Source organism: Lagopus leucura, unplaced genomic scaffold, assembly GCF_019238085.1.
Source record: "Lagopus leucura isolate 7727_CA_CO unplaced genomic scaffold, USGS_WTPT01 Super-Scaffold_54, whole genome shotgun sequence".
In the NCBI taxonomy this organism is placed as follows: Eukaryota; Metazoa; Chordata; class Aves; order Galliformes; family Phasianidae; genus Lagopus; species Lagopus leucura.
Genome location: NW_024962251.1, coordinates 1,223,923 through 1,296,011, shown reverse-complemented (window position 1 = coordinate 1,296,011; position 72,089 = coordinate 1,223,923).

The following is a 72,089-nucleotide window of genomic DNA, read 5'->3' as shown; positions in this document are numbered from 1 at the left end:
TTTCTGTTTTTTTTTTTGCTAGCTTTGACACTCAGTCAACTTATTAACTTTACTTTCCTCTTTCTCTTTCCCAGTTTTCCACATGAATCTAAGATTTCTTTTCACATATTGAGATCAACTGATAAAAACTGTTACATTGACCAGTGGCCCCATTTTGTTTTACTAAAATTCACTCAGCATTTTTATCTTCTGAAGAAATGCAAATAATAATAATAAAAAATAGTAACACAAACTACTAGCCTAGTCTGCCAGACATGATATTTGAATAATCTCATTAAGCCATACAGGCAAAATGTCTTTGATCTGGGTGGTGATATTGCAAGAATGTGTTTGTTTTGGTATATTTTTAGGTTACATTTCCTCTGACAAATAATTTAAAATTACTGAATGTACCTATACTTTTATGACGATAAGCTGTAGGCATTAAATTCTTATAGGAATTATAGTTGTTTTTTGTTTTTTGTTTTTTTTTTTGTATCAAAGTGCACTACACATAAGAAATAATTAGAGATTAATCACATCACAAGACAACATACTCAAAATAGTATTTCCAATATATAATAATTGTGGGAACTTGATACAAAAAGAAGAAAATTTCTACATTTGTCAGTATCACAAAATCAATGTACATTTCAGCATATCTGATGTTATATGTCCACTGCAGTTCTCAGGTTTAAAGTGACACCAGCACTACAGTACAGGTCTGACAGATTTTATTGCAGTTCTATGGAAGTCCTGACAATAACATTTTCATTCATGTCTGTAAGCTCTCAAAATGTCAGAATTTACTCAAGAAATTAAGTGAGAAATGTGAGAATCACTGCTTTATAGAATAAGATAATGTCCATGCTGTTGAAATGTATTTGAGTAAACACTCAATTTTTGACAGAGCATAGAAAGATGTAATGCTATGCCATAGCATCAAAATGCATGCTTCACATCAGAAAGTGCAGCAGGTTAATTTCACAGGTACATTCTTATCTTTGTGGCAAATAGTCTTTTAGACTACATCAGGCATTTATAAATGTATTGAAATTGGGCCAGCACTAATCTGTAGATCATAGCAGCTGAGTAGCTTTGACACTGGCTGGTAACTGGGAGAAAAAGAACAGGATAGAGATTGATGATAAAGTACACCTTGTAAGTTCAGTGGGTGGCACAGCAACTAGAGAAATAGAAAAAAATCCTGCTGTTGGCTTCACAGAACTGGAAATGCATTTAGTTTGCAAGGTGGCTTTTATGCTCAGCTTGCAGAACTGCAGAATTTTTCAATTCAGCGTTGCTCCAGGTTAAAAAACATACCAGCTAAAAAAATGTGAATTGGAATTATTTGCCATCAGTTCTTAATATAAAGACTGATTTCCCACTCTGTATTCAGTAAGCTGCAGGCAATGGGTTTGAACTGAATCCAGGTGGAAGTAGGCCAGACACATTAGATTTAAGACCTCTGTTTCACAACTCCCTACAGAAATTGTGCAAATAATGTAACTGAAGTGCTTTTTACATACTGTGTAACTCAACTCTTTTGGCATTCTGATTAATTCCTTGCCCTTTTCTGCTTTATGCACAGCTAAGAGGTACGCTAAAGAGGAGGGAGAAATCGTGATAGGATTCATCAAGCACTAGATGAAAAAATGTTCTTGTATTCATTTAAAATTTAGATATAAATAGGCAGGAAAAGAATGAAATTCATATTCTTATGTGGTAAGTAGTAAGGCTTTACAACTTAATTGCTATTTTCATAACTGTTGTTTAGTTAATACTGCAAGCAATGAAATTGCATAGCAGTAATCTAGTTCCCAGAGTCTTGGTACACTCTCCTATTTATCTCAAAGTCCAGACTTGAAACATGTATCCCTACTAAATTCTCACCCTTCTTTCTGAGTACTATGAGGTGGTAAAGCTCTGACTTTCAAAAAACATAAATAATGAGATAATTTTCATCCAATTATGCAGCCTCTTGTGGTAGTTTGTAGTGCAGTGGAAGTTTCCAACGGGAAATGCAATGCCAGGACTGGCACACTGAATTTGCTACAAGCCAAAAGAAACTTAATCTCTGCCAGATGGAACTAACACATTAAATACTTCATTTTATTTCAAATGGAAACATTTTAATGACCATTTCTGTGCTGCTTTTCTGTTTAAATCTTATTAGAAATTTGCTCTCAAATGGTTGAGACAGTGAAAGATCTTTTTGATGAATACTAATCTTACCATTTGGAAGCCAAGTTAACTGTGTTAAAAAAGGAAAAAAAAAAAAGTCCAAAAAGCTTTTTCTCTCAGAGAGTGGTCAGGCACTGGAATGGCTGCCCAGGGAGGTGGTGGAGTCGCCAAGTGTGGAGTGTTCAAGAGGCACCTGGATGAGGAGCTGCGAGATCTGATTTAGTAGCTTGTGGTAGCAGTGGTAATAAGAAGATGGTTGGACTAGATGATCTTATAGGTCATTTCCAACCTTGTGATTCCATGATTCTATGATCCTGTGATATATGAGAAATCTCACTGGCTTTGATTAATGATATTAATCTAATTTGTTCTAGCTGAGTGGTCATCTGACAGCTGTCTATTATGAACAAAAGTATGTTTGAGAAGGTTAGAGGAATGGACTTGGATTCCTCACTTCCTAAACAGGAGATAATCTGGCATATCCAATTGGTGTAAGCGCATAAGAACTGGCACTATTATGCAATTATGATTCATTGTAGGTTTATTCACTTTGTAATAAGGAGCCCATGTTCCTTTGTGTTGTAAGTTTACACAACATCAGTGCTCATCCCTTATAGACCAGAAATAACCCAAGGTAGTTAGTAGCTTAGATAACTTTCCTAATATAAAAATACACATTTTGTTAAATTTTTACTTCTACAAAACAAAGAATCAAAACAAACAAACAAACAAAAACTCCACAAATTAATGTGTTTATTTCCTAATGTTTTCTTTGACCATTTGCACAGTTCCTTTTGTATTTTGAGACTGAAGAAGAATGATGCAAATGGTTTGTCCGACTTCTGGAATGGTAAGGCTACTTCCTTTTAACTAGTGGAAAGATAGTGCTGAGCTTATCCAAGAACTGCTGAACCTTTTCACCATATTCCTTCATTTTCTGCATTTGTTTCAAATGAAAGTCATTGTTCTTTCCCTAGTAGTCTTAGAAACTACTGGTTCTGTAACCCAGTTGGTGAACTGTGAACAAGAAAGAAGATTAGTATGATGGGCTCTGACAGGAGCCTGGGCATTGAGACAGAGGCACTTGAATATGTTGATGCCAATATTTATTTGGGAATATTTTAAACAGACAGTAATAGATAGCAGTAAAAAAGTATTGCACTTCTTTGAGCTAGTCAGTTCCTTACGCTAAATATGATCCTTTATTGATAAATGACCATGCTGTGGAAACATAAATACTTTATTTTCTTTCCTTATCATAATTACTTTTTTCCTCTATTCATGTCTAAACAGTTACTTTTTCATCATGTATCTCACTGGCCTTGTTATACAAAGATATTTTCTATTGAAATTGCACAGACTCTGAGTTATTCATAAGGTCACATTTGCAGTTCCTGTTTTTATTTTCAGTGTTTCCTCTACAGCATGCACATTGTTTGCCCATCTCAGAGGGATGCCTGTTGTTCTGCTAAATAATGTCAACTTAGAAACCAGTGTTCATTACTCCACAGTCACTTATCTAGAAAACAACAAATACAGCACTACAGGTGTAAGCTAGCAGCCTGCCCACTCCAGTCCTGATAGCTTCATAAATCTTGACCCTATCATAGCCCCACAATTACATTTCATGACACAAGCCCAAGCAGTATTGTTCACCCAATGGCCTGATTTACATTTCCCAAGACAAAAGAACTTAGAAATAGTATTTCAGAGCTCTCTTTGTTTTTCCATGTGTCTAAAGGTTAGTTTAAGGTCAAGTACATGAATTCTGGCAAAGGAGATGATGGTGAATAAATTTTAAAATGAATTAAGGCTAAGGTTTCCATTTAAGGTTTCATTGTTCTTGTGCCAACTAAAACTAAAGTTCAGAGCATATTCTAATATCAGAAACAAGCAGCTGCTATTCCTTTTACGGATCAGAAATAACTATTGTACTCCTGCTGCCACAGAATCATAGAGCCATAGAATGGTTTGGATTGGAAGGGACCTTTAAGATCATGTCATTCCAACCCCCATGCTGTAGGCAAGGATAAGAGAAAAACTTTCCCTGCATGTAAATCCTTGGTACTGTTTTGCACTTACAATACACGGAGAAACTCAACATGCTCTGAGAAAAGCACCTGGCTTTGTGACTCCAGATATTATAGAAGAACAGAGATTTACATCACCTAAGTGTAGACAACAGCAAAACTCAGCTGCGCTTCTGCACTGCACCTGCAATTATCCTCATAACCCGTAGCAGGAAGTAAATACAAAAAAATGCCAAAATTAATGTCAGTCATGGATGCTTGTGTAGGATGAGAAGAAACCCCAAGATATTCACTCCTCTAGAGCTGGGAGTAGTCTAGACCACTAATGTGGGTGGAGATTTCTATGCTGGAATGGTCTGGAGAGAATTGACATGAATGCCAGCCTTACGTGTTCTACTTATGCCAAATGTGACAGGATTTCCAGTGACAAAGTTCAGTGGTATAAGAAAGATGCTAATGGTATGAAAAGTAGTGTGGTTTTCACTTAGAAGACTTTATGGTCATTATTATATATGATATGTGCTACAACTAGGATTCAATGAGTTTGTGTTATCATAGGCCTACACTTGAGCGAAGGTTTCCTTACTGAGTTCTCAGTATAGACGCAAGGTACAAATTTGTTCTCTCTTCACCTTGTTACTTGGTCTAGAAAGAAGTTTGTGAACACAAGGCAAGAGGGAAACGACACAGTTTAAAAAAGCAGCTAATGGAGTAGATGCACAACTGGGCTGGGAATTATTCAGATTCCACTAGAGAAAAAACACTCTTGTGGAATTGCTTGAAAAATTATGGATTAGTTTTGCAGCTTTCACTAGAAATTTCTCTCAGACATGAAGAGAGCCTTGAGTGAACAATTGAAATTTCTTGCTCAAAAATTCAGCAGCTGAATTATGATGAAAGTAATAACAAACTGGAGATGGAGTGCAACTTCTCAAAGCTGAATGAAAGATAATAATTAAGCAGAACAAGGAAAATGTGCGAACACTTACAGAAAGTCACTTACATATGTGCAGAGGAGGGAGAGGCTCTGCTGCAAGGTGAAGTATTCCTCGTTTCCCTCACTGAGATAGAGAAATCAGCTTTGCAAGCAGCAGCATTTTGACCACACCAACATCTTGAGAATTCTTTTGTCAGTTATAAACAAATAAGAGCTACAATCATGAAGACATTAAATGACCACCTGGAAAAAAAATGTAAAAAAAAAAAAAGGAAGTTGTGTGGAGGTGTGGAAGAGAGAATTTGGAGATGCTTCAGGATTCTGAAACAAACAGGCATACTCTTGGTGTTTGAAGCCAAAGAAGAAATCCAACTTATAGATTACATCTTTGTGATACGAATATGATAACATCGTCCACAGTAATTGGATAAGAAAGTAGCAGAAATGCCTCAGGAAGGTGTCATTATTTTGAGCTTCATGTGAAGTTATCCACAGGAGGTCAAAGAGACATGCTGAGTGTTTACTTTGGAATCATGTCTGGAATAAAAGGGAAGATTTGTGGCTTCACAGACAGAAATAGCAAATGAATTTGCAAGAAATGTAGTGAATCTGAAGGTCTGAGAGGTGAGAGATTGGAGCTTTGGGAAACACAGAGCTAAAAATAGGAAATTTGAAAAATCTTTGAAAATCCAATGCAGAAGGAATGAAAAGAGAACCCAGGGTTTGACATAGAAGAAAGTCTGAACTGTGAAGTCTGTTCACGTCAGAAGCCTATTTATGACTTCTGTGTGCCAGGAAACACTGGGGAAAACAATTGAAAATAATCTTCTGATTGAGCTGACAGTGTCAGGCATGGGTGAAACCATGCTTCCAGTATGGGAAAATACACAAAAAAAAAAAGGAACAGCAGGACTAAAAAGGCTGTTAAAGGCCTTTTCCTTGAGGAAAGACCTACTAGCAAGCAGGATGGTTGTCATATGGGATCTTAGGCTTAATAATCCTGAACCAAGATCTCTTCAGGATCTATATGCCATATCATATCTGAGAGAGTGGATAATTATTCCTTAGACTTACTGCCACTTCACGTGATAAATTACTTAAAGTAGAAAAATTGTGATTTGAATATAATTGACTGTGCTTTTATTTTTCAGTAGTTTTCCAACTATCTGATGAAGACTGGTTTTGAAATGCATTCCATTTCTGACTGGGAGGAATACAGCCTGTACAAGGGGTGCTCAGGCTTAAAAACAGTTACAGGTCTACTTAAGCATCCTCAAGTGTTTGGAATGCAGAGAATATGAATATAAACAAATAAAGCCCTTACAGTCATTGTTAACAGAATTAGGCTTCACAGATGCTCCTGTAATGTATGCAGTGCTGCCGTCTTAAAGCTTTTCGGCTGTCCTTGCAATTTTAAGAATAAAATATTCAATTGAAAGAACTAGTGAAAATAAACAAAACACAGTATTACTTTTACAATGGACAAATTGTTGATTTGTCAAGCAACAGAGGCAGGAAATCTATGTCATAATTCTCTTTCCCATTTAAGAATCTGTTTTTAAAGAAAATAGGAAAATAACTACCATTTTCTCCTGTGTTCATTCATTAAGCTTCCTTTACAGATCCACTTTATTATTTTAAAGAAATTATTTGTATGTTTTGATTCTTCCCATGCTTTAGCATAGGGTTTACTGCAGTTGAAAAAGAGCAATCCAGTCTAGGAATTGTTAGTTTAATGGTTCTCTTGGAAAGTGAGGACAGGGTAAACTTATACGAATTCCTTACATCTTAGATGTGCCAGAATTCTACAGCTGCATTCTTCTTTTTCAACCTATAAAAATCTTTAAGTGCTGTCTCTCAGCAAAATTGTGAATTATTTATCCCTTTGCATTTGGACGTTTTTACAAATGCCATTTAGCTGCAGTGTGCAATGAAGCCAGTCATTTAGCTGTCCCCTCCCTTGTGTGAAATAACACTGCACCTCTTCTGTGGACACTATTGATACAGAGGTGAATAAGCCATGAAATCAAGATGTGAATCACTGTAGGACTGTTTGCCTCTCTCCCCCCTTCCCTGTTTAGAATTTTAAATGGAATCAAATTCTTGATAAAAAAATTTATGCCTTTATAAACATATGCATTTTTTTTCAATATTTCATTATCCCTTAGTTAAGCAAGATTGAGTTTATATCTATCTTAGACTTTATAAAAGGCAACCTTGACCCAAAATGAAGTGTGACAAACGATACCTCTAAATTCATATTAAACATGCTCTCACTCTCTGTCATTTTGAATTGTTCAACCAACTGAATAAATGAATTTGCTAACTTAAAATTCTACTTTGCAGTCATCTCCTTTCAAGGAAAAAAAAAGTTGCTTCTGTTTTTCCTTCAGAAGTATCCTATCTTATTTTATTTTATTGACAACTGAGTTTTAGGTTTCTGTGGTTTTGCATGTGGGACAGGAGAGAGAGTAACTTACAGCAGCTCAACAATATTTTAAAAACACAAGGAAAGTAAAGAGAAGGGTATACCTCTGACTAATCTGAACAAGGAAACTCCAGAGTAGTGCTGGATAGAAAAATTCTGAAAACCTTCCTGTTCTGAGATCTTAGTCTTATTTTTCAAATTATACTGAATTTCCTGCTATCAACATGTGTTGTAACTTGCAGGCTAGCCGGTTCTTTGGTTCTCTTGGATTCTGGTCACTGGCTAATACTAGGAAAAACTGACTAGGCAATCATTTTCTGAGATGTGTGGGTTTCAAACTGCACAGCTGTCTTTCATCACCATAGCACAGGAAGCACTGTACAAAATGCAGTTGTTAGTTTTTATCTTGAAAATAAAGAAAGTGTTAAACCCTCTCCTATGCCACCCTAAAAAGCAAGCAATTTTTATTCAGATTTACTCCTGAGAAGTGTGACTGAGCTGCTCCCAGTTATTCTGATCCAGTGTTAGTTCCCAGTCTGTTTGCTGAGGTGCTCAGCGTGGCTGTGCTAGGGAACGACAGGGGAATGTGCATACTTGCCTTAGGGCAGGTTGATCTGCTGAGGACCCCTCTGGTCTGAAGCTGCTGTGACTGTACAGTATTCTGAGTTAAAATTTCATGAAATGGCTCTTAGTGTTTTACTTTTTCATATAATAAATACAATTTAGCTGACAGTACTGCAACAAACCAGTGGTAAAGAGGAGCATTTCCTTTTGAAGAACATGAGTTTTCACTGTATTGATAGTAACTGAGTATTTCTGGGTATCTGTTAAAAAGAGAGAGTGTTGCTTTTGAACTCTACTTTCAAAAAATGGCAGATGAAATATATGCCAGATAAATGAGATCCATTATTCTGATCAAAGATGGCAGTCATATTGCTTAGCTTAGTGCGCATCTCATTTTCAAGGCAGTTGTACCAAGTCAAAGGAATAGCATTTATGGCCAGCCCACTTTCTGCTTCTACTTTCCTCTGCTGCTGGGATTACTAAAAGTCTACTTTCTGACTTTACTGAATAAATTAGATGTATATTTCCCTTTTTATTTCCATCTATAACTGCAAATTGTCTCACATATGTTTACAAATTACCCACATGATGATACAGTCTTCAAGTTTACGTGGAAGTGGTGGTTTCATCATTGCTAAACTTACATTATACTACAGGTCCTGGAGACAAAGTGCCATGAAAGACTTCATATAAGCCATGAGAATCTCTGTCACCCAGAAAGTAGAAAACTTGTAGTTTCCCAAATTCCTCAGCTCACTCACTTAAGCAATTCCTTCTGTCTTTGCTAAGATTTTGTTGGCACGTTATACTGAACAAACCTTGAAATGTCCTTTGATAAGCATTTCTTCTGGCATTTGTCCAACATCCTGAGACAGCTCCAAATCCCTTTGCAAGCAGGTAAATTGCTGACCTGGATTAGAAAGTTGTCTTTAGTTTAAAATTACTTTACAGAGTCACTCAGGCCAAGTCTCCAGTCTGGTCTGCAGTATGAGCCCACGTTTGAATGAATGTCTGGCTTTACCACTTCAGCAGATGGACCCAGCACCATCTGTTGTCTGCGCTTACGGGACACCATTTTCAGGTAGGCACAGAGCTTACTGTGTCAAGACATAAATTTGTTTACATTAAGCCTTTTTGCTTATATTTGTCTAGTGGGTTTTTCCCCTTTTTGTGGACAAAGCAACATTGTAATGAACAATGAACTGTTATGAACAGCAGTGGATGACTGCATAAATGTCTCCATTGTTCTTACTACCGCAGACTTAGGATGTCATTAAACCATTATTTTTTTTTGTTTTGAAGACCACTTCCGGTCTTTCCTTTCTATAAAATATTATTACAATTAATAATGACAATGATAATGATAATGATAATAATGTTGTAAACCTTTAAGTGTGTATATGTATGGGAACTGCTGAGTCACGGCCTGAACCTCTGATTAATCACCTGAAGTGAGCCTTGAGTCAGCCAGAGGAGCACAGCTGAAGGCAATTCACCTGTGCTGCCGGAAGGGGTGGAGCCAGGCTGCAGCCCTCCTGGACCTATTTAAGAGCTGGCTACCAGTGGGGAAGGATCTCTTCTGGAGATCCCCTCTTTTGGTGTCTTCTGGTGAGCTCAACCCAAGGGTAAGCTCTTCTACTTATTCTCTTTTGCGATCCTTGTTTGCTTTTGCCTTACTCTTTTGATTATATTGCAATTATAACATCTTGGTTATACAGTATATTTTGGGGCTATTTTTTCCAAACAAACAGTATGGCTTTTGCTCCAAGGTCCTTTAGAGTGAATGAGAATGTCACCTTTGATTTGACTAGGAACTATACTTTCAATCATTTCCCAAATGCAGAGAATTGCTAGAAAGATTTACAGATTTGCTATTAACTCCCTAGAGTATAAACCTGATTGAATTAAAGAAACCTATTTGTGATTCAGCATGTTACTATTTTTGCTCAACAGCAGTTCTACTCAGAACAGGAAGAATTACACAGAATCACCACGAGCAGGAAGGTAATAGATAATTCCTATTATTTATTAGATAATGCCATTAATGTTATGATGAAATATTTCCCCATGTGCTTGATCTCCATGCTTTCCTATTTACAGTTTTTCCACTTTCATAGTTCCACTTGAAAGATTGTTTTTCTGTAATATATATACTTTTTTCATGTCTGCTCACTTCTCTTTCATTATACTCTTCTAAAGTATTCTATTGTTTGCCAAGTCCTTCATGAAAAATATCTTCTTTAACCTTCATACCTGTGTGGTGCTTTTCTTACAACAAAGACCTTTTAAGTACAGTAATACATCAATAACCCAGAAAGTGTTTTACCTATCAAGGTGGAATGTTGTTTCAAAATGTCTTCAAATATATAGAATCAGAGAAACACGTGAAAAATCCCATAAACATTCGAACTGTAGGCTTTCTTTTTGAAACTTCTGTCTCTGGGAATGAAAAATGAGACTAAACTGTACATATGTGGCACAAATACAACACTGCCTCCTCAGACTTTTACTGAAGACTTGTCATATAGAAAATATGCAGGTCTCCCTGAAAGTAATGCCTTCTGTTTATTTTCAATGAAAACTACAACAGGTATAAAGATCACAATGACAATGCTTGATACAGCAAATTCTCAGCTACAAAACACTACTTTTCACCACAGTCATCAGCATTAGCTATGTATTTTAATCAGTGATGCATGTCTGCATGTTGTGCCTCTAAAAATCTGCATGGCCATCCAGTATGTGACATGTCTTTCACATTGCTGTTGTCACTGCTGCAATACATCACCCACTGCCTCACTGTGCACACATCATAGAATCATAGAATGATCTGGGTTGAAAAGGACTACAATGATCATCTTGTTTCAACCCCCTGCAGGGTTGCCAGCCGCCTGCCCAGAGCCACATCCAGCCTGGCCTTGAATGCCTCCAGGGATGGGGCATCCACAGCCTCCTTGGGCAACCTGTTCCAGTGCCTCACCACCCTCTGGGAGAAAAATTTCCTACTAATATCTAACCTAAATCTCCCCTGTCTCACTTTAAAACCATTCCCCCTTGTCCTGTCACTATCCAAATATATCCTATACATCGTACCACATTCACTGTTTAGTCTCAGTGAATGTTCAGCAAGCACTGATGAATGTCATTGGGTGCCATTTTTTCCTCACAGAGGACTTCAGTTCCACACCTTTGCTTCAAATGCTCTTCCACATCAGACCCATTCTGTCAGACTTCCCCTTTGCTGCCATCTGTCACACAACAACAAAATGTGTTGGGATATTGGTGGCAGGCTCAATTTCTATTGCCATTACACCAACATCCATCTCTGATGTTGTGGACCATTTGCAAATAGTATCCTGGGGTCCATCAAAAGAGGGGTGGCCAGCAGGGACAGGGAGGTGTGGCTGGAGGACTGCGTAGAGGAAATGGACCTGGGGGTATTGATTGATGCTCGGCTGAACATGAGCCGACAGTGTGCCCAGGTGGCCAAGAAGGCCAATGGCATCCTGGCTTGCATCAGAAACAGCGTTGCAAGCAGGAGCAGAGAGGTGATTGTTCCCCTATATTCAGCACTCGTGAGGCTGCACCTCGAGTACTGTGTCCAGTTTTTGGCTCCTCACTGCAAGAAAGATATTGAGACCCTGGAACGTGTTCAAAGGAGGGCAACAAAGCTGGTGAGGGGTCTGGAACACAGGCCATATGAGGAGAGGCTGAAGGAGCTGGGAATGTTCAGCCTGGAGAAGAGGAGGCTCAGGGGAGACCTCATTGCTCTCTATAACTTCCTGAAGGGAGGTTGTAGTGAGCTGGGGGTCGGCCTCTTCTCTCGTGTCATTAGTGATAGGACCAGGGGGAATGGTTTCAAGCTATGGCAGGGGAGATTCAGGCTGGACATTAGGAAGTATTACTTTTCAGAAAGGGTGGTCAGGCACTGGAATGGACTGCCCAGGGAGGTGGTGGAATCACCGACCCTGGGGATGTTCAAGGAAAGGCTGTATGTTGTGTTGAGGGACATGGTTTAGTAGGAGCTATTGGGAATAGGTGAATGGTTGGACCGGGTGATCTTTTAGGTCTTTTCCAACCTTGGTGATTCTATGATTCTATGATTCTGTGATTCTAAGTGTGAAGCCCTCAGTACAGAAAAGACAAGGAGCTGTTGGAGAGGGTCCAGAGGAGAGCCACTAGGATGATCAGGGGACTGGAGCACCTTCCCTATGAGGACAGGCTGAGGGAGCTGGGCTTGTTCAGCCTGGAGAAAAGAAGGCCGCGGGGTGACCTCATTGCAGCCTTTTAATACCTAAAGGGAGCCTACAGAGGGGAGAGGAGTAAACTCATTGAAAGGGTTGATATGTGTAGGACGAGGGGAAATGGTTTTAAGTTGAGGGAGGGGAGATTTAGGTTGGAAATCAGGGGGAAATTCTTGACAGAGAGAGTGGTGAGGTGCTGGAACAGGCTGCCCAGAGAGGCTGTGGATGCCCCGTCCTGGAGGTGTTCAAGGCCAGGTTGGATGGGGCCCTGGGCAGCCTGGTCTCGTATTAAATGGGGAGGTTGGTGGCCCTGCATGTGGCAGAGGGGTTGGAGATTCATGATCTTTGAGGTCCCTTCCAACCCTGGCCATTCTGTGATTCTGTGACCAATGTGAAAAAGGAAGAATTACTTTCAAGTAGCCCTCATTTGTAGAGTTTAACGAATGTGTTCTTGGAAAAGTTAATCCCTGTATGTAAGTAATGTTTCACAGTTTTAAGTATAAGCTGCATATAGAGCATGTAATTTGTTGTTATCATAGAATCACCCTGTAGCTCTGTATCTTTATAAAAAGCCCCTCCCCAGCTTTCCTGTAAGTCCCCTTCATGTACTGGAAGGCTACAGGGACGCCTGGATCCTTCTCATCTTCAGGCTGAAGAGCCCCATCTCTCTCAACCTGTCCCAGTAGGAGAGACACTCCAGTCCTCTTTGTAGATCATCTTTATAACTCTCCTTTGAACCTGCTCCAACAGCTTGATGTCCTTCTTGTGTTGGAGGACACAGAATTTACACAGTACTTCAGGTGGGGTCTGATGAAAGCAGAGTAGAGGGGTAGAATCACTTCTTTCAACATTCTGATCACACTTCTCTTGATGCAACCCAGGATACCTTTGGCTTTCTAGGCTGCACACACTGCCATCTCATGTTGAGACTTTTATCATCTGACATCCCCAAATCCTTTTCCTCAGGGCTGCTCTCAAGTCATTCACCATCCAGCCTGTATTTGTTTGGGATTGCTGTACTCTGCACTTGGCCTTTTTCAACTTCATGAGGTTGGCGTGGACCTCTCAAGCCTGTCCAGATCCCTCTGGATAGCACCGCTTCCCTCTTGCATGCCAACTCAGCTTAGTGTCATTTACAAACTTGTTGAGGACACACTGTCCATGTTGCCTACTAAGATGTTACGTAGCACCTGTCCCTGCACTGATCCCTGGGGAGCACCTCTCATCACTGGTCTCCACATGGACATTGAGCCATTGGCCACAACTCTCTGAGTGCAACCATCCAGCCAATTCCTTATCCAGTGAGTGGTTCATCCATCAAATCCATTTTTGTCCAATTCGGAGACCAGAATGTCATGTGGGACAGTGTCAAAAGCTTTGCACAAGTCTAGGTTGGTGGTGTCGGATAGTCTTCCTTAGTCCACTGATGCTGTAACTCCATTATAAAAGTCCACAAGGTTTGTCAGGCATAATTTGTGATTGGTGAAGCCATGCTGGTTATTGACAATCGTCTCATCTTTATATGAGATTGGATGGGGCCCTGGGCAGACTGGTCTGGTGTTAAATGTGGAGGTTGGTAGCCCTGCATGTGGCAGGGAGATTGGAAATTCATGATCCTTGAGGTCCCTTCCAAGCCTGGCCATTCTGTGATTCTTTGAGACCTGAGGATACCTGATCTCACTTATGATAGAAGCAGCAGTCTGAGAGTTGGCCATTCCTGCCTTTGCCTGAGACTGTTGACTTTATAACACTTTTAGCTTGAATTATCAATAATTCAGGACCATCTCATCAGAAGGGCTCAACCTCACCCATCAGAGTGCATTCCAAGGGAAAGGTATGGTCCACCAGAAGTACATTCTGGGACAGAGTAACGAGCCAAAACAAGGAGAGAAAAATGAAAGGCTGAGCATTGGGAATTTTAAAGCAAAGGAATGAGAAACTGTATCAGAGATAGGGGAAGATTTTCCTTTTGCAACAAATGCTACTTGTGTCACTAGTGATGCAAATGGAAGAGTCAAGAATGTGAGTACCTCCTGGGATAACTGCTCTTGCTCATTTTTCAGAATTCGATAGGTGTATCTCTCTGTGCTATTGGTGTACAGGCACTTCAGCAAGGCTATTGGCAGGGTTGCTTTCTCTGAGGAGGTTTTTCTCTACTGCTACCTAATTTGACAACATTTCTCGGCCCTCCTTTGTCATTTGGAAGTCCATCCCCATCCCAGATCAAATCGAGTTTAAATTTCTGCTGATCATTCCAGCCAGCTTGCTGCTCAGAATGTTCTTGCCCCTCCTGGTCAGTTGTGTCTCGCCCAATGTCAACATGGCAAATTTTTCAAATACCTGTCCAAGAACATAGAATCCAAAGCCCTGAGCAGCATATAATCCACAAAGCCAATTGTTCAGCTGTCCAGTTCTACTTTTTCCCAGGTTCCAGCCTCCAAAAGGGAGGACAGGAAAACATTGCTTACACTCCTGATCATTTCAACCTCCTTCAGAGAGATGTTAAAGCTTCCTGTGACTCAACATGAATGAGTAAAAGCACAGAGTTGTCTGGCTTTATCAAACACCGTAGCCTTTTCTTGATGTCACAAATGTGGGCTCCCAACATAGCAAACTTCTGTGCAGAGATTATCTGAAAAACAAATGAGGGCCTCAGTGTCCGTCTGCAAAGCATGCCAGATAGTTAAGACTCTCCAACTATTTTCAGTAGCGCTGGTTCTAACGTTGTTCCTTCGTTGGACCAACTCAGTGTGGTTGTCCATTCCTAGCTTTGAACCTTTCCACCTCCCATCCCCTCTTTCCAGCCCCAGTGCTTCTGTTGCTCAGAGGCACTTTGGGTATTGAGGGTATACAGAAGGCAATTTAAGGATTGCAAAGCATGTGAGAAAAACCTAGGATGCTTGATAGAGGCTTTGGATGGAACAAGGAATAACCTTTAAGGCTTGTCAGAAATGCCAAAAATCTTCTGGACAAAATCAAGTAAAAATCTGTGATTACTGGTTCAGGAAATTAAATAGATAGATAGATAGATAGATAGATAGATAGATAGATAGATAAATGATTTTTAAAAGTTAGAAACTTGGTTGTTTCTAAAATAAGTATTAATTTATTTACAGAATGAAAGCTATGTATTTGCTATAATCAACACTATCCAAATTATTTTTTAAATCAAGTTATTTGCTTTGTTTCCATCATGAAGGGAAGGTGACATGCCACAGATCTTTCTCCATTACAGCATTTCCTAAAAATGATGGATTTTCTCAGTCTTATGCTTAATCTCTAATATTAAGAGGCACATGCCAAAACGCACTGGACCTACTGCATCTTTCTGCACTGCCTTTCTCTCTACCCTCATTAAATTCAATACTCTCAGAAAAAGACTCATTTTCTTGATGCTAATTGAATTCTACATGAATGCTGTGTGTGCATCGGATTTGAATATGTGCAGCACTATTGCAGTGGAGGGGTCTGTAGGTAATGGAGGCTAAGAACATTTAGCTGTCATTGCCCAAAATCTCTCCAACCCTGTGGAAAAGATAACAGTGAGAACAAGTAATGAGAATGACAGGATTGTTCAGCTGCATCAATAATTTTGTTGTAATTGTTTCTATTCAGAAATAACAACTTTATAAAAAAAATTTACTGATCTCTCAAGCCAATATTTTTTAAATGGTAAGTACAGCATAATGTTTTCTAATGATAAATCCTATTGGTTGTGAATCTGGTTACTGACAGTGAGGTAGGAGTTCCTATCTCCAAAAATTGGTACAAAATGTTGTTGAAGTGCCCAAAGAAAAAAACCTGAAGAATTAGGTTCTAATTCTGCATTTTGGAGAGGTCAGTGTATTTTACCTATTAGCTTGGCAGTATTTTGTGTAATAATTATGTCATTTTTTAAATACTTCCATTACTATGCTTTATCTTGGGGCAGGAAAATCCTACAAGGAGAAAAAATGGAGGAAAACAGCATGGCCATGGGACAGCCTGAACTGCCTGAGGAGAGGCAGGCACTGAGCAAATCACATCTCTACAAGTGCTTGAGACATTTCAATTTCATTGTAAGCCACAGCTGCATCTCTCACCATAAATCACCTGACTGTTTCTGGATTGGAACTGGCAAATGCCAGCTTTCCCATAGCAGCCTTCTTGGAGAGGAATCCTTGCTCTCTTCTTGAAGTATCTGCCCAAGCTGATACGGTCCTCCCACTTGTTTTACTTGGAAGACCAGAACACTTTTCTGGTGATCAGTGGTGCACAGAGTTTGCTCCCATTAAAATAGAAGATACATCCACGTGTGCTTGCACATCCACACTGTAGATATGTACTTTCCCCTCAGTTACAGATGGAATTAGAAATGCTAGACATTCACAAAGGTTACCTGAGTTAAATGTACTACTCTTGACACTGCGGCTATGTGCACTAATATTTTCCAAGCCTGAAGGCTGTCAGAGTGGTTCTTCATCCGATTAGTGTTTATCTAAACAATGATTTGCATTTAATAAAAACAAATCACTTTTTGTCCCAAGGGGAAAGACTGCCAGCAGGCAGATCTAAAGAAAGTCATTAACCCTTAGCCATTTAGGATGCTTTGGTATTGTGCTAAAGATTATTTCATTATCAGCGAAATGAAATTGTTTTACTTGCTGGCAACTAATATTATGTAGAAAATGCTATTACTATTACAAATATACTATGAAACACGGAATCTGTTTAGACACCTTGTTCAGATAACTTGCTACTAGAGATGGATTTCTTTAGGAGTAAAACCCCAAATCTTTTCCTATTCAAAGCAGTTTTTAGAGGAACACAGAATGGATTTTGTCAGTCTCCTGAAGAACACTTTCATTTGATGACTCCACTGGGAAATCAGTGCTTTGACTTCATTGTATGAAAATTTTAAGGTATATTGAAAGATTGGATTTCATTTCTGCCTTGCCTAAAAAATAGCAGTACTGAACATTCAGTTCTAAATGGGAAATATAAATTCACCACTAAATCACAACTGGAAATACAAAATAAATAAATAAATAAATAAATAAATAAATAAATAAATAAATAAAATTAATAACTAAGAAATTAGTTCACAGCAGGAGGGTTGTCCCAGGTCCTTCACAAGTGCTCATATCACCAAATGGTAGATGGCTTTATAACAGCTGGGAATCCTCTTCCTTGCTTGTTTTACCCAGAAATTATGCCTGTGGTCTGAGAACTTTGTCCAATTGTGTGACACAACCAGAGAAAATGACGTTATATAAAATATATCATACAAATGTAAAAAAAATATTTATATTCAAACATTTCAATTAAAGTTTGCAAAAAACTGAGTGAAATATGCTACCTAAAAAGACATCTGAATTAAAAACAAAACTCCAAGGCTCTATCTTTTTCCAGACCTGAAGCCAGGGACTGTATTTTTCCTCATTAACATGCTGTAATAGGTAGGTCTTTATTATGGTCTCCAGCCACACTTTATTAAAGACACATGTTATTACAGAAGAATTAAAACACGTGTCAGCTCCTGCTGCCAAACCATGCTCTTGGCATAAAGGCATTTGCCTATGAAATTAACTGAAGCCATTGTCCAATGTCAGTGACCTAAAATCAAATATAAAACTGCTGAAGTTCTAAGAGATAAACAGAGGAATCTTGACTCTTTGGAGGACTAGCTATGTGTTAGAATCTTTGGAAATACAGTTTTCTCTGTCTTTTGAAAAATTCGTGACATTTTCAAATGCATTTCAGCTCGGTGCTTTTTTGGCATCTAGTGCACCTGAAATGCTCTTGTGAGGTCCCACCTGGAGTAGTGCATCCAGGCCTGGAGCCCCCAGAACAAGAAGGATGTGGAGCTGTTGGAGTGGGCCCATAGGAGTGCTACGAAGATGATTGGAGGGCTGAGCATGTCTCATACTGAGGAAAGCTGAAGGAGCTGGGCTTGTTCAGTCTGGAGAAGGGAAGGCTCTGCAGGGACCTCATTATGGCTTTCCAGTACGTAGAAAGAAACTCATAAACAGGAGGGAAACTTGCTTTTGCATGGTCTGATAGTGACAGGATGTCATGATTTGAAGAGTGAATGATGCAACACCTCTCTGTCCCCTCAGTAGAAAGGGAGAGGGAAAGGAAGATGGAAAAATCCAAGTGAGATAGGAGAAACTAATTTATTAAAAGCAATGTGAGATAGTACAAAATAATCACAGAATCACAGAATCACAGAATTGTAGGGGTTGGAAGGGACATCCAGAGATCATCGAGTCCAACCCCCCTGCCAAAGCAGGTTCCCTACAGTAGGTCACACAGGTAGGCGTCCAGGCAGGTCTTGAACATCTCCAGAGAAGGAGACTCCACCACCTCCCTGGGCAGCCTGTTCCAGTGCTCCGTCACCCTCACTGTAAAGAAGTTCTTGCGCATGTTTGTGCGGAACTTCCTATGCTGCAGTTTCCAGCCGTTTCCCCTTGTCCTGTCTCCACTCACCACTGAAAAGAGTCCGGCCTCGCCATTCTGCCCCCCACACCTTAGATATTTATAGACCTGGATCAGGTCCCCTCTCAGTCTCCTTTTCTCAAGGCTGAACAGACCCAGTTCACTCAGCCTTTCGTCATAGGGGAGATGCTCCAGGCCCTTCACCATCTTCGTGGCCCTCCGCTGGACTCTTTCCAAGAGATCCCTGTCTTTTTTGTACTGGGGAGCCCAGAACTGGACGCAGTACTCCAGATGAGGCCTTACCAGGGCAGAGTAGAGGGGGAGGATCACCTCCTTTGACCTGCTGGCCACGCTCTTTTTAATGCACCCCAGTAAGCCATTGGCCTTTTTGGCCACAAGGGCACACTTCTGGCTCATGGCCAACCTGTCGTCCACCAGGACACCCAGGTCCCTTTCCGCAGAGCTCCCCTCCAGCAGCTCATCCCCCAACCTGTACTGGTGCATGGATAATTAAGAGTTATAAATCAAAACAAACCAAAAATGAAACTGGAGGAGAGAGTCTGTCCAGTTCTTTATTGGCAGGCCCTCCACCTTCCAGAAAAAAAAAAAGAAAAAAAAAAAAGAAAAAAAAAAACAGAGATACCACCCATAAATGGAAATCATGTGGAGACTCTGGGAAATGCAGTACATCCCAGAGTATCTTCCCCTTGGAGAGTCAGTACTCATGTGGAACTGACAGAAATAAACAGGAAACACAGCTCCACAGTGCACTGCGTTTTCTGGATCCTACAGCCTGAAGCATGATGTTATGATTTGAAATATTGGTAAAACCAGTGTATACATCATAACACAGCATTAGCGGTGTTCAGTAGCAACTGGAGCACCCACTCTCTCAGAGGAGGCCTCATTCATAGTTGACTTCTCTTGTAACTCTTCTAACCATGCTCATAGTGTTGAGGTGGATTTTCTATCCCACCTCCACATACCCTCTCCATGATCACATAGTTAAAACCACAGGATAGTATGCTATGTGAACCCAGAATTATCCCTTACTTGAACAAGGGAATGTCTGCCTTTATAGGGGAGATACTGGATTGTTCAGGTGAGAAGTAGAGTTTGTAATTTTTGGTTAATTGTACCAGTGTTTCCTCCAATCTATCCGTTCTTTCTGATACTGCAGAGATGGCTGAGACTCAAATTTGTGTAGGAGCGGTGGGGTTGTCTTTGAATTCTTGAAGGATATGAATCCAGTCATGTACTATATGTCTTCCTTCTTCTCTATATAGCATTCCTGCCAGTGCACTGTCATAAATTGCTGATGCAGTTTGTGTGAATTTCTGCCACGTAACTGGTGTACAACTAATTCTCTTGGGATCATGGTCTGGATTGGATTATCAGGATCAAACATGGGGTTGTATAGCAACTCTACCATGGCTAATTCCTTTAGATATGGATACCCTTTTCCATAGTGGTCCATTCATCTTCCTTGAAGGGATATCTTTCCTTTACAGCAGTTAAAATTCCCTTCCAGAGGGTGTTTTCTACTAATTCCTCTGTCAATGGTTGGATCCCTAGCAATACCTGCCAATTGGCAGGCTTCTTTACCATTCTGATCCACATTACTGGCCCCAGTATTCCTACGCCAGAGCATCCAGCTGATAATGTTCTCATCTAGTTGTCATGCTTAGTCATTTCACCCATTTTTAGAGGTCAAATGTTGGTGGTGCTGTTCCCATCTTCTCTTATTTCTTCTTCTTTTCATTCCTAGCTGCCATTTTTTTTCCTTCTACAGGAGCAACAAGCATTGGCATTGATTTTCCCTGCAACTGAGCTGGTTGAGACACTGTCATAAGATCAGAGACTCTCTCTCAACTAGAAGACTCTCTTTCAGCTCAGAGACTTTCTATCTCAGTTTGGAATTTCTCTCCCTCAGCCCAGAGATTTTCTATTTTGGCTTGGAGGCTTTCTTTTTTGGCTTGGAGAACCTCTCCTCAGTCTGGAGATTCTCAATCTCAGTTTGTGACTGTCTTTCTCAGTATGAACTTTCCCTCAGCCCAGAGACTTTCCCCTTTGGCTTGAAGGCTTTCTTTCTCAGCTTGGAGACTTTCTAGCTCCATTTTGGAGACACTCTCCCTCTCAGGAATAGGGCAGAATAAAACTGAATAGGCATAAGCCAGTCCTCAAATAGTTTCTGCCTCCTTAGGTCTGCCAGCACTGCAACCATACTCCCTTAAATACCTGTCTAAATTTTCAGGGTTCTGCAGGTATTCAGGAGTGAAATTCAGTGACACCGGGGATGCCCATTTCTCTAATGTGCCTCCCAAATCCCTACATACTCCCTGCCTGTATTCTCTGGCTTTGGGGAACAAGATGAAAAACTTACAAACTAAAAGAGGAGATACTTAGGTAAGAGGTAAAGGGGAAAATTCTCACTCAGAGCATGGTGAGGCATGTTTACACAATGGAAAGAAGGGATGGCATTTAGAGGGACTTCAACAGTCTTGAAAGGTGGGCCTGGATGAATCTAATGAGGTTCAATACAGCAAAGTGCAAGGTTTTGCACTTGGGCCAGAGGAATCTCAGGCATCTATACAGACTGGAAGGAGCAGTCCTTGTGAGCAGCCCTGAAGAGAGGGACCTAGGGGTATTGGTGGATGAAAAACTCAACATGAACCAGCAGTGTGCTCTTGCAGCTCAGAAAGCAAATGGCATCCTGGACTCCATCAGCAGAGGGGTGGCCAGCAGGAACAGAGAGGTGATTGTACCTCTCTACTCTGCTCTTGTGAGGCCCCATTTGTGTCCAGGTTTGGGGCCCCTGATACAAGAAGGACAGAGTGCTGTTGGAGAGGGTCTAGAGGAGAGCCACAGAGACGATCAGGGGACTAGAGCACCTCCCCTATGAAGACAGGATGAGGGAGCTGGGCTTGTTCAGTGTGGAGAAAAGAAGGCTGTGGGGTGACCTCACTGCAGCCTTTCAGTGCCTAAAGGGAGCCTGCAAACAGGAGGGGAATCAACTCTTTGAAAGGGTAGATAACTGCAGGACAAGGGGAAATGGTTTTACATTAAAGGGGGGAAGACTTAAGTTGGATGTCAGGGGGAAGTTCTTTACAGAGAGAGTGGTGAGGTGCTGGAACAGCTGCCCAGAGAGGTTGTGGATGCCCCGTCCTGGAGGTGTTCAAGGCCAGGTTGGATGGGGCCCTGGGCAGCCTGGTCTAGTATTAAATGGGGAGGTTGGTGGCCCTGCATGTGGCAGAGGGGTTGGAAATTCATGATCTTTGAGGTCTCTTCCAGCCCAAGCCATTCTGTGATGGTTCATTGTCACAGGCTGCCCACAGAAACTGTGGGTGCCCCATCCCTGAAGGCCTTCACAGTCAGGTAGTGTGGGCCCTAGGCACCCTGATCTAGTGGATGGCAACCATCCCCATGGCATGGGAGTTGGAACTTGATCTCTAAGGTCTCTTTCAACTCAAGTTGTTCTACGATTCTACAGTTCTATGATCCTGTTCCGAAGAGGAATATAAATTTCCATCATTAGTTTTTTAGTTAGTTTCCACTTTTCCTAAATCTGTTGCTTGTGTGAGCCTGCAGATCAGTTTTTGATATATATGTATATATATATATATATACGTATATGTATATATACATGAAATGTTTCCAAGGTTTTTTTAATGTAAATGTATTGAAGATTGTCTCCCTCTCCAAGTATCTGCAAAAGATAGCAGTCAACAGATTTTTCCCTGATGTCTAATTTCATATTTATCCCTACAAGTTAAAAAAAAAAAAAAGCAGCTATTCTTAGTGTATGTTGCTTTTCTACCTGAAATATTTAAAAACACTGTGTAAGCTTTGACCCAAGTGCTGTGCATGTAGGCACATGTAGTTCATTTCTGTTTTCTTGAATTAAGATGATAACATGCTTGTGTAGGTTACTGACCTGGGACTGCAAACTAAAAGCATTCCTGGAATGGAGCTAGCGTCTCTATGCTACAAAGGATGAAAGGAAGGAAAATAATTGTCTAAGTTCTAAACAACAATTGCCTGTTCTTGCAAAGCAGCAGCAAACACCTTACATCTGTGCATAATGCAGACTCTTCTTGTGACTCTTCCTTTGACAGATCTAGAAAGCTTCTGTTTGCTTTAGCAAACTGAAGTGATCAGTAAAGTTCTCTTTAGATACTAACATGTTGTATATTTGTAGCTGTGATTGTGGGAAGGTATATTCGTCATCAAAGATGTGCAGAATTTCTTCAGTGAATCCAGAGGGACATAAAGGTCATAATAGGGTTGAGTTATTATGAACTTTGAATGTTGTGAACTGGACAGGACTAACACTGTTCTCACATTCAGTGTGTGTTGCTACATTTACTGGATTTAAAAAATTTCCAAGACTGTGTAATTGTGAATGGAGGCAATGGCTCCAATTTTTAAGCAGCAATACACAAAGGTATACTGACTTCATTCTGGCTAGAGACTACTTGGTAGCAATGATTATGACATGGCCAGCAGCCATCTGTGCTCTTGTTCTGTCCATAAAACTTTATGTTAACACTAGCAAATCAAGCAATTTTGCAGAGAAGAATATTTGAATATTTGCTGTTGCTTCCAAGTTCATAATAGCTTACATAGAAAACTGCTACGCTTGGTCATACCAGCTGATCCTTGCATATTCCAACCTTTCTGCACTCTCCTATCAGCTAGTGCCTTGAAAGTGCTGCCCTATATAAGCACATTTTCAGTGCAATGAAATAAATAAAGGGTTTAATACCACTTAAGGTTACAGCACGAAGCATATTAGCATTCATTATGCTGTATTATTCTCAGTCTCTGTAATTAAATAATATTGAATCCATTGCAATTTTGTGTGAAAAATGTAGGTTGAAACATTTTACTGTCCTCCACTTATTTAGTGCGACATTTTATTGGCAAAATCTATTCATAGAAAACATTACTTTCCAAGACTAACACACACAAAATTACAGATCAAGTATACAAAAAAGAAATAGTGACTTCCCAGGCCCAGGTTTTAAATGAAGACTGATATGTTTTAAATTCTTCATGGTTACTGCTTTGTCTCATTCTGAATGCATGACTCTGTCATAGTTTGAGTGCTTTGAATTTTAAATAAAATCTTTAAAGTTGTTCTGCTTCACTTGAGGCCTGTTACAAAGCCAAATCAGTGAACCTTTGCCAGCAGAAAAGAGGAATCCAAACTCAGCTTTTGATGGTTTGCAGAAACCAGATTTCATAATGTATACATTGCTCCAAAAGTAATGCCTCCTACTTATTTTTATGGAAATTACCACTGAGAGCACAATAACACTACCTGATAGAGCAAATTCTCAGCTACAAAACACTTATTTTTCAACACAGTCACCATTATTAGCTGTGTGTTTTCACTACTGATGAACAAGGACCTGCATGCCATGCTCATACAAACCTGCACCAGCAGAGGTGACCCACTGTTGCTGTCGCTGCTGCTGAAATGTACCATCTACCACCTCACTATGCTGATACCCATTGTTTGGTCTCCATAAACATTTAGCAAGCATCGGTGGATACAAACTGATGCAATCTTTTTCATGTGGAGGAATTCAGTGACACACTTATGTTTCATCTGCACTTCCATGTCAGACACCATTCTGTCAGTCTGCCCCTCTGGTGCCAACTGTTGCATAGCAATAATAACATGTAATAGAATATGGCCCTGCTGCCATACCAACATCCTCTGACCTCATCTGCTGACGTTATAAAATAGGAGGCATAACTTCCAGAGCAGCCCTCTTATAATGTGCATTTTTGTTGGTGTTTTTGTACTGATGCAATGGGAGATTTGGTGAGAAAAACTAAGAGTAGACTTACCTAAATAGAAGAAGGAACGGGGGAACGAATTAAATGGAAGAATATCTTTCTGGTTACATGACTGAGAGAAAGGACAGAGTTTCCCTTGTGTAACCCAAAGGCAGCCCCCAGCATGTCTGTAAGCAGACTTACAAAATGGGAATGGGAAAATGCAAGTAACAGTGTGTCAAATTATAAAAACTGTAAGCTTGTCCCTAGAAGAAGACAGAAATACCAAAAAAGTACAGGCCAAAGCTGTATTTAGCGCTAAGAAAACACAGAATTTTTCTGCTTTTCCTGATGTTCTTTTGGCAATCCCAGTGTTCCTGCTGTGTGGAGATCAAGGCTTTAGATAGAAGTGCCTTTGCTGGATCGGTAGGTCATTTGTGCGCTCTTCTTGCTGCAGATAGATGAAGCCCAGATTAGGCACCCCTGTTTTTCACTTCTACAACTACAGCAAAGTCACCATCTGTGTTCCTGCAGCAGATCTGTACCAGCCTGCTCCAAAGAAAGAAGGCACATATATTATTATCACAGAATCACAGAATCACAGAATCACCCGGGTTGGAAGGGACCTCAAGGATCATGTAGTTCCAACCCCCCTGCCTAGCAGGGCCACCAAACATACACATTCAGATCAGGTTGCCCAGGACCCCGTCCAACCTGGCCTTAAACACGTCCAAGGACGGGGCATCCACAACCTCCCTGGGCAGCCCGTTCCAGGGCCTAACCACTCTCCTAGTAAAGAACTTCCCCCTAACATCCAACCTAAATCTTCCCTCCTTCAACTTAAAACCATTTCCCCTAGTCCTGCTGTTATCAGCCCTTTTGAAGAGTTTACTCCCCTCCTGGGTGTAGGTTCCCTTCAGGTATTGATAGGCTGCAATGAGGTCACCCCGCAGCCTTCTCTTCTCCAGGCTGAACAAGCCCAACTCCCTCAGCCTGTCCTCATAGGGGAGGTGCTCCAGCCCCCTGATCATCTTAGTCGCCCTCCTCTGGACCCTTTCCAAAATCTCAATGTCTTTCTTGTACTGAGGGCTCCACACCTGGACACAGTACTCCAGATGGGGGATTAATGTAGGTCCATTAATGTAGGTCCTAAACTACTAGCTGCTGTCAGGGATAAACCTGGATATGCTTGGTCCGTAGTAACACAACCTTTCCTCTCCTGTCCACAGTGTCAGTATACCGGATGGTCTAAAACCTTCCAAGCACAAGGTTTTGTCTCTAATCAGAAGAAGCTGAAAAGAAGGGCAGATCTCCCCCTGTTTTCTTTCCCTGGTTCATGCTTATCAGAAGGGTGAAGGATGAAAGCTGCTGCAGGAAGGGCATAGCATGAGAAGTGTATGTTGTAAATATGATAAAATTATTCTTGAAACATATTGTAATTACTTAACAGTTGACAAAAATACGAACTAAAATTGAGACTGTTTTAATGTTTAAAATCCACTTACTGCATTTTTAGGAGGAAAAAAAATAAGGAGGCTGCATAATTGTTTCAGATTTATTTTGAGGGAAACAAACTGCCAGACTTCGAACAGGTATGGACAGCACGAGCATGGCTTCCATGTCCCCAGCTTCTATGTCTTCCAAATCTCAACTTGTCATGCATAGCTGTAAAATCTTATGTGAACATCACAAAACTGTAGGGTCTCCTTTTCCCCTTCAGGTAGGAGGGACTTTGTGAAAGCCAGAGTATGTAGGAGAGACAAGAAGGTCAGGTGTAGAATGATTTTTGATGGACTAATGCCTTCTGTGAGCATTCCCTCTGTCTGCATTGTGAATCCCACAGCAGTTCTTTTTAATTATATAGCCAGCTTACAACAATCCTGGTCAGTGTTCCCTCTCCGAGCAGAAGCTGAGCACGCTAAATGAGACAAGCAGTGAATTTTACTGCTTATTATATTATGCACATATATTTAACCTCAGAACTTACAGACTTTGTTATTTTGAGCACAGCCTTCTCTTTGGATGATATACTAATATAGTTCTTACCATTTTCAAAAATACTTTCTTTCAATTCTAGGGATGCTTGTGAAAGTATACAGCCTTAAAAAGCAAGGTGTCTTAAAAGACATCTCCACACAGGTGCATGCACAGATTTTTAATTGCTTGGTGTTTCTTAAATAAATGTTTCATAAGATCAAATTCTGCAGGAAAATGAAGCTGCTATGTATCTCTTGCCGTGCATCCAGAGACTTTTTCTGACAGTGTATCATTTACAGAATCCTCAGTCCTCATTACTCTGCTCAGCGGGGAATAGGAAACCACTGTACTGATAGCAATCCTGTTATCTGTTTTAATAAAAACTTAATTTCCTTTCCTTCTCCCTTGCATTTACTTTTTTTCTGAATGCTACTGGTCAACTAACAAGCATCCAAATGGCATTATTTTAATCCTTTGAGGAAGGAATAGAACAATTCTACAGTGAAACCGAGACTAGACAAAATTAGTAGGATGTCTTTAAGTCTTTGACAGTTTAATTTGACAGAGAAAATGTACTTGGGGCATCCTCAGCGTGTACCGGTCTGTCAGATGTTTCACTGTGCATTTGGAAAGTGCTAATAAAAGGCAGTGTAACAAACGAGAATGAAACATATTGTCAAGATTCTTGGTTTTTTTTCTTCTTTTATTTATTTGTTTATTTATTTGTTTTCAAGTAACAAACACTGAGAAGCTGATTTACATAGAATGGTTTAACAGTCCGCTTTTCAAAACACTCCTGAAGGGATTTGCAGATGTTGCAATCATGCACCAGCTATGTCAGGGCCTTTCATACATGTTTTTATGTGGAATGAAGTGGCCTACTGCCAAAAATACATCAAAACAGTCTCCTTAAGTATTTATTTCCTAAATTATAATTTAAGTGATGCCAGTCCTCAAGGAACAGTTGGGAATCAGTTGTTCATTTCTAAGGCTTGAAGTGTAATCATAAAGTGGAGCTCTTTATGTGCAAAGAATGGCAAATCTTTCTTTTGCAAACCACATGCTTTTTCAGTATGATTGAAAGCACAAATACCTGGTAGCACACCCAATGCTTTTAGTTGCTCATTCTGATCTTAATTTTGTTTTTCACACTGATGTAATTTTTCAAGCTCAGGAGCATTTATCTTTGGTTTACACTGGTAAATCCACCATGCTGGCTGCTCACAGTCTGTGTGAAATTCACAGTGTGGTTGTGTTCACTGAATTTTTGAATACTGGACAGAAAGCATAGACTTTCTGAAAGCTGTTACTCCTGGACACTGACTAGGTCCAGAAGTTCATCTCACATATTAACTCAAACCACTTCTTGAACAATCAAATGTCTTAATAATTTAAAATCAGCACAAAAATCTCATTAACAGAACTACAGACAGGGATTGATGGGAACCCCTGTTTTATTTTCACCACTTGAGATTATTGCAAAACTGATCTTTCTTCGAGAAGTTCCTCCGTACTCCATCAACACATAATAACAGAAGAATATGCAAAGAAATAAAAAAAAAATAAGCATAAGCAAATTTCTCTTAATTTCTGAAGGGAGCTTTGGACTGCATTTCTCCTTTTGTCCAACTGCTTCTTATGTTCCCTTTCTCGTGACTGAACCAGGTAACCAGGTAGTAATGTTGTGCCTCCACATCTCCCTAATGTCCAAATTCAGTGGCAGAGATTGAAGAGAATGAGAGGTTATTCTAGATCTTAGAAGCTGCATTCAGCCTTCTTATATAATATCTAGATCTTTTCTACATTCAGTACTTGCTGCTTAAAACTGTATACAACGCTTAACAACAGCATTGCTATAGAGGGTACTTCCCATTATATCGTCAACATCTTTTCAGTAGTTTATGCTATTTAATTGCTACCATGTATTGGAAAATGCAAAGCATCTCTGGTCCAGGTGTAACTTATTTTTAAAAATAAATGTTTAAAACTAACGTATTAGAGCTAAATGGAAGTAATGTGATATGGATATCTTTAAAAATATCATATTCCATTACAAGGCAGAGACATTATTCCTTTGAGTACATTGATGTTTAATGAATTTGTTTTATTATTAGTTGGTTTTGTTTTTTTTTGTTTTTTGCGTATCAGGTTACATTGGTGATTGAACAAGCTGAGAGATTCCATCCTTCTTTATAATGATTTAATAAAAAGGTTTCATCTGACATTTGTGGTAGTTTCCTCTTTAATATATGTATATCTCCTTTTCTCTGAAGCCGTATCACTTCTCAGTCAGATACCAGTAAAGCTGCAATCAAAGTAGCATCTGGCAATGTCAGTGAAAATAAGATTTCAATAGATGTATAAAAATGTTTTCATATTTCCTCTAACTGAAAAATCATAAATAAATATAGCCTTTATCTCAATCTTTTTATTGCATCATCTGCAATTTCTACTATGAAAAATTCTTGCAGAAGGGCAACTCCTTTCCTATAACTGAAAGCACATTCAAAAGAGAGCAAAAGTTAAATACAGAGTACTATTTAATTGGAACATGCCTGTATCCATTATTCACTTATCAGAACCAGGGAAAAGTCCTAACCTCTCCTGCCTCCAAAAATGATGAGATGAGAGGGAAAATGCAGAGAACCTTATTTAAAACAAAACAATACATTGGTCATTAAAAGTACACTGACTGATTAAGAAATCATCAGAATATATTAAACTTTCACTTTAAATCTTTCTTCGAAGGTGGCAGAGGACAGCAGGAACAGAACTTAAATGAAGATTTGAAGGAAAGCCATTGCAGCAGTTGTTGTGCTACTAATAAGCTGGAAGGCACTATTATTATTCTGTTGTAATGCTCAGAAATGGTCTTAGCCTTGTATAGAGAGGTAATTATGAGTCAAGAAAAGAAATTTTAAAAAAGATTGTGAAAGTCCGGCAAGAAGACAGCAGTTTTTTGTATGTGTTCATACACTGGAGAATTTCTTTTTTAGCTAAAGGATAGAGAAGGCGTCCTTAGACTTTTAGCCCAAAGAAATTGTCCAGGCTTTAAGAAATGTCCTTTTAAAGCTGCCTTATTAGTGATAACAGTCTGCAGATAATACACTTCAATGGCTTCAGCTTAGACAGTTGGGATTTGAATCTTCCAGGGCTGCATGTCCTTTTCAAGCAAACCACTCAGATAATACAGCTTTCTTTTCCTTTTTCTTCCTTTTTTTTTTTTTTTTTTTTTTTTTAATTTGGATTTTTTAATTTAAAAAGATTTCTCTTTTCTTTTTATTTCTAAACCTTGCAAGGTTGTATGGTAATACCACAATATGAAACTGATTTCCCCTAAAAGACAGAATAGTAATGTACTGAAAATGAAGTGGTGATGTTACAGATTGTAATCCTTCCAAAGAATAAAAAAGCCAGAATTGAAAGTAAAATATTGGCATATGTTGTCTAACATGAAAGCAGCTAAGATAGGTATTGATAATTTGACCTAATGGAAAATGTAAAGAGAATAAGGCAGTTATATGACCTTATGCTGGTTTATAAACCACTGATTTTAAAGAAGCATTTTGTTTTCAGCAGCTGCTCACCAATTACACTATATAATGGAATAATCCCCCTTTACCATTTCCCCAATTCCCAAGACTGGAGGTCTCTCTTCTGCTCCCTTTCAACACTAAAAAAAAGAAATCAGTAGATATTGCATTTTAACTTCAAGTACTCTTTAGATAGATTTGAAATAAGCTAATTTGAAATAAACATAACCAATTCTCCACTAGTCAGTCACTGGCTTTGCATTTCTCTGTAACGAATAAGCTTATTTTAAAGCACACCTAATGCACTTATTTTTCTTCCTTTGCTATTTTATGCAACAGATAAAGATGACATTTCTCTAAGGAAATCTAAGCCACTATTCTCTGCCTTTAGGGACCTGTTCAAAGAGACTTAAGAATTGTTCAGGTAAGTGCCATTCAGTGTAGATTTTCATCAGGAGGAAGGAGGATGTGGCAGAGTGGCATTTGTACAAGGACAGGGCATGTCGCCTCATGTTGTGGTCATAAAGAAAACTGTACATACTCTGCTTTATTCCTACATTATTACTCTATTACTTCTTGATGTATGACCCAGTCTGTCAGTAAAAGTAAGGAGTCATGCTGCTCATTTTTCTAAGGCACTTAGGGGTCGTTAGTCTAGCAGCGCTGCAAATGTATTATTCATTTTGCCACAGCCTGGCTTCTCTGCTAGGATTTTTGTAGCAAAATGCTATACAGCTTAGTTGATTGATTAAGCAAGAAGCAGCAGAATTTAGGCATCCTGATAAAATTTTCTCAGAGCCTGCTTGGTTAACATCAATCAGTTTTGTTTAGGTAGTAAGATGTGAATACTAACTAGGCAATTTCAGCCTTTGGAGAAAAATGAATGATGGTACTTTTAGGTTAATATTACTTGAACGTTTCATTCTTGAATATTTTATACCTGTTAATGAGTGCTGGTCTCCTAACAATTGTGCTTTTCAGTCTAGCAGATGTTCTGTCCTTTCTGGGAGGCTGGAGAGACATAGGAAGACATATTCCTATGTGCACACACAACCATTAGCAAAGATGGACTTTGGGAGAGAACATGGCTGTGCCGCTGAGTTCAGCACACTGAACTGAGAAACTCAGCCAGCAGAAGTAAATCTGCCCTTGGTTGGAGGGACACAGCCATGCTGCTCTGAATTGGAAGTTGCTCTCCTGCAGGGATGCTTGGACTGATGAATTGACAGAAACTTGGTATAACAATGATCAAATATTAATTTCCATGAAGCCACTGTTTCAATGAGCACCTTTCTGCAGATTGGCCAGAACTCAGGGCTCACATCTGTTTCTTTTGTGTTTTTCTCCTTTATAGATCTGGATATTCCAGGCAACTTACAGAGAAATTTTTTTTATCTCCAATTTTTAATAGGATTTTAACACTGTTTATCTTTAGTGGACTGAAACATTCTAATTCTATTGCATTTCATTAAGGATAATGTGATATAATTTGGATCAAATGTGCTCTGGGCCCCTTTAAGTGCACTTGAGCCAAACAGAATTGATTTGTATTGGACATATGTGTAAAATGATATAATGGACTGACCTTAGTAACAGAAATACGTGGCTCATGCTGAGGTGCAGATTTCCCAATTATATGTTTAAAAATAAAATAGGGGGAAAAAGTAGCCAGATCACATCAGTCAGAAAGGTTGAACTGAGCCAGGAATGTGTCAGTTTGAATTTCCTTCTTGTCAGAGACACCCTGTATTATCAGCAAAGGGGGGAATACCTATTGCCATTACTTATACATTTCTACATGATATAAAAGAGAGAGAAAGAAAAAAAAATCATTTATGATACACTTGGTTGAAATTCTTCATTGGACCAGAGTTTTCTTCACCTTGTGAAACACAAGCACTTTTAAAGAGCTACATTCAAGCAGCTGTTACCAACATAATCTTGCTCCAGGAAAATGTCTGATGGCACTAAAGAGCAAATGTATTTGTGTGCTGTACAGAACTATTCACAGGGCTTGTCCCAGTGACAGCAGACACCTGATATCCACTGGCTGAGTCTAGTAAACTCATACATTTATCAAGGAGAGGTGCATGGAGAATTTGCTGCTTCAAAGACTTTTCCCACAGCAGCAGAGCTATGAGCTTGTGCTATTTGCAGCTAGATGCTGAAGCTCTGTGCAGTGAAATGGATGCCTGGGTGGCTGGAGAAGCTGTGTGAGGACATGGATTCTGAAGGTATGGTAGACACACAAAGGAGTGGTTAACTTAGTTCTGTATGGGAAAAGTAAAGTAATAGGCTCCTGAGGGAAGTTGTAGGATAGTGTGTATACATGTTCAGTTCCCAAATAGAGGTAATTAATTCAAATGAATACATGATTTACAATTTCCACCACTAGTTTTGTTCTCATTCTTATCACTGTTGTTTATTTTTTTTGTTTTGTTTTGTTTTTAAATAATATCACTGCAAAATTTATGTACACATATCATAGAATCAGTGAGTATCTTGAGGTGGAAGGGATGCACAAGGACCACGGAATCCAACCCCCTGCCTCACTCAGCAGTACCCAAACCCATCCCCTGTATCCAAGCAGTGTCCCTGAGCTCTGACAGCTTGGGGCTGTGCCCACTGTCCCTGGAGACATGGAAGAGCATGTGAAGCAAAGATGTGCAACTGAATTTCTCCCTGGGGAAAAAAATGGCATCCATAGATGTTCCTGAATGTTTATGGAAAGCAAACAATGGATGTCAGCACAAGTGAGGAGATGGTCGATGCATTTCAGCAGTGCCAACAGTGGCATGAAAGAGAAGCCACACTCCAGATGGCCATGAAGATTCTTACGAGCATGACATGCAGGCTGTTCACTGCTTGTGCAAATGCATAGCTAATGGTGATGGCTGTGATGAAAAACTGTGTTTTGTAGCTGAAAGTTTGCTCAATCAAATAATATTATTGTACTCTTTGTATTTGCTGTAGTTTCCATGGAAGTAAATAGGAAGCATTATTTTCAGAGCAACCTTTGTATGTACTGAAATACTATTCGGTTGCAACAGGGAAGATGTTGAGTAAGTCAGAGGATGTGGGGGAATCTAAAGATGGATTGCTTTAAATCAGCATACTGCCAATGACCTTATTATCATTATACAAATTCACCCAGATGCTGTCCACAAAACATCAGAGACATCACCTGTAGAGAACCTTAGAAGCTTGTAAATAGTTCAACATTGCATGAGCAGTTGACAAGAGAAACTGAAATCTAATAAAGCTTTAAACAATGATAAGGAAGGAGTTTTCCTTTGGTATTTTTTTTTCTGCTTACTGCTTTGAAAAAATTATTTTTCTTTTTAAATTAGTAGAGGCTAGCCTGTGGTAACATATTTTTTATTTAGAAAACATAAACAATGTCAGAAAAAGTTCCTTTCTGATGTAGATGAAAATATTTCTTGCCATACTGTGTCATGAGCTTGACCACAAACTTGGGCAGGCAGTTTCACATGTCCACATGATGTAAAAAATCCTAAATTTTACCTTATGGTCTCTGTTACAGCTGACAGATGTCTAAAATAACACACATAGCTAGGCAGATCCCTTTCAACTTTACATCTGAGATGGATCAAGAATGAACTTTATTGAACTTTATTTCACTCTTATCCATCATTAGTTTAAACTCATAAAATTGACTCCAGATCCAATTGCTTCAGACTATAGCGTAGGAGTGTTTTTGGCTGCCTGTTTCATTCTCTGCAATGTAAGAGTTCTCCTTTTGTCCCGATTAAACCTAAATATATAGAAACTGAGAAGTTAGCTGTCTCTTTAGTATCTCTGTACTCTTTTTGCTGTTGTTGTTGTTTTTGTTTGTTTCTTTTTTCAAGAATTTACTGAGAAACAGGAAAATGCCTGCACATTTCAAAAGAAAGGAATTTTTCAGACTAGCAGGTACATAAATATGGGCATATTGCAGAAATTGAAAATATATTACTCTATATTGGTGACAAACTTAGACTATAATGTCTGCTTGTTGGGTTAAAATGTTCTTGAACACTTGAGAAATATACAATGATGGACCTTTACAAGCAGATACTATTCAAATGCACATACACACTTTCATGCTATGCATATGTATGTATGTTCAAGCTATTTTTGTAGAGTCAAGCAGAATTTGGATCAAGACAAAAAGAACCCCATCAAATTCTCATCATAGTAGAAAAATAACCTTTTCACAAGTCAAATATACTTCTTCAAATCACACCTCATTGAATGAGAGGTAGCAAACTTGAGAAACTTGCTGATAAATGCCATCCTTGTTTAATTTCAAAGATCTAGGGCAAAGGTTACAATGCGAATTATTAGGTCAGAAAAAAAGTGACAAATGCCAGAGAGACAAGAATTTTAGATTCACAGAGGTCTTTTAAGGGGGAACATTTAAGTCCCTTATTAGAGTCATATTTCGTAGCATTGATACATAATAATTTCTTATGCTATTGCCTCTGAGTTTCAGCGTACTATGCACAGGTTCTGATTGCAGGAGAATCCCGTTAAATGTAGCAACCTGGAGATCAGCCTACCATCCTGATTAAGAAAAGACATCCCTAATAAAAAATCTCTCAGAATTGCTCTCTGAAGATTTCCTTGGCAGAACTGATTAATTTCCTACCTTAGAACACCTACTGACATAATGGCAGAACAGAATCTCGGGAGTCAGAGTGTTTTTTATGTAATGAAGATTTTTTAAAATCTGAGCCAAACTGAATTTCAAAATTAAAAAAAAAAAAAAAAAAATTGCACTTTTTTTAGGTTAACCATAGGACAACTGGAATGTCCTCAAATAACAATATCTGTTTCAAATTTTTGAGAAAAGGTAACTCATATTTCTAAAGTTTTGTATTTCTAAAATTTCTACTTTCTATTATACACAACAGTAATGTGCTGATGTCACATAACCATTGTGATGCTACATAGAGCTAAAGTTGTAATTTGCATTTAGTTTGTGTAGAATTGATGATTTATTCATTAACTTGATTGGCATTATCTATTTCTATCTGCCGGGCAGAGTAACTTAAATCCTGAATTTTGAGGTTGTATACGCTTACAAATGGTTTCAAAGTTACTACTTACTTTCTCATCTCGGCATACATTAATATATCTATTAATATCTAAATTCTGTATCCCACTGAAGTCTTTGCTTCATTGAAGTACTGTGGCAGCAAGTGCCAGGGACTGGCTTCACATTAGAAAATGACCTTCAGCTATTAGAGCACTGTATGAAGAGCTATGGAAAAGATTTGCTTTGATTCTTATCTTTACCAAAGGTTATATGAAGTGAGTCAAGTCATTTATAGGTATTTATAAAAAGATGGTGAGGACATTTTGTAAGACATACCTAAGTCTCACTACAATTTAGGGGAACTAATCTTCTGGATATATCTCTAAACTCCCAGATATTTCCTTCAGAAAGCTCTCTTTATCTCTGTGTGATTCTGGCCGTGCCAGGTCCATGGAAAAGATTAGGGTTCATATTCACTGAAGATTTTGCAGTGCAGCCAACACAGGATTTTAATTCTGCATCAGGAATATATCACTGGGCATGCACTACATCTGAGCTCACTGTCCCACATTGATCCCCAAAGTGCACTGTGTTGCAGAACCAGCCACAGGGCTGCTGGATACTCCAAATCCTCAGCTGTTGGAAGATGAGAGTTCATCCAAGCAAGACTGAGCCAGACCAGCTTCTGTCGTTGCTGTTTCTTCTGAAGATTTCTTCTCCATGTCTGCCTCCCAGCTTTACTGGAGATCACAGAATCCTAGAACAGCCTTGGTTGGAAAGGACCACAATGATCATCTCGTTTCAGCCCCCCCTGCTATGTGCAGGGTCACCAACCATCAGACCAGGCTGCCAGCCTGGCCTTGAATGCCTCCAGGGATGGGGCATCCACAACCTCCTGGGGCAACCTGTTCCAGTGTGCCATCAGCCTCTGAGTGAAATGAGATGCTGTCTCCTCAGGCATCTCTATCTCTTTGTGGGCACTCCTGTGCGCTTGTTGTGGCATTTTGTGGAAGATCTCCACTGGCCTTATGTGACAGTGTTTAACTGCGTGTAACAGCTTTCTTCAGAAAGAAATCGTTCAGAATACCTTCTCCTCCACAGGGTAATTAGGTGACACTGAAGATATTTCATTTTCAAAATCTCTTATTAAAAAAATCATTAAGAGCTATAGAGCTATAGTAAATAAATATAAAAGTAAAATCCCCAGAAGTACTTGGCATTTATTTATTTCTCTTTTAAAACTCAGCTGTCAACACATCACTTCTTTTTTTAATAGCTTCCATGATGACATCTTCTATTCCCTTTTTTTTTTTTTGGCTTCCTGCCACTTTTCATAGGTCTATTTTCACAAAATGGGAAGAAAAAAAAAGTTAATGATGGAAAGTCTCCTGAAGTGTCCTTAATAACACCCAAGCAGTAATAGTAACATGAATCTTGTCTTGAGGACTAGCAATGTACCTTGCCTCTGTGGTAATGACATGGAGCACTTCATTTGAGATAATTCGTCAAATTTCTGGGTGTCTATAGAAGGATTTTAAGCAGATGTCCTAGTGCAAGCATGTGTTATTCTGCATGGAGCACTTCTGTGAGATTCCTTGAAACTAGTAATAGAAGCTGGGGAAAACGCAGTCGCTAGCACTTCAAGCCTCGTTTAGCTTGAGCAGTCACAAAGGACTTTTTGTACTTGGTGTCTAATAGGCTTTTCTCTGAAACTCTTTATCCATTACTGTGCCAAATATCCTTCTCCTTCTGACATACATTATGTTCAGCAGTTGCATTAGCTAATAAACACGTTCCCTTGAAAACCCCTGTACTCTGGCAGAAGTCTGCAATTTGGACTACAACATTTTCCCCAAGAATCTCCGTGCTACATTTAAAAAGTACGTGGAACTGTAGAAACTAGCTTTTTTTGGAGCATTATAACCTCCCTCTCTGCATTGTTCCAGTCAGCATGACTAATGGATACCTCTTTGTTTTGTTCAATAAAATCAGGGAATGACAACTCGCAGAAAATGCCAACTGCTTTTTGATCATTCTCTTAGTGCTCAAAAAGGCTGTCCTGCTCACTTTTAACAAGAGAATTCTGAAATACATGAAGAAGAATACAGAATTTCAAAATACAAGAAGCAAGAAAGTACATATTAAAACAAGAGCATCTCACATGTAGAACTGGAAATGCTGAGACAGAGCCCTCATTCTGTGTTTGCTGTGTTTTTATTATCTTTAATGAAAATCTGTGTGGTGGTTTTTGTCTCCCTTGAGTTTATTCAGCTGGAGGTATAAAACTGATGAGTACTGAAGAAGGTCAAAGTTACATATTCATTTTGTTTTCAATAATTGATGATGTTTCCTGTTTCTACTTACATTAATTGCTCTCAGGTGCTGGAGAATTGCTCAGTGAGTTCCATTTTAATTTGTTTCTTTAGAAAAGCAGCATGCTGCTCTTTGGAAACTGAAAGTAATGTGTTCCAGGCAGTACTTTCTAACTGGAGGTTAATAAGGGTGCACTGTCTGTCTGCTTGGGTGCTCTTGCCTTTGTGTGTGTGTGTGTCCGTGTTGTTGTTTCAATGTGTAATTCATGATGCTCTAATGTTTAGGGCTGTACAGATTAAGGCCCCTGATTCAGAAAAAATCAAAGTACTCAGCTGCTATTGATTCCAGTACAGCTGTTGTTACTCAATTTCTGTAATAACCGGTATTATAGGTAACGTAGTTTTGATGTTTTTGTAAGAAATAGGCCTAGTTACATTATGTTGTTTACCTGTTTTGCTACAGAAGCTAGATAAAAATAAGATTCACAAACTCATGTTACTTGAAACTCATCCAAAATTGTTTAATGTATATCAGACAAAGTAACATTACTACTAATTTTTCCTTTCTTTCTTTTCTAAATGCAGATAGACTTTTGTAACTGACATACCAGTGAGGTTCAAAATGTTCTGGAGTCTGTGAGTGGAATTTTATGTCATGATTCTATTAAAGCAGCTACATCTATGTTATGTTACTGTCTGAGGCCTGAACATTCACTGGATCTAAACTTCCTGTCCGTCCAGAGGTCCTTGCATTTTGAGTGCAGTCTAGAGTGATATAAACCAGCTGCTCTGTCTAGCAGTGAGACTCAAATGTGGGTTTAGGGTGGCTTGAAATCCAGCCCCATCTCTCCAGGCAGTCTGCATGGGTGCTTTTCAGATCTATCTGAATTGCGTGAAGACAAGGTAAGCCCTCCCATTTGAGGCCTATTGACTGCACTGTCTGAAACTGCTCATCTATGGTAGAGCTTATTGGCTTGTGACCTTTGCAAGTATTCCATGATTTTAGTGGTTCAAATTGGAGCCATCCTAAGGTTTTTATTTTTCTGTAGAGGCAAATAATTTATCTTCTGGCTTTCCGTTTCCTTATTGTGCCGTTGCAGAATGCTGTGATTTTCCATATCTTTCTGTTTTCCTGAAGGAATAAATATATTTCACGATTCTAAGTTGCCTGCCATTTCTTGTTTATTTATCTATATATTTTTCAGGAGCCTTTCATGATTTTATTTCTGAGATTCCTGTCTGTTGCTAAGAAAAGGATGCTAGCTTGGATGAAGAAAAGCAGGTTGAAATATCTGATGAGTCAGATGCCATACATATATATTAATGTTTGCAAGACAACCCTGCTGTCCCACCATGTCCTGTTTATAATCCACTAGCAATCTCTGCGTATCTAATTTCAGAAGTTTCCTTTGAATATCATTTTGAGCTCCCACTTTGCTAAAAAATCTCAGCTGTCAGGCAAATGCCTGATGTGGTAGGCCATAACTCTCATGCTCACCACAGAAGTCCAGAACAAATTATTTGATTACTCGCTGAGTGATGGGGACTCAGACACATGAGAGTCTTCCTGGACAAACATAGCAATGAAATAAAGAAGGCAACATTCTGTCAGGTTGAGGACAATGTTTCCTACTGCACAGTGCAGTACGAAGGCCACACTGGTCATTGGCTCTCTGCATTTTGTGGAATTGCAGTGGCCATTAGCTGCTGTTGGACCTTACTGAACGGAATCACAATACTGTGGGGGAAGGGACCATTAGAAATCATCAAGTCCAACCTCCTGCTAAAGCAGATTCTCTACAGAAGATTGCACAGGAAAGCATCCAGGGGGGTTTTAATATCTCTCCACAACATCTCTGTGCAACCTCTTCCAATGCTTCATCACTCTTACAGAAAAGTTCTTCCTTGTCTTTGTTTAGAACTCACCATTCCAGTTTCTGCCCATTGCCCCTTGTTCTAGTGCTGCACAACACCTAAAAGAGTTCACTCACATGAACTTGACTCCAGCACTTTAGAAATTTATAAGTCATTGTGAGATCCTCTCTGGGCTGTCTCCAGACTGAAGAATACTGATCTCTCAGCCTTTCCTCATACCGGACTTGTGCCAGATCCCCAGTCACCTTTGTCATCTCCTGCACTCTCTCTTGAAGATTCTTGCCTTTCTGAACTGAGGAGCCCAGCACAGAACGCAGCATTCCAGATACAGCCTCCCCAGGGTGTAATAAATAGGGAGAATCATATCCCTCAATCTGCTGACCACAGTCTTCTTGATGCATCCTAGGACACTACTGGCCTTCTTGGTCACAAGGGCATGCTGCCGGCTAGCCTATTGTCCACCAGAACACACCCTCAACTCCTCCTCAGAGCTCATTTCCAGTAGGTTGCTCCCTATTCCTTGATTGTACATATTGTTATTCCTCCCCAGTCTCAGAACCCTACACTTGCTGTTGGTGAACCTCATCAGGTTCTTCTCCACACCACTCATCTGTAAGTTCAGGTCTTGCTGAATGGCAACCCATCCTTCTGGTGTGTCATCCAATCCATCCAGGTTCATATTATCAGCACACTTGCTGAGGGTGGACTCTGTTCCTTCACTCAGAACTCTGAGCTCCACTGGTCAGTCACTTCTCAGTCCACATCACTGTCTGCTCATCTGTCCTACACTAAGCTTCACTGTGGGAGCAGTGTGAAATGCCTTGCTAAAGTCAAGGTGCACACCATCTACTGTTCTCTCACTTATCCAGCTGGTGATGGCAACATAGAAGGCTACCAGGTTGGTCAAGGATGATTTCCTCTTGGTGAATCCATGTTGACTACTCCTGATAATCTTTTTTCTTCCAATTGCTTGGAGATGACATCATCTCTCCATCACCTTTCTGGGGACAGAGGTAAGAGTGACTTGCTTCTACTTGTCCAGATCCTCCTTCTTGCCCTTTTTGAGGACTGGAGTGACACTGGTTTTCTTCCAGTCCTCAGGCACCTCTCCTCCATAACCTTTCAAGGATGATAGAGAGTGGTTCAGCAGTAACTTCTGCCAGCTTCCTCAGTGCTTATGGGTGTATTCCACTGGGGCCCATGGATTTATATATTGAGTTTCTTAGATGATTTCTGACAAGTTCCTTCTCAACTAAGGGGAAGTCTTCCTTTTTCCAGACTCTCTCATTTTCCTCCAGGATCTGCAATTTCCTAGAGGCAGTCTTAGCAGTAATGACTGAAGCAAATAGGGTGCTTGGCATATCTGCCTTTTCAGCATTCCCTGTTACCAGGGCACCCACCTCATTCAGCAGTGCGCTCCCATTTTCTCTTGTCATCTTTTTGTTGTTGACATACTTAAAAAAATCTTTCTTTTAATACTTACTCTCCCTTGCGAGATTTAATTCTCAGTGAGCCTTAACCTTTTTTGTGACATCCCTGCAGTTGCTGACAATATTCCTGTTTTCTTCCTAGGTGTCAAGGACCTTTGATCACATTTTTTGAACCTTTTTTTTCCCTTTGAGTTTATCCATGAGCTCCTTACTTATCCATGCAAGTCTCCTACCTTTTTTTCCTTGATTTCTTACTCTTAGGGATATACCAATTCCAAGCATGGAAGAAGTGATACTTAAATGTCTACCAGCAGTCACAGACCTTCTTTCTTCCCAATACTCTAGCCCATGAAATACCATCAAATAGGTTTGCAAAGAGGGCAAAATATTCTCTCTTAAAGCCCAGAGTTTCAGTCCTAGTTACCACCTTGCTTCCTTCACAAATGATCTCAGAATCTTCACTATTTTATTGTCACCGCATCCCAAGCCTCTCCCAGCTTTCACATCACCAACCAGCCCTTCATTTTTTAGAAAGGTCCACTGCAGCAGCACCAGCAGATGCAAGGTGATGCAGCTGTTGTGGAATCCAGTAGCATTATGGCCAGTGGAGGAAGATGGACCTTCCACAGAGGCTTCTGGATGCTGTGAGATATTCAGAGAGCCAGCAGCATAGCATGGAGGAAGGCTGTCCATGTGACAAAGGCATGGAAAAACAGGAATATCTGATTTGGTCTTGAGATCTCTTGTTGCAGTCATATAAGCTAGCTAGCATAGCTGAGTTCAGTCTAGCAATTTGTTTGCAACAACTAAAGTCAAAGGTAATTGTGACAAACTGATAATAGTAACTGTCTGAAATCACATGAACTTTAACTTCAAATCAGACACAGAGGCCTAAGGCAATGGAAAAAGAAGGGGCCAGGGTCTGAATTGAGTGAATACGCATAGTCACATGATCCTTTAACGTACAGCCCTAGAGAACCACTAAGCCAAACTTTGCATATGAACATAGGACTCAGTGTTGCTTGGAACAGGTGATATAAGGAAAAAAAAAAAATGTGTCTGAGTTTTTTTAACGTAAGAGCTTGTTTTTTAAATTGTATTTCTAATGAACTCTTTCCTTTCTTTCTTCAAAACGTAGCTCTTCTCATGCCAAGGAATTGAAGTAGGAATGTCTTGACCCAGTCTCATTTCCCTGATGCAACAGAAATACCTGCATTTGGTCCAACTTCTGAAATCTGCTCTGCCAAGCCCCTAACAGAGGACAACTTTGAACTTGTACATTTTGGTCAAAGGCATTTTTGTCATATACTTCCCCTGATAGGCCTGTCCCTGGCTCTTGGCAAATGCATTGGCTCAGGTTTCTGTGCCACCCCTATCAGTGTGTTGGCAAGCCCTGAGGGTGGTGTGAATAGCAATACCACCTGCCCACCCATGGGAGGAAAGCCCAGCTGCTTTTGCAGGGTGTGCATATCTCTTTTCCCTGCAGTGGTAATTCTGTCCCCTTCAGGTCCAGGAGGGAATGTTTGACTAGTCTTGTGCCATCTATATTTATATATGTATCATCTACTGTGTCTCAATATCCACTTACACACAGATAACAAGTCAATAAGTCCAGCTCCAGCTGTTTGGTATTATTTACATTATGCTGGCATCTTCACTGACCTAAGTAGTGAAAGAAAACAACAGGGCGTATTGAGGCTTAGTAAAACGCTACAATAGGGAATCCTTTCTAAGCTGTTACAAGTATTTGCTGGAAGTGCATTTGTTGATTTAACAAAGTGGTTGAGACAAATTTTTAACATGCTGTTTTAATGATATTCAGACGCTTCTCTTCATATTTGTAGATCTGCAAAAATGTGTCCTTGCCAATTACGCTAGAGTGGGATGAAATAAATAAATAAGTGCAGTGTGATGCGTTTGCACAAATGTGGAGCAGTGGCTGCCCCTGACAGATGGAAAAAATGTCAATATGATGTCTGAGACAGCCCAGACTCTGCACTGCAGAATAAATTACATGATTCGCTGAATGCCTAGGCTTCACACAGACATACACAAAATTGGAAAGATAAAAGCTTGCATTGGCTTCAGATGATATTTACTGCTTGATGGATTTACTAGCAGCCCCAGTACAGTCATACTGTATTGAATTATTGGCCTCTATTTAGCTGTGTGTCCATCAAAGCTGGAGTGTCCATTTAAGCGTAAGTGAGCTGGAGACCTGCCAAGGCTTTTTGAAGCTTTGTGTACAGGGGAAGATGCAAGGTAGTGTCTACTAGCTTGAATAATGGAGAACTAAAGGATGCTGGGGGTAGACAATAAAGCGTAAGGTACATTCTTATCAATATTAATGCCAACATAAATATTAATGCAGGCTGCCCAACGCATCATTTTTGAATGATTCTTGTTTTCCTTTTTTTGTATTTTAACACAAATAGCTGGTGATGACTGTGATTTCTCTTTCTTTCCCTCTCTCTCAGAAGGGGTAGTTTAAGAAAGACCATTACCTTTACAGCTATCTATTGTCACTGCAGTAGAATTTCTACAAGGCAAGAGTCAAATGAAATGCTAGCTTTAAGAAGTATACTACTGCCAATAAAATATTTTATTAGGATAGTAACATAATGTACAAAGCTATTGTTATGGATTCATTAGTGTATTGTACTAGAGCATTTCAGTTAACAAGCAGCAGATCATTTACAGGGAGCCCCATGAGGCGTTGCTGTAGCTACAGCACAGCCAAGGCAGCCTGAGTGCTTAACTGCTTAATGCATTGGCTTGCACTTCAAGAAGCCTGGGGCTCATTTTTTGGTCTGGCCCTTGCACATGATGAGTTTAGCTAGTGTAATGGTTCAGCACGCTGAGAGAGAGCAGTGCCTAGGAGAAGTGGCTGTCAATTGCAATGCTGCTGGCAGAGGGTTTATCCAGTTAACTGTACTTCAGTAAAAGGAAAATAACCATGCAACTGTATTGTGTTGATCAGCTGGATCAGCAACAAAAAATTAGCAGGGTTTTGCTTCAGGTGATTTAGCTGCAGTAGCAAAGGAATGAGATGATGAGGAAAGTTGTGCCTGTGGGAGCAGGGAACCACACAGACTGAAGAAGGAAGAGGGTCTATTTTGAGACATGAGTTAAATGCATTGCAAACCTTCCATCATCTTTTATACAACATGTTCATGTAAAGGAATGACTTCACATCTAACGGGCATATTTGCAAGGTTATCTCTCTCTTTGGCTGCCAAAGAGTGACTGCCCTGAAAGAGTCACGGTAGATGTGAATATGAACTGGTACTTCAGCTGACCCAGTTCAGAACCCATGTGTCAGCACAAGATATAGCATCAGAAGGTGCCTCAACTGAGGCCAACAGAGACTGTTAGAGCCCGTGTTTTTGTCTACGTGCAAGCACAGAGTTAAGCAATTATTTTCTCCGAGTTTTCAGAAAAAATGTTGATAGACCTATAGTCTTCTGTGCTTGTTTATCTTTGAAATAGAGATGGACTGGATCCAACTGTTACTTGATAAAGTGAGACAGGGAGTTTCATGCTGGAAAATCTCTTGATCTAGCATTCTGATAGTTTTCTTGTTATCTCCCCACTCCCACTTTTCTCAGAAGTTGTTCCTTGCTATAAGTGAAACTATGTTAACTGGTAACAGAGGGAGTGATCCCTCTGGACCCAGGTGTGCTTTGATCATATATTGATGGCCAAATCAAAGGTTTATCAAGACACAGGTAAGACTAAAAAAAAAAAAAAAAAAATTGGTTCTGTGTTGGAAAAGGCTTGGAAACTTTTTTTTTTTTAAAAGAAAGGGACACTTTCCAATATGCTTCAGTAACTGCCTCTCTGCTACCATTCCTTTCAGCAGCGAGTGATACCTCAGTTTCTGCAATTTCCTCTACTTCTGACAGAAAAGCTTTGATTTAACTGATGTCATTGTAGTAGATATTTGCCATGGCAGATGATGTATGAACAGGCCCTCTGGCTGTAGATGATGTGAAGTAAGGAGTCACCCATACTTGTGCACTGCAGCTTGAAGTTCAGTATGATCTTTTCAACTGACCGATATGAAATGCCATCACATCACTGTCATCTGCCATACCAAGACTCATTAACAGATTCCAAGGAGAATCAGTCAAGACAGAACTATAAATTCAGAATTTCATCTCAAAAAATGCATTTTTCATATCCTTAGCTAATGGTAGGATTCTTGAAAATGTCTGTTTAATTCACTTCTAATAGAAATGGATTTTATAATGTCTGGTAATGTAATCAAATAATAAGGAAATTCCCAAGTCATACCTTATGATGCTGCCAAATTGTATCCAATTCTTATTTTCATTACGCTTCATATATTTTTCTGCAAAATTAAAGAGCCATAGAAAGGTGTAAATTTAGTAGGTGTCCCAGATAAGGTTTTCCTTCTTGTCCAGTGTCAAGTTCTTTACTTTGTATTTTGAAGAAAGGGGGAATTTTAGCTCTTATGTGTTGGTCCAAACATCTCTGACTACTGTAAGGCTTCAAGATCAAGTTTCAGTCTTCTGTCTTTTGGAACGCCTTTCTGCAGATGTTGGAAAACCTCCCTAGGAGGATGGGCTGAGAGAGCTAGGGCTGTCCAGCTTGCAGAAGAGAGGGCTCCAAGGAGACCTGGTGGTGGCCCATCAGTATTTAAAGAAGGGCTATAAGAAAGAAGAGGACAGACTTCTAAGCAGGGTCTGCTTTGACAGGACGAGAGCAAATGATTTCAAACTTTAAGGAGGGAAGAATTAGGTTGGGTATAAGGAAGAAGGTTTTTACAATAAGGGTGGTGAGGAACCGACAAAGGTTGCCCAGAAAGCTGGTGGGTGCCCAACCTTGGATACATTTAACATCAGGCTGGACAAGGCTCTGAGCACCTAATTGAGCTGTGGATGTCCCTGTTCATTGCAGAGACTAGATAGACATTAAGGGTCCCTTCCAACTCAAACAGTTCTATTATTCTATGCTCTCAGTTTTATTACAAGCAATCTAATCTATCTTCTTAAATTTTTCAAAATTTCATGAATATTTCACTCATGAGGGGAAAGAAAATCCAAAATAAAAAAGTGAAGCAGAATTCTAATAAAGCCAGGCAATTGATTAAGAAATTGACAAATAATTGTAGCTGCTTAGTGTGAAAAAATTTGTTTTTCTTGGATGGACTTTCTTTTAGGTCTGTGGGATATTGACTAGTGTTTTTTGTTGTTGTTTATGAAGAAGGAAAAAAATATATATTGTTTTCCCTCTGAAAAATCATTGCTCCACATGTGATTGAGCATAACTAATATGGATTTTTGATGAGAAAATACACTCTGCCACTCCTATGAAGAATGAACATTAGACCTTGTAGCAGCAGAATTATTTTCATGATCTGTTATTTTTTTTTCACTGGACAGACCTTATCCTAAAATTGAACAGGACTTTCCAAGCAGATACAACATGTGCATGAACATTTTAAAGTAGTGCAAGAACTCTTTCATCCTTTCATGAAACATTTATTTTATGCACTATGGGAATGAAAGTTAGCAAATTTGAATGCAATGACAACCAAAATTTTCTACTGACCTAACAGATATTTCTTGTTATCAGTTCACACATCCTCTAGTTTAGGAAAAGAAAAATCCCAAGGTCATACTGGCAGGCCTGTTGAAGTTACTTTCGTCTCTCTCTGTGGCATAATCTGTCATCTAAAGTTATCTGGTAGTTTCCACATTTCCTGCTACTTCATGGAATTAGACCATTAAAAGTGTCCTTGTTCTTTTCTGCTTCATTTCCTGTGACACTTTATAGCTTCTGTGGCTTTGGTTTTGTACTAAAGATTTTAATATTGCTGTGGGATATTGGAAAGATTTTATGCCTTGTGGAGCATGTGGCGGATGTGAGGCAAGAGCTCTGTGAGAGCTGGATAGCCCGCTGCTGACACGGCTGCCTGCCTCTGCGGATGGTTGAGTGTGGCTTCTCATGTGTTCCTTTGAGCCCCACACTTCAGGACTGGTTCCCAAGAATTTCCCTTGAGGCCTTCTCAGGGACCGCTGTGTTTTTACCACTCCTGGAGCTTTCTCCATCAGCATCCCATGTTTCTGTAACCTAATGTAACCTGTTTTCACCCACCTCCTCTCCTGGGAGCCAAGAAAAGGCAAGGTTTATGAGGAAAGTGAGTCTCCAGCAGGTTTCCCAAGTGATACTGCTATCTAAAGATCTCTCCTCAAGTAATATATCAGATGATATAAAGAAGGAATGCTGCAGGTTAATAAATCTAATGTTTGCTTGGGGAAAACAAAACAAAATAAAAATATATTAAATTGAGCTGATTTCACAGGTATACTAGGGATAATCGTGAAGGTTTTCTATGACTTGGAAACTGAATATACTGCAGAAGTAGGACTCCTGCTGTATATGATTATAGTCTGTTCTATTGACAAATAGATACACCATTTAAAAAAAAATGTCTTCAGGTTTCTTAGTAACCAAGTTGTGTAGCATTTTACTAAGTGAAACACAGACTTTACAGTTAGATACTTAGATATGACTGTAATAATAAATAAATAATAAATATTATGCATTGCCACATAGTTTTAATTGAGTGTACCTTATATTGCATATTCAGAACATATCAGCTAAACTCCTGTCATGTAGATGTTCCTGGAAAAGGAAGGTAAAAAGAAGAATTGACTTATTTTTGACTAGCAAAAAGCAGTGGCAACACTCAAGCTGTTTATCAATGAGCTGACAGAGGTGATGAGTACTGTGGTAGAAGTAAGTACACATAGCAGATGACACAAATACTGAAATAGTTCAGTAGTAGTGAAGGGGACTGCAAAGGTCTTCATAAATCTCTAACAAAACTGGACATCAGATGAAATGCAAGAGAACCATGTACAGTGGGAGGAGTGTTTTAAACCTCTGATGGGTTCTGAGTTAGCTGTTACTTCTGAAAAAAAAATGTGGGTATCACTTTGAGCAGCTCAGTGAAAACGTCTATTCATAGTACCCACTTGTGGTAACAAAAGTGAATAAGAGCTCTGTCTGGACCAAATTTGCTGCTGTGGGTGTTAGCCCAAAGAGGCTGTCTGAGACCAGTGAACTATGCAACCACAGAAATTGCTGACTGAACTGAAGCATTGCATCCCCTTCAGAATGGTCTAGAGTAATGCTTTGGTGTGTAGGAACACCCTTCCTGTGACCTTATGTCATAAACTATGTCAGAATGTATTGCAGTCAAGTTTCTGGTGCTGGTGAAAGCTATTGCTGATCACTTTAACACGTAGCATCATAACACTGGGAACAGATTGTCCTAAGCAAAAAAGCTTTTCTAGCAAGTTGCGTCCACAGAGAATTTGCCTTTTAAGATGCTCATGTTTATAAAGGATTGGTACCTAGATGGTCACAGACTGCATCCTATACAACTATGCTATAACAACCAAAGGAAAGATGCGTAAGATCACATAGAAAGCCAAAAGGATTTGGCTTTTTAAGTTACTGGGGTGTGAAGGCAGGCTCTGGTGAGAACACTGTCAGTGATGGAGGAGGGGGGGGGGAGGTGGGCAAGGCTGATGTGGAGTGAAATTTATGGCTGATCGGATGCAGGACTGTTGTATAGGCAGCTCCAGTCTCATTTTGTGAGCACAGCCTATGACAAGCTCAAAATGGAGCATGGAAAAAAATGCTAACAAAACTGACTACAAACACAAGTGCCAGGCAGCTGCAGTTGCGGCAGCCACAGGAAACACAGCTTCTGCCAGAGCTCATCACAGGCAATTTTCACCAGGCCTCCACAGACACCTCTGTGACCAGGGGACAGGCTTCCTGCCAATGTAAAATTCCTGTATTCTCCACATGCTAATTCTGATTCAGAAAAATCTACAGCAATAGAATAGAAATGATGAAAATGTTGTTTTGTGTTTTTATATTTTTTGGCCAACTTTACTGGAGCTCCTGGAAAGGTTTTTCCCTTAAATATGCCTCCAGGATACAGGCTGCCTGCAGCTTCTGCTATCCATGTTGCTTAACAATTTCCCTTATGATTATTTTAGTTACAAAATGCGGAGGATAGGCATATAAAAAGCAAACAAATTAGTTAATTCTGTATTTTTTGAATAGGTTATTGAGTGAGGCGTATTGTTTATAGAGAAGCTTCCTTCCTAATGTAGTTGCAGCTATACATTTAAGTAGTGAAATATATCACTACAGAGAAAATAATAAATCCATTAGTTCACAGCAAAAACAAATTTTTAATAGGTATACAAAAATATGAAAAAAAGAAATACATCATTGTATCACCAGTGTTTCCAACTGAATCATATCCAAAATAAATAAAAACTCTTATTGAAATTGTTTCTAGTTACCATGATCTCACTAGGAAATGAAAGGATTTTCTTCAATAGCCTGTTATAACTCTGTCATTATGCCCTAGTGAGGTAATTTGCTGAAACAACTGCCTCAAGTGAGCAAACCTTTCCATCTGGCAGATCCCAAACAGACACAAACAAATTCATGTCAGTTTTCCTTACCAAAGCATAAAATCATAAGCTCCTTCTGCTATGATAGGAAGAGTCTCTGTACTGCAAGAATCATTCCTATTTTGATGTCTTTCCTCTTAACCTCCTACCCACAGACACGTCCCTGGTTACAGGAGAATCGATGTCATGCCACCTTTGAGACCGGTTGTAGGACAGCTGAGAACGTTTGCAATATAAGCCTCCAACCCAGAACCCAGGCAAATTAACAGCAGTTGAAAGCTGTTAGGTTTAGAGAGACAGTGCTTGTGGTTAGTTTGTTTTCACAGTAGTTTTCTTTTTCTTTATATATTTTTTTCTTTTCTATTCTTCATTAATGTCTTAAGACAGTGTCCACTGTATCTTAGTGAGAACAAGGTACTGCTACATGCACAAATCCCTAGCTACAAGGACCAATTTTCTTGAAGAATCAGTAAAGGACTGACGCAAGTTTTGCATTCTTGGAGAACTGTATAGAGCTGTAATCTCTTGTAATGGACTGTAACCTCATTGTTTTGTCAACTGTTTCTCCCTAAACATACCAATGTTACTGGTTTTTATTTTCCATAAATATTTAGGTGTAGATAGAAAAAGACAAATTTTCTTTCTACTTTTTTTAAACCACACGTATTTTGTGAATCTCATGAGTGTGTGTGAAATTAATGAACCTATATATTTCAAGCAAATATTTTAACATCAGAAAAGACTTGGCAAATATATTGCCCAGACAGACAGATAACATATTCAAAAATGCATTCTGCATTGTTAGTTCTTCTCTTCAATTGAAAAAATTAAAAACGTGTCCATGAAAATTGGTGATGGGATGAATTCCTGCTTCTTAGCCAAAAACCTGATGTATTTTGAGTGAAGTCAGTGAAGTCTCCCCGTGGCTTCAACAGAAGTTACATCAAACACCAAACAGAACTTGGATCCATGCATAGGTCTGGAGCCAAATAATGCACTTGGGTCCCATTTCTGTTATAAGTGTTGCCATAATGCTAATTCTAGAAAGTCTTAAACTTTTAAGAAGTTCATCTTGGCATTCAGATCTGTCTTTGTGCACTCTAAATTCTCTGAAAAAGAAAGCTAGACCTACAGAAGTGTTTTTCTCAGTACATAGACTTATCAGTGTGTTTAAAATCTTGTTACTGTCACCTGCAGCCTATGAATAAAAGAAGGTCCCTGGATGCTCCACTGAATATAAGAAGGTTCCCGGATGCTCCAGTGATGACAACCCAAGACCCATAGGGCAAAAAAAGATCATAGAAGTACTTTGTGGAAAATCCAGCCTGCAGGATTCTGTTGTGCTCTTTGCTCTGGAAACTTTCCTCCAGAGCCAACAGTTGCCCATAATCCATGAATTCTGCCTTGCAGAGTACTTGCAAGCTCAGAAATTTAATGAGTGACCCTAAACAAAGTTATTGTTTGCCTGAAATTGCACAAATCCTTGTTCTGTAATACTGTATCAGCCCTTGGGGAGGAAGGATATTATGAACTTGTAATATAAAAATATTTAATGTTCTCCTTGACTACTGGGCGTAATGTAAATTCAGTGTGCAATGGCAAGGTTGGTGTTGTCTGAAACTAGGTGTTGCCTGAAACTATTTGTTGCCTCTTGTGTCTCTTCTGCCCATATGCTGTGTATTACTAGTAGTAGGAAAGTATGATTGAAAACAAATTTATCTGTCAGTGGTCTTAGCCTTGTGCCAGCTGTATTTAATGAGAAAGTTTATTTTGACTTCAAAAGGGGAAGAACCATTGTCTAACGCAGGAAACACATTAAAAAGATCTAATAGATTGTTATACAAAAGGTAGGAAAGAAGCTTCTGACAATCAGTCTACTACTGGAAGGGTTATGAAGCATGTTTTGCAAGAATAAACTCTCCTCTATGAGCACAAACAAGCTAGAAAAACCAAAAAGCAAGTATCATATTTATTGATGTGTAATACATAGTGATATTACTGTGCTTAATTTCAGCTGGGATGGGATTGTTTTCTTCAAAGTGTCTGGTGTGTTGCTATGTTTTAGTTTTAGGAGAAGAGCAATGTTGATAACATCAATGTTTATGGTGTTAGTTTACAGCTAAGCAGTGCTGTACGGCGCCAAGGCCATTCACAGCAAAGGGCACAAGGAGCTGGGAGGGAACAGAATGACAGCTGACTAAACTGGTCTAAGCAATATTTCGTAATCTATGACATCATATGGAAGGAGTGAATGAGGTGGGAGTTCATCCTTTTGTCTTCCTCTGCTCAGGGGACTAGCTGAGCATAGAGGGGAGTGGTGAGCAATTGCTTGTACATCAATTGTTCTATACCTTCATGTAGATAGGTAGATTCATACATACATATATTTGTCATAACTACTGTCCTTTTCCTTTTCTTTATCTTAGGAAACAGTGTTATCTCGACCCACAAGTTCTATTTCGCTTTTTTCTGATTCTCTACCTCATCCCACTGAGAATGAAGGAAGCGAGTGAATGACTGTGCTGCTGAGCCACCCGCTGGGTCCAACCACAACATGAGCATACCTGCTTGTCATTTCAACATGTTCATTTCAACATGTTCAGATTCAGCTGCTCTATATTCAATTCATTGGGTCTTTTGTTTATGTGGAGTGTATCCTGCTTACTCTTTGGGAAATCACAGTGAGAAAAACTAAGATCTGTTTACCCATTTTATAAAGATCTTTTTGTAGACAACAGGCCTGTAGGACAGACAGAAATCACTATCTGGAAAGAAGGAAAAAAAAGATTTGAACCATAACTGGTTCGTGATTCTTCCCAGTGCTTATTTTAAATGGTAAAGTGAATTTAAAAGCTCTTAGATTTAATTAATATTATACCAAGCACTATGGTGGCATTGGGCAATATTCTCCAATAATATTTAATGTTCTGAATTATATTAGCTGTTATGAACTTCAGCCAACCACACTGATTCTTAATTTTGCTTTAAACGTTCTAAGTAGTTCTGCAGGGAAGCTTAAAGGAACGTTTTGTAGCAGGTTTCTTAAATATTTCAACATTAGCAATAATACAGCTGCATGCATGTATGCACGCTTTTTATGCATATGGGTTTGATTTCATATTTGTTACAGTAGATAGCCTGAAGCATCTATTTTTTTTTGTGTGTGTGTGTGTGGAAAGAAGTTTACCATTGTCCCCAAATGCTGGTAAGCAAGAAAGAAAATAGTCTGCTGGTATTAATATCTTAAAAAAAAAAAAAAAAAAAAAATCTCTTTTGGGAAAGTGGGGTTGATTTCATTCAGCTCCAGGTCATTAGACTGTCCTTTTTCCTGTTGGAGTGCAATGTTGTTTTGGATGAAAACAAGTTTCAACCAAAAAAAGAAATAATGTACGTAATACCTACCTCTTCCATGACTGACATGTTAGAACCTGTTTTTGTGTTTCTAGCTTTGTCAAAATCAGACAGATTTTTGGTCATTATTATTCATCTGAACAGGGATGAGAAGGTAAATGCCATTATTGCATACCCACTGTTACATTCCCTCCATCATAGCCATACACCAGGCTCACTTAAACCAGGTGGCCTGGTGGGAAAAAGATAAATGTTGTGCACAGGTCCATCTGTGTCTTGATTGGGTCTCCTTGACCCTTGAGGATCTTGCTGTCAAACCTAGCAGCAACAGAGGCCAGGGATGAGCCCAGAGACTTCCAGACCTCCTGCTAGAAAAGCGTGGCCTGTTCCTTTATTTGTATCTGAACATTTCAGCCCTATTTTTCAGGATGGCCCTGAATCAGGTGTTTAAATCTCCAACTTCTGACTTTAGCATCTCTAAAACTGGAAGAGACTTACTTTCCAAGGCAAGTGAATTATGATATACTTACTCTGCTTTATTTTCCTAGGAATACTTATGCCTCTGATAGAGATTTCTCTAAACTTTATACTCCAGTTAAAAAAAAATAAAACATGGGAAAATTCATGGGGAAAATTTTAAAATTATCTATTTAGTGATCCAAAGTCGCAACTATATTTCATTTTTAATTTCCTTACTCCTCATTATGACAGGGTTTTCTTTACATTTATTTATTTATTTATTCAATACTAGAAATGGCTTCAGAATTTCCATTTTGAATTTGGATTTGAAGCATCCCAAAATTCAAGGAAATACAACTCTAAGTCTCTTATAGATTTTGTTTGACCATATAGAAAAAAATCAGGCCTGGTTTTGATTTTTGATTACCCACTCATTAGATACTTCTTTTGGCCCAGATCCTGGGATTGGATTTCCAAGGTGCTTCATAGTTAAGAAAATATATTCTCTACAGAGTGTTATTATTTTCATCTGTAAGTGATTGTGCAATGGGAGGGAACAAATCAATCTACATTTTGCATTTATATGACATCCAGAAATATTTATCAGTCTTTGTGCATGGTTATGTTAAAACCAACATGTTTTCATGCAGGTCAGCTTTTGAAATCCAAACTTCCAGCTTCCTTGCAGAGGAAGTTCCTCTGGGAGCGTAATTGTAATCATACCATTTCTCTGTTGTTCCAACATAGCTGGATGTGAGTGGGCACATCTGATAATAAGCAGGGCCAGGAGATGTACCGTATTTTTCAGAAAGCCCTCATCATAGGATTTGTCAGTGATAACCAGCCTGGGAACTAAACCTCCCAGAAGCCTGCTTTCCATCTCCCACTGTATCTTAGAGCAAGAGATCATCTGCTGTAGTCCTCAGCCCTAACAAAAGTGCAACCCAGTATGTTGCAGTGGGTATGCAGACACATAGAAAAAAGGTGTAACATCCTTTTCTTGCACCACAAGATTAACTAGCTGATTTAGAGGTCAACAATGAATATGTGGTAATTGAAAAGTAATTAACAGAACTTTGAGCTATAAATTCAAGAATGAAAATTACTTGGCAAAGTGAGAAATTTTATTGGCTGTTAAAACATTTTTAAAAGGTAGAAGAATAGATAAGGCTTTCTCTGTTACACAATACTATTTATGGTCAGCTGTCTTTTAATTAGATTCTACAATATTAATTTTCTCAAGAATAGCACTAATTAATTATAAAAGCTTCAGTAAACCAAATCTGTTGGTTCTGTATGTCTTGGGATAATCAAATTCTCAGGGGTAGTGAGGTGTTTTGCTTCTGCTTCATAATTATCTGGGATTGTGATTATTTTATCATAAAACTGCACCTCCTGCTAGGTTGCATTGCTTAATTAACGCATCTTTTCTAAAGAACTTATCAGACTGTGAGAAGTAAGGCTGTAGCCAGATCTTAAGCTTTTACTGCTGAATAGAAACATGTAGAAAAGTCTTGATTTTCCATTCTTGAAATAAAATAGCTAGTGAAAGCTGATCTTCCTCTCTGCCTTATGTTTCTTACTGTACAGTTTCAATCACTGATTACAGAATTGAAAAAGGTGGCATTTTTATTTTGCAGTATTGAATGCCTACCATGATATGGCAAGATACAGAAAAACTCGGTTCTTAGCCCTTTATAGAAAAAGTCCTGAAAATGTCAAAGTTTGTAGTTTTAGCCTTCAAAGACTAACTCTGAAGACTGTCACAATTTATTTTCTATGGAAAGTTGGTCTTTGCCAGCTCCTGGAGGCTGCTAGTCAGAGTGCTGCGTAGGATTTGGGCCAACTGGGACCTTCATGGATGTCCACAACATGTCACCTGCCATTGGTTTGAGATGGTGACCTGAGTGGAGGCTAGGTGTACAACAGCAGTACTACCCATCACTTTATCCAGTAGGCTGTGCATTAGTAAAGCCAGTCTCCACTATATGAAGTACCAGATTGTTAGCTGATTGACTCTCACTTCCCAAAGGATTAACTCATTACATGGTGTTACCCTGGGATTCTGCGCTGCCAGTGAGGCTTAACAAACTCTGGTTATTGCTTACTTGATGTTCTTGAGCAAGATGAGAGTGGTGGAAAGACAAAAACAAGCCTGTGAAAAGTATATTTCCATGATACCTTGCTCTGATGCAACAACAATAAATTTAAAGTTTTCGCACTTCTAGAAATGAAATGTTTTGACCCGCTGTTAGATTGATTGAAGGCTTCTTTGAACGAACTTCAATTTATAAGTATTATATTGCAAAAGCACTGATACCATCAGTGACAGTGGCACCCGTTGAAATAGAAATCCCCTACATCAAGCACATTTTGAAAATAATGTTACCACCTAAAAGCTTCTCCCCTGCAGAAAATGGATTGTACAATAGCTTATCAGTCGGAGAAGAGTGCACAGGAGAAAAAGGGAGAAATAAAAATAATATAACCCATTCCTGGGTGGAACATTAGAAGTGTGGCAATAACAAAGACTTCCCATTCCTCACAGAATTAGTGCTGGCAGAGGCAGCTCGCAGGGCTGTGGGTGTACTCAGCTGTGCAGAGCTGATTATGGAAGATGAAAGAGTCTGGCAATTTATTTCATCTCACGCTGAAGCACTGCTGACAACTGAAAGTGAGGACAGAAGTATTCATTTGTTCAACTTCTGTTTTAGAAAGCACACTTTAAATGATACCACAGAGAAAGTGAAGGGAAATGCTGTGGAGTAATAAAGTATCTATTTTTTATTTCACTGACTCAAAGACTTATGTGTTCAGCTGCTGGGGATTTTTTTGATGGAGAGATGATATTTGAGATGCTTGTGACATAAGGTTACCAGTGGAAATGTAGGTGGTGCTGGTGTAAAGTAATACATTTAATCGTTTATGTAGAGATGCAAACCTACTAATGGAGAAGATATAGATGGTTTTGCATTTATGTTTATCTGTAATAAAATTAAACACACTTAATACTCCTCTTTCCATTCTACTGTGTTGTGGCCCCAGGAGCTTCATGATCTCTTTCAGTGCTGACATGTTTGAGCCAGGGTATTTAACTGTAGCCTTATTATTTACTCAGCAGTCACAGTGATGTATAATTCTTGGCAAATTGGACTATATATATTTTCCTCCTAATGCATTTTTCCTGCAGCCCTTAAAGTGCTGATATGTGCATGTGAACTACGTAAGAAACTTATAGGGTACAAAGCCTCATTTTGGAGAAGTCAGTCTTGCCCTTTATGCCCATGCAAGAGACAGGGGAACTAGAACTAGTGACCCCGAGCTGCATGTGGAAAAAGTCACATTAGGAAAATTTTCAAAAGACAGTGAAGCATGGGAAAAAGTGCGTAGAAGCCTCCCTCACTGGAGGTCTTTAGGAACAAGTTAGACTAACATCTGTCAAGACTGACAATAATATAATTGATCCCACCTTAAGGCAAAAAGAAAACTAAATGATATCTTGAGGATTCCATGGTTCTTTGTACATGCTAGTTATTTTCAAGGACTTCATCTTTGTTATTAAATTGTGGTTAACAAAGAATATTATTTCCCTCAGTGTGAAAACTTAGTTTACAAGAAAAAACGGCATTAGAAGTGCTTGTTACAGTGGAACATTGCTGTATGGGAACGTTGAGTCACAGTCTGAAACACTGATTGAGCACTTGGACCCATTCAGCCCTGGTAGCACAGGTGAAGACAATTCAGCTGGGTGAGTAGAAGGTGTGGAGCCCAGTTGCACCTCTCTTAGACTTCATTTAAGGGCTGTCTGCCACTGGGGAAGTATCTTTTTCTGGAGAGCTCTCCTTGGTGAACCTTTTCCCTGTGAACCTAGAATCTTTTGATATAGGTGAGCAATCCTCTTTCTTTCCTTTGCTGCATCTGTTGTGCTGGCCGTTCTGTCATCACACGTTTGTTGTAATGCCTTTCGCATTGCATTGATCTGTCCAATTGCTACAGTTGCTAAAAACTAAATAAGCATACTGAACATGTCCTGCATGCTACCAGTAGCACTTGGCGGCTCAGAAAACTGAATACTGGTCCCCTAAGAATCTGTGAACTGAAACCTACATAGAAAGGCATCCCTCTTAAGATGTGGCAAATTAAGGTGTTGTAACACACATAAAGACCAAATTATTTTCCTTTAAGCTGCAGACTTCCATTACTTTTTTTTTTTTTTTTTTTAATGTAGCTCCTTCATTTATGCCCTCATATGCACAATGCAGCAGTGCAGCAGGGGAAAGAAAAAAAAAAAAAAAAAAAAAAAAAAACATGGGGAAATCTGATAAGGAAATTTCTCAATAACTGATCAAAATTAGTTCTGCTTTGCAAAGCAACGAACATCAGATCAAATAGCAGCTTGGCTTAACAGGACATTTATCTACATAGAACAAGCTATTTGCGTGAACTGTAACACTGTAAGATTTGTTGGTGTCATGTTGTCTCCTTCCAAACCCGAGCACCTCATTCTTCTCCAAATCTCTTCGGAAAGTAACACCTAGGCAAACTGAAAATTAAAGCACCTCTTCTGTCTTTGCTCTGCCTCATTAACAAAGATTAATGGACTTACCAATAAATAGTAAAATGTGAAGAAGAGAAGAGCCACACATCGCTAACAAACACAGAGGCTTAAAGTGCATGAGTTTTGCTGTCCACCCAGCCACTCAGGCTTCCTGTAATAAAACATCCTGGTTCTGTCCCAGGACACTACAACACCCTGCACTGTGGGTTTGGTGTTTTTTTTTTTTTTTCAGTGTAATTCTTCATTGAAACTGAGAGGACTTTGCTAGATCTATGCTCTCTTTGTTTCAGAACGTTACCTGGTACAGTACTGCACAGCTGGTGTGCTCTGCGCCTTGTGCCCTGGTGCACAAGGGAGGTGTGCTCTTTTTGTAGTGGTTAAGCACTTGGTACCTATATTTGAATTTTGTTGATCTATCTTCAATGTGTCAAGCCATGAGTAACTACCTTGTTGTCATCATACAGAGGAATTTACATAATGGTGTCTCCTGCTGCTTGCTTCTATGTTAATCAATTTCATTTCTAACTAAATATTTGAGAAATGGGATTGGAGAATAAGGAGCCTTGACAGATGAATAGTGAGAATACGACTGTGAATCTAAATTATAATAAATAATATGTAGATTCAACACAGTCAACACATTTTGTTTGTATGTGTGTGTTTGGTCCATCGTGGAAAGTGATAGTTTTGCTATTGCTTGCCTTGTTAACACCACATTATGAAATATATTACTTCCAAAAAAAATGACAAGATGGTTAGATATAATTTACAGCTAAATAGCATACAGTTTTAATAATTGTTCCATAAAGAGATGTAACTGGGATTCCTCTTCATAAATTAGGAAATAAGCTGTATACATTGTATTTACCTACTGCCAGCAGTTGCTGAGATCATCTCCTCTTTTGCAGAAGATCAAGCTATGTAGTAGGTATATCAGAGTCACAGTGGACAAGTATTCATGTTTCAGAACAGCAGTACCACTGCTGACACAGTGTGCTGACCTCTGTGATAAGAGATGGTATCTTTCATCAGAGAAACAGAAAACAGAATGATCAGAAGGCCATTCTTCTTCCATAGCAATTACATTTCATCCCGTTAGAATCATGTTTGCAGGACTTTATTGGGAATTTCTGCTTTCAAAATGATCAAATGAAAGCAAGACCTTTAAGTACTATGAGCCGAGGAAAGATCCTTCGGTTTTTAATCTCTACCTGCAGCAATTCACCCTGCATGAAGGTGTGATAAGAAAGCAGAAAGGAGATTTCGTCTTGCCCTTGCTCCTGTCCAATTCTTGCTATTGCATTTGGAAGTTGTTGATCTATCTAGTACAGAAGGGAACAGTGGACTTCAAAACCTAGTGTTCAGTGCATGTCATGTAAAATGAAAGATCATGCTTGATTTTGTCTATGAATTATATATTTTGGGTAAATTATAGAGAAAAAAACTATAGTGGCAGTTTTTCTCACCACTATTAATACAACTGTCAAAGAAAGAAGATAACCAAGTCTGTTAGTTGCAGAGAAGGGTTATTTGAAATACGTTCACAGAGAATCTTACTGGTTGGAGGGTAGCAGGCATCTGTGCTGTCTTTGAAATGATTTGGGTATGTAGGTAAGAGAAGATAATTCAAAATAATACATGAGATAGAGGTGATCAAATAGTAAAATAGAAACTCCATTAGTATTGAATCCTTTCAATAGCTCAAAATTCCAAGGCTGCTTCTGAAAGACTCCAGACTGACAAGTCTGAATGATGTCTCTGCTAGAGATTCATTTAGAAAGCAAACCTAACACATTGCAAAGTGGCTAGAAAATGCACCAGCCTCTCAAAATAGATAGGGAGCATGAAAAAGAGAAAGGAGTGCTATTTTCTTCATTACAGCACTGACCTTGAAAGAAAAGGTGCACTGAACAAATCATGGAGTAGTATTCATATACTGAAACTATTTCTTAGTGCAACAGTAAATGACTAAATGTGCTTGCGCCATCAGCAGCCACTATTATTCCTAATCAGTCTAGTGTCTCTCAGTTTGAACCAAATATACCTTTTTCTTCCACATTTATAACCTTTTGAGTTTTATATTAGTTTAATGAATGTACACTGGAAGTGCAATAGTATGAGATGAGTGCTATTTATTGGTACATTTTACCTACTTGAAAAGCGTATTCCACTTCTTCTGAAGAAGTGTTCTGAAAAAAAAACATGTAGTGTTCAGTGCACTATCTGTCATAATGCATGCATGCTGAGGCCTCAATGTGCTTAGATGGCAAAGAATGCTAGGACCCACAATATACAGTGCCAAGGGAAAAAAAAATGCAACCAAAACTTTGCAGTTCAGACTGAGTTCCCAAAACCTCTAGGAAGAGTTGACTTGAAGCACTGTTAAAAAAAAAAAAAAAAAAAAAAAAAAAAAAAAAAAAGTCTGTTTCCAGATAAACTGATGATGGTTTGGATACTTCAGTAAATGTCTGAATAGCAAATTTTTGCCCTTCCAGTTCATTTCAAACCAGTTACAGGAATGCAGCATTGGAAACCACAGCAAATTTTTTGCTTAAGGAACGGAGTCTATAAAAGTTATAGGTAAGAAATAGAGTACCGACCAGTTAATATGAAAAACTGTGTGGCAGAAAAAAGTCTGTGATCTTTTAAGTAGAGAATTATCCACAAAATTTAAAAATGTCAAGGGGGAAGAGGCATTGTTAGATTTCTCAGGGTCTGGTCCTGCCACACACAGAGTAGTTTCAAGAGATTATCTCTGGCAGTATTTTCTGTGCAGATGTGAGATATCTTCCAGGATTTACCTCTTCAACACTCCCACAGAGAAGTAAATCATGAGGGAATGAGGAAAAGACTAGTGGATAGGATTCTAGATAAGGATTCAACTTCATTTGAAACTTCAGCCTAATTCCTAGTCCTGCAGCCTTGTAGAACCCCTTTAATTATTTTATGATTCAGTTTTGTCTTGTTTTTTTTTATTTAATCTATTTTAGTACATATAAAAGCGTCATCTCCAAAGCATCAAATTCTGTTAACTGCTGGAAAGAGAATGCTTTGTGTCCTATGGTGTCAGGTCTGATGAGGGTCCTTGGTAAGTGAGTGATAAGTTCTTGATAAGAAAGGTAGCCAAGGTGATCCATCCTTTAACTATGTGCCCACAAACACTAATCTCAAGTCTACAGCCACGCTCTATGTTGTGGTATACAAGTATTCCAAATGGTGCGTGAGAGTTGCTGTGTCCTGATGCATTCTGTTTGACACCATTAAGCTGTTACAAGGCTCTCAATCACAGAATCCTAGAATGGCCTGGGTTGAAAAGGACCCCAGTGCTCATCCAGTTTCAATCCCCCTGCTATGTGCAGGGTTGCCAACCACCAGACCAGCCTGCCCACAGCCACATCCAACCTGGCCTTGAATGTCTGCAGGGATGGGGCATCCACAGCTTCCTTGGGCAACCTGTTCCAGTGTGTCCCACTCTCTGGAAAAAAAAAATCCTCCTGATATCCAACTTAAACCTCCCGGGTCTCAGTTTAAAACCATTCCCTTTCTTCCAGTCATCTTTTTAACCCATGGGAAATAGTATCTTACCAAACAGCTCCAGAGCAGTTCTGTGCAAATAGGTTGTCCTGTGGACCACTTTAGGAGGCAGCTTGCTCTGGCTTTCTCCTCCAGATGCAGGAGAGCTCAGAGGCACAGACATTGTTGGTGCTGTGCCCCCTGGGCCTAACATCCAGCAGTCCTTGACTAGACTTTGTTGACTAGACGGATGTAGTGTTTAAAGCAGCATAGTGTGGTATCTTATTTCCCAAATATTGCTGGTTTAGGGTGTAATACTGTGTTTTCATGCCTCTTTCAGAGATACAGATTGGTAAACTCAGATTGGTAAACTCTGGATGATCTGAAACCTCCTAACTGAAATGGCACTGGGCAGTCTTATGTGACAGCATAGGCAGGAATTGAAACTTTCAGGATTATTCTCCAGCTGCCTAACCTTCTTCTCTGATTCTTTCCTAAAACTGGTTTTATTTCCAGTTAACGAGACACTCCTGTATAACTGCAAGAAAGAAGGATAATGCCAGCATTTACTTCATTCACCTGATTAAAGTGATCTAACTTCCTTGAGCCAGACTAATGTGAATGACTCTAAATTGGAAGCTGGAGAGAAGGAACCCATGAAGTGAATCTGATCCTTTTTAGTATTACTGGTATGCAGTAGTAGTTTCCTTACAATATAGTTCAGAAATATCACTGATAGCTCAGAAATATTGTATACTCAAAGTGAGTCCAACACATTTAGAAGTACTTGAAAAGGTGTGCCAAATATCTGATTATTTTCTATACATTAGCCTCCATATCACCCCAGATGGCTAATTTACATGCCACAATAAAGATGGGGGGAAAATGTTTAGTGTAAGCTTTTATATTCCCTCTCTTTTACTATCATCTTAGATTTTTTTATTTGGTGTGGGCTGATGTAGCTGCCTTCTTATGTCTAACTCTCTTATAGTGCTTTTGTCCTCATACAAATAATCAAGAAAGCACATCAAATAATATCAGCAGGGGAATTACAGTGCTGCCAAAAGGTTCCCATCAAGCAGCTAGACTGTAGTCAGCATTATTATCATTTTGGGAAGTGGAATGTAGTTAAACTGGCTAGCTCAGCTCCTCTGAAATCACTGAAGCTTTTCTCCGTGGAATAAAGGAGGATAAATATGGATCAGTAAATTGTACCAGGAAAAAAAAAAAGAATATATAACCATCACTGTTGCTGCATGCATACATGTACATGTTGCACAGCCATGAAATAATTTTTTGAAAAAGGTTTAAATATTTCAGTGATTTTTTTTCCTTCCTCTTCAAGATTTTGGCTATGTTTCAGGGTAAAAACGTGGTATGTAACAAGAAAGTGACATCTACTTTAGCCTTTGCCTTTTATTTTTATGGCTTCTGTTAACATAGTTCATTGTACAAACATTGTAATTTAGCAGAGGATGTTAAGCACTGCAGAAGATATTTACACTTTGCTGAATTAGTGTAGTACACTGTCCTCCTGCTTTAAGCCTTGTTGCAGCCATTTCTGAAGTGCAGTTATATGATTTCACTGCACATAGAAATACAGTGAGAATGAAAATAAAATTCTGACTCTAAAGAAGGGAAATTACCTAGAAACGCCAAGTGTTATGTCAGTGCTGATGTTATTACTACCTGCCTTTGGCCTTTGATTCCTACTGTTATTTGCAGAGGCAGCTGCTCTTGTCAATCTCTTCCTGAAGCGTCATTTCATATTCTCAATTTCTATTCTGAAGAAACTTGGTTCGTAGCTCTCATTTTCCAATAATCATCCCTTTTCGCTATTCTATTTATTTTTATATCTGTTTCAGCTTGTTGGTTACAACTAGTATTTTATTTTATTTTATGTTCCTTTTTCAGGCTACCCAAGTTCCTTTCTACAAAACTCTGCTCACACTTCAGGAAACATTTTGTATCTAAGGCTATTCCACTTCTCCAGATCTCTGACCCGACAAGAGTCCTGCAGTCTTACATCTGGCTGATTTCCTCAAGTTCTCCACACTTCTGATTCTACACAGATGGGAATTATGTGCTGGCAAAATGGAAGCTTTGTGCAATATGCCAGCTGCATTTTAAAAATACCCAAGGTAGATAGCATTTACACTAAGGCACTGTGAAAATGCCCAAAGTTCAGACATAGAGAGTCTCAAGCTGTGTTATTTGTTCTCTGGTGAAGACTTGCTATTAACGTATTATCAAGGCTGCAGATACAGGGACAATTACTTCTGAGTTTTTCATACATGCTTTTTTATATTCTCTACAAGTCCTATATGGTTTTTTTTGTGCTTGAAACACAGAATGTGTAGTAGGAGGATAAGCCTGTACTGTCTATGCTTCACTGTAGTGCATCTAACATGGCTATTCTTGCCTGTTAGAAGATGTTTAGTGAGCCATATATTTAAGAAAATGTACCACGGAACATTTTCTGTGAGATATTATAAGGCATTAAACAGCCATGATAAGTGAGTGGGCATAAGCATACAGTGTCTCACTATTAATTTCTACTTTACTAACACAACTGACAGTTGTGCTGTATTTACAAATGTACATTATTATTGCAGTTCTTCAGTATTTTCTGAAGTTTGAAGTCCCAGAGTTGTAGCAGTAGTGGCAGCTTGGTTGCTCCTAGTTCAGTGTTACAGCTCTGACATCACAACAAATGCAGAAATAACACAAGTATTGAGAAATAAATCGTTTGAGTCTGCATCTAGATTGCTTGGCACTAAATATACTATACTGGCTTGGACGTCTGAAACTGAAGAGGAAGAAAATCAAGGACAACTTCTTTGATTTTATAACTCTTCCAATCTTTACTCAATTGAGTTACACTCATTTTTGAGGTCTACTAATTGACCAGAAAAACTGATTTGCCATAGAATTTTCAAGATCATATTCTCATGTTGACATGAGAGGTGCTCATTATTTTGTTTTCCCTTTTCTTTGTTTTTTTTTTTTTTTTTTTTTTTTCTTTGTTAGTGTTAGTTCCAGTCATCTTCCAACATTTAACATTATATACTCAGGTTAGGATCAAAATTGCCCCAAGTAAGTAGTACCTTGTTTAGGAAAGAGCAAATAAGGAAGCATTCTCATGCTGTTACCCAGAGCTACACCAGGCTCTTTGGAGGTGACCAGCCCTCTGCACTGACACTGAGGGTATACCAGAGTGAGTGATGTTCCTGATCTTGGTGTCTCAGACAGGTGTTTATGGTTAAGCTGTGTGAGTCACCACTTCATGTGCCTTTTCCTACCTTTCCTGGAAAAATCAGGAATCCTTCTGTTCATTTGAATAAAAGTAGGAACAGCTCTGTTTTTGCAATACAGATAAACATTTTTAAGCCCCAGATCTAATGGGAATAAACTCCAGGTCCACTGGAGCTATTGCTACAGAAATAAGACTTTCTTATTTTTTGAAATCTCATTAGTAACACTCTATTTACAAAATATTTCTTGTTATCCATTGAAAAAATGATGTATCTGATTTCAGAATCCTTGTAAGGTGAACTTTTCAGACCCCATTAAATGTCAAAAGCTGTTTGCAAGATCTGTGTGCCTGTCTTCAAACCTTCAGTTCACAGTATGCTGTCCTTAGATCTTATTTGTGAGCTGCACCAACAAAGTAGAGAAAAAGGATTATCCTAATTTGAAATAGGTCAACATAAAGGTGAAATCAGAAGACTGATTATTTTAACTCTCTAGTGCTCCCAACAAAGTTCAGGTGGGTTGAGAATTTAATACAGGAAAAAAATTGGGCTGAAATACAGCAAAGATTAAGTGAGTGAATTGTACAATCTTGACCCCTGTATAAAATAAGAATGTTCTCTGCGCAAAATTAAGATTGCTGCTACATGTACACGTACAGATTGACTGCAGATATATACAGCAGTGTAATTTTTGTCCACTCTCACTTTTCCACTTCTTGATTAAAAGACTAGACATTTCCCCTTGAGATTCACTCCTCCACCTAATGTGCTGTAATTGCAACAGAGTGCTGGGTACAGCAGCAATGAGCACTATTCTATAATAAATTTAGGTCACTGCAGAGTTCATCATGTAGTCCATGGCAACAGAAGATAAAGCACTAGTTAGTTCATCTCCAGCTCTTAGCCGCAGTGTCAGTATTTCTCCTGTTTAATGATATTAATAGAGCTAAATGTAGGCAAATTGTCTGAGTCCCAAGGTCTCTTCCTTCCTACTGTGTATGTAATGTTTCAGCTAGAGGAAACATAATGAAGCATTATAACAGAAATGTGAACCAGAAGTGTTCTTTGCCAAGAAATCACATTTTACCTCAGAGCATTTCTTTCTTATTACTGCAGATCAATATTATTGAAATCATTTTGTTTTTACAAGCCCTTACTCTTATTTCTTATTTCTCTGGTGAAAAGCATACAGAAGCTGGGAAAGGATTTCAGAAATGCTGATTGCAATTGCTAGATATTTGGAATGTATTAGGGCAGCGCTTTAATACAAGAAGAGGGTTTTTTTTCACTCTGTTTGTTTACTTGACCTTGTGCTCAAGAATATTTTATTCATCGAGCTTATTTGAAAAGTGGCCATTCAGATTAAATCCTAACTGCAGGTCATTTTTTTTTTTGTTTCAAGGTATTTCAAGCTTTATTGCTTTACCATCTGATGGACTATAAGACTAATAAAACCTATTCCTGTTCTCAGATTGTATTGTGAATATCAGTAAGATTGAAGTACTGTAACCTGTCTTGAATGAAACTGCACACAACAACCTTTCTCCTTATTTAATAGTGTTACTGATGATGATGCTTATTGATTGACAGATCTCCTGTGAAAAGGCAGAGAGAATATTTAAAAGCACTGAATCATAACCATGAAGAAATGGGATTGAAAAAAAAAAAGTGCATGGTGTACAATTTGAGCTTAGCTTTAACATGTTTGTACTTAGAACTGGGAACAATGAATTGTTTTTCAGCTTTGATGTGCTTAGCTGTAAGTATCTCAAATATTTTTAAAGGATTTAATAATAATTGCAAGCAATGTCATAAATCTCTTGTAGTTGCCAATGCCAAGAATGATGACAAAAAGAGAATTTATAAGATCTTATGAGAATACGAAAAGGATAAAGATGTGCTTAAATTATGTCTACAAAAAAGGGGTATTGTGTTGTGCCAGTCAGTAGTAGTGAGTTTGCATGACTGTGGTGAGCGTTTTGGAAGGGACACATGGAAGCTATAAGTTTCACACCTATATATCCTGTATGTTCATGAGCATTCATGATATCATCTGGAATTTCACTGCAAATTTTTTCCCATGTTTTCCACATTGTTGTTTTTAATTCATAAGTTGATTTTTGTTTGTATATCTATGCTGACACTTCAAAGATAACTTTCAGACTATTATGTGTGTGGTATTATATGACAAATAGCTGACTTGACTAAGATTTTCTCTGCAGGATTCTTTAAATCTTCATTAGCTTTCAGGTTTTTTTTGTTGTTGTTTTTTTTTTTTTGCTTTAGTTTGGATATGGCAGATTATTTTTGAAGTCTACGCACCTTAATATTCATTATATGAGGGCTGCTTTGAAAGTAATGCCTCCAATCCGGTGGCTTTCGGTGATGGAGTGAGGGCATCAGTGAACAGGGTAAGGGTGATGGATGTCATCCACCTGGACTTCTGCAAAGCCTTTGACATGGTCCCTCATCACATCCTTCTCTCTAAATTGAAGAGGTATGGATTTGAAGGATGGACTGTTCGGTTGATTAGGAATTGCTTGGCTGAATGTAGCCAAAGGGTTGTAATCAGTTTTTCTGTGTCATGGTGAGGCCGGTCACAAGCGGTGTCCTTCATGGGACACCTTCAACATCTTCATCAATGACAGACGATGGCATCAAGAGCACCCTCAGCAAGTCTGCAGATGACACCAAGCTGAGTGATGCAGTCGATACACTGGAAGGAGGGGAAGCATCCAGAGGGACATGGACAGGCTGGAGAAGTGGGCCCATGAGAACCTAATGAGGTCCAGTATGGCCAAGTGCAGGGTGCTGCTCTTGGGCTGGGGCAATCCTAGGTATTTACACAAACTGGGAGAAGAACCCCTCAAGAGCAGCCTTCTGGAGTAGGACTTGGGTGTCCTGGTGGATGAGAAGCTGGACATGAGCCAGCAGTGTGCGCTTGCAGCCTGGAAGGCCAACTGTGTTTTGGGCTGCATTAAAAAAGGGGTGGCCAGCAGGGAGAGGGAGGTGATTGTCCCCTCTGCTTGGCTCTTGTGAGGCCCCATCTGCAGTGCTGCATCCAGACCTGAGGCCCCCAGTACAGGAAGGATGTGGAGCTATTGGAGCAGGTCCAGAGGAGGGCCACTAAGATGATCAGAGGGCTGGAGCACCTCTCCAATGAGGAAACATTGAGGAAACTGGACTTGTTTAGCTTGGAGAAGAGAAGGCTCTGGGAATATCTAATTTTGGTCTTCCAGTACTTGAAGGAAGCATGTATACAGGAGGGGGAACAGCTGTGTACATTGGCTGATAGATAGAACAAAGGGAAATGGTATTAAGCTGAGACAGGGGAGGTTTAGGTTAGGATATTATGAGAAATTTTTTTCATCCAGAGGTTGGTGATGCACTGGAACAGGTTGCCCAAGGATGCCCCATCCCTGAAGGCATTCAAGGCCAGGTTGGATGTGGCTGTGGGCAGGCTGGTCTGGTGGTTGGCAACCCTGCACATAGCAAGGGGGTTGAAACTAGATGATCATTGTGATCCTTTTCAACCCAGGCCATTCTGTGATTCTTTTATTCTATTTTATTATGTTGGTACATGAGGTTGATATTGACATGGCAGCAGAGATTGAATCTTCCCATTAATATTCTGTTACATATTGTTTTGATGGCAGATGGCAGCAGGTGAGCCCTCTGATAAAATGATATCTGACATGGAAGCTCAGATAAAGCAAAGGTGTGGAACTGAATTGCTCCATGCAGACATTCATCGATGCTTGCTCAATGTTTATGGACACCAGACATTGCATATGAGCACAGTGAGGAGATGGTTGGTGCGTTTCAGCAGTAACGACAGCAATATGAAAGACAAGCCACATTCCAGGCAATGCACAACTGACACACCACAAAATGAAGAGCATCTCAATCAGCTCACCCACATGTTTTGGCAGATTATGGACATGGAATTATGTATGGAGCTGAATATTTGTGTGAATGCCTTGGAAATGGTGGCAGCAGTGTTGGAATATCACAAAGATAGTTCCAAGTGGTTTCCACGAGTGCTCACATGAGAACAGAAAGGTCCTGAAAGTTTGTCAGGACCTATGGAACAATATGAGGATGAAGGTAACAATTTTCAGAACAAGCACTTCTCTGCAAGCATAGTGGAAAAGGCAAGTGTTAGCAGTCTTGCTTAATGTGGTCTTGTGTGCTCCCCCATAACCACAATGCTCCATGACCACCATGTGAAGGGAGAAGCAAGGCCAGTACAGCATGTGCACAGTATCTGATATTGAATTCTGTCCACCTGGCAAGTACTCCAGGCCCAACAGGAAGAAACCATCGTATGGCATAAAAGGCATTGCCAACTGTACAGCCAGCAGTGCTTGTCCCACCACATCCTTAACTATACTGGAGGGGGAAGGAGGATAGACTCTCTGGACTTGCTTTTCTTACCTTTATTTTCCTTCTCTCTTTTTCCTTTACTTCTGTTTTCTTTTTCCTCTCATTTGCCTTTCTTTTAATAAATAAAGGCACATTCTTGCTTGATCAACAACTTGACTCCATCCTGAGTCTTAACTTGGAGGGATTGGGCTTAATACAATGAACCACAAACTTCTTCAGCTCGCAACACATATGAATTCTCCATTGGAGAAAAATTCAATGCACAGCTCTCAGCCTGTAAAATGATGTGCACTATCTTTTTGGATAGGAAAGGGATGAGTCTTCCAGACAAACTGATAGCTATATAATGACTGACTATGCTTAAGTCTCAAAATTCCAGACTCAGGCCAGAGAAGAAGATAATATTTCTCTTGCAGTATGGCAGCACTAGGCTCCAAACCAACCTCAAGACCATGGACTGTATTGCCAACCCTGACTGGACAGTTCTACCATGCTCACTGTATAGTCCATATTTAATTCCTCCTGATATCAGGCTGAAGAAAGATGGATAGCTTGGGCAACATTTTCCTAGCAAAAATGCCATCATAGCAGCTGAGAAACAATGGGTCAGCTTTGCTGGTGTGGATTTGTACAAGCTTGTCATGCAGGCTTGTGTTCACTGGCAAAAGTCTATAGCTAACTCTGGTGACTATGTTGAAAAGCAGTGTTTTTTAGATGAGAATTTGTTCCATCTAATGCTATTATTGTAATCACTGTATTTGTCATATTTTTCATGGAAATAAACAGGAGACGTTACTTACAGAGTGATTTACATACACAATTTATCTTTATTCTAGTGAAGACTGTGGAAATGTAAGAATTTGTATTAACCGGTGAGCCCATCTACAATCTACACATCTATTGGAAAAGAAGAATATGTTTCTGATACTAGAGGTCTATATACGCTGGACAGCCTATGAAGCAGTATTTAATTTGTGTGTCTGTGAAAAGTGTACTTTTAACAGAAAGAAATCAAATTTCTGCTTATTTAAATTATTTGAATGGTGCAGAAAAGCGAAACAAAAGAAAAAGACCTTTTGAACCTTGTTATTTTCAGACTTGATACTAAATATAGTTCTGACCTGAATCTACTGCTGTATGATTCAAGTAACTCCTATTTAAATCAATACTAAACTGAATATGACTTCTGAGTTTGATTCCAGTCCTGTGATATGTCAATAACTTTGAGTGAATTTGGTGAAAGACACAAAAGATCTTCCTGAGATAGTATCAGATCATAGGCTTTCCATGTCACATCACTTTTGTCTAAGAGTACAGAGTAACTGCTTTAATATGGCTTTTCCATCACTATTTTATACGCTTTCCTTATCTTTCTACAGCATTTATAAGATCTTTCTTTCAGGACTGATTTTCCTCACACTCCAACTGTACTTACAGTTCTGTCCTTGAGATTCTGATTCCAGGTGTCACTGCTGTCAATTTACTCCTGTTTTCACTTTTCCCTGAGTTACAGACTTTGAGATCTGTCTTTCCATAATTCTGTCTCCAGCAGTCATGACACTGCAGTCTTGTTTTTGTTCTGCGATTAAGTCCAAAGCACAACATTCTTGTTTCAATTGTAATTTTATTATTAAACTTCCATAATTCTCTTGACCGTCTCTGGTCTGCTGCAATTTGTTTCTCACATCAGGCAAGCTGTTTTAATGTTAGACAACAACGCCCCATTGATCATCTGCATATTTCTAATCTCATGTCAGATTGCAAATATTTAAGCTTCTTGCAACACAATCCTCAAAAAAGTCTAAAACTGAGGTCACAAAACAGACAGACTTTCAGGATAGTCATTCAATATTTTTAGGGATTCCAAATTTTTAGGGAAAGTTTTACTTTTTGATGCAAAGCATTTGGCAACTGGAAATTTGGAGACAGTCTCATATAAAATGAAATTTCTGTAAGGTCCTAATACAAGAATATAGAAGATTTAATGGTAAACTTTGGAGTTTAATATCCCAGTGCATTATTCATTGTCATGATAGAATTAAAAGAGATTATCACTGGACAAGCAGTGTTGAATTGAGAATCAGTTTGTGACATTGTCCTAATTGGAAAAAGTAGTTTCAATGAATATTTTATTGCTGATGGAAGTTATGATTTTAGGAAGAAAGGAAAATTTCACTTAAAACAGGCATCAACAATCATCTAAGGATTTTAGATATTTTCCATAGTTTAACCTGTTTTCCTGGTTTGAATTTAAATAGGATTCAAAATGTTCAGAACAATGAATAAAAGCCCACTTACTATGATCTTCTATGTCACAAAGCAAAGATTCTGAAGTCTTTTGGCTTTATATAGCTGAGATATTTCAAGAAGCATAAGAGGAAATCATGACCTGGAGAGCGCTTGTTGGTTTTGCGTTTAGCAATCTTAATGATGGCCAGAATCCAGCTCTCCAAATAGCTATGTCTAAGGGATGGCAAGGTTACATAAAGGTCCTCACCAGACTGTGAAGAATAGGGGAAAAGTTAAATACCTGATGATCAAATGTTTCTTCTGAACCTGCAGTGACTTCGGGATTTTTATACATGCTGGGAATAATTGAAATGAGATGAAGGGTAACGGAGTCTCACTAAACCTATATTCTTTTTCTTTTTAATTTCCCATGGTCTTACTATTGTTAAAGTAAAATATTTCATTAATATTAGCCAAACAGAAGGGCCTAAGCTAGTGAGCACTTCTTTTATATTTACTGAAAGATAAACTCTGATTTTCAGAGAATAATGGATGTTAGTAGATAGTAAATATTGTTAATATACTGTTATACGACACATCCTTATTTGTGAGCATAAATTGCATAAGTAGAAACTTTGTTTCCTTATGTTTCTGATGTTTTCTTTCTACCTTTTGTATTCTCCCCCCTGGCTGTGTCACATCCTAAATATAAAGTACCAGGAGCTGTCCTGGTAAAAAGGTCATCAAAGGATCAGCAAAAGATCTATTCATCTAGTCATTGGCTTCTAGAATAGTACTGAACCTGGGAAGTAGAAGTATCCTTAGGCTGATAATAATATCTGTTTCTTACAGTGTTTCTTACAGGATTTTTACCATCAAGTTTTTATTTCTCTTTGTATTCCATCTCTAACTCTTGCTTTGATCAGTTTGCACTTCTGAGCACTGAACATATACTTGTGATTAAAATCCGAGGCTTAGTACCATGTTTGAAAAGAGAGCAAGTGGATCTGGAGTTTATACCTGTTAGGTAAAAAATATGGGTACTGTTAGTGACAACACTGCACATGCATGTCACACCTCTGGTAGTGTAAACTAATAGAACAGATCTCTGAGATCAGTCAGTAAAATCT